The sequence below is a fragment of the Balaenoptera ricei genome, chromosome 10, assembly GCF_028023285.1.
Source record: "Balaenoptera ricei isolate mBalRic1 chromosome 10, mBalRic1.hap2, whole genome shotgun sequence".
NCBI classification, from domain to species: Eukaryota; Metazoa; Chordata; class Mammalia; order Artiodactyla; family Balaenopteridae; genus Balaenoptera; species Balaenoptera ricei.
The window spans coordinates 8,787,186-8,848,133 of NC_082648.1; the positions used below are offsets into that span (position 1 = coordinate 8,787,186).

General features: G+C 37.1%; 2 protein-coding genes across 5 annotated transcripts; both read right to left on the reverse strand.

Annotated features, from left to right (window-relative positions):
* Nucleotides 1–23,757: 23,757 nt before the first annotated feature.
* On the reverse strand, nucleotides 23,758–46,077 carry LOC132372993 (killer cell lectin-like receptor 2). Of its 3 annotated transcripts, none has more exons than XM_059935294.1 (8): nucleotides 45,766–46,077; nucleotides 44,156–44,272; nucleotides 42,175–42,264; nucleotides 40,496–40,735; nucleotides 37,727–37,869; nucleotides 35,728–35,834; nucleotides 32,910–33,058; nucleotides 23,758–23,819 (listed from the first exon to the last, which is right to left on the reverse strand). In XM_059935294.1, exons 2-7 carry the CDS (start codon nucleotides 44,268–44,270, stop codon nucleotides 32,926–32,928), a joined length of 828 nt encoding a protein of 275 aa, XP_059791277.1. In that variant the 5' UTR covers nucleotides 44,271–44,272; nucleotides 45,766–46,077; the 3' UTR covers nucleotides 23,758–23,819; nucleotides 32,910–32,925. The 3 variants fall into 3 exon arrangements, with proteins under 3 accessions (XP_059791277.1, XP_059791276.1, XP_059791275.1); XM_059935293.1 differs by lacking the exon at nucleotides 23,758–23,819 and adding an exon at nucleotides 32,360–32,842; XM_059935292.1 differs by lacking the exon at nucleotides 23,758–23,819 and having other exon boundaries at nucleotides 32,360–33,058.
* Nucleotides 46,078–46,844: 767 nt separating this feature from the next.
* MAGOHB (mago homolog B, exon junction complex subunit) lies at nucleotides 46,845–60,554 on the reverse strand. Of its 2 annotated transcripts, none has more exons than XM_059935296.1 (5): nucleotides 60,400–60,554; nucleotides 58,168–58,226; nucleotides 57,375–57,485; nucleotides 55,008–55,090; nucleotides 46,845–46,915 (listed from the first exon to the last, which is right to left on the reverse strand). In XM_059935296.1, exons 1-5 carry the CDS (start codon nucleotides 60,491–60,493, stop codon nucleotides 46,888–46,890), a joined length of 375 nt encoding a protein of 124 aa, XP_059791279.1. In that variant the 5' UTR covers nucleotides 60,494–60,554; the 3' UTR covers nucleotides 46,845–46,887. The 2 variants fall into 2 exon arrangements, with proteins under 2 accessions (XP_059791279.1, XP_059791278.1); XM_059935295.1 differs by lacking the exon at nucleotides 46,845–46,915 and adding an exon at nucleotides 53,207–53,566.
* Nucleotides 60,555–60,948: the final 394 nt, after the last annotated feature.

Consider the following 60,948-nt stretch of genomic DNA (forward strand, 5'->3'; position numbering starts at 1 on the left):
AGTTTTTCTATTCTTTGATTTTTAATAAACTTTGGAAACCAGGAAAAAAAAAAAAAATGCTGACCAACATTTATGGTTCTCATCACCAGTCTGCCCCCCAATACTACACAATGTGTTTATTAAGTCACATCCTTTTCTCAGTTTCAACGGCTATTTAATCTTTTCCTAAAATATCTACTGGCACCTCCTGACTCTCCTTCTCAGGAGATGGCTTCATCTGCTACTTCACATAGAAACAGTCACCATCAAGCATAAATTCCCCTCACCGTCTTGCTTCTCCTTGTATAAATACACAGGTATCCATCAATCTATCTCAGAAAAAAAAATGTTTGCTTCCCCTAAACAAGTCTGAAACTCTCACCCTTAGTCTGTGTCAACTGAAAAAGTATATATTCACAACCTAAAAGTTGAGAATTATGTTTTTCTCAGGTGGAATTTTTAGGACCTCAAGCCTGGAAGGCAGCATCTCAAGGAACCCTGAGAAAACTGTTCCGAGGAGGCAAGCGGGGGAGCCAGAATACACAGGATTTTTGCAACAAAGGGCAGGTAGTATGAATGTCAAAAGATTATTGTTAATTAAAGAAAGCTATACATCAAGTTAAGGAATTTAGCACTTTTCTGTGTGCGGGAAGATGCAAGATTCTGGGCTCACTGAAATCATTTCTTTGATATGCACCTCAGCTATCTAGGGTCACTATCCTGTGTTTCCACATCCTGAGTTTCCTCAGGGCTCACCGTAGGGAGTGGGTGCAGTCTGATGGCTCCTAGATGGCAGGTATTCTTTCCTTCCTGAGTTCCCTCAGGGCTCACCAGCTCACCCCAGGCTGGGGATGTAATCACTGATGACTGTGACATCCTTTGTTTACTGATACGGCAGGCGTATCATGAAACACTTCCTTCATGAAACACTCTCAATATTGCTCCAAGAACTTCTTTTCATTTATTTCATTAGTCAATTTGTTTGTTAGTTATCCCAAACTCTAGCTAGGTCTTTAACCACTACATTTATGTATTTTTATATTTCTCTCCATTTCATCCTCCTACCTCTTTCAAACAGTGTAGCTGAATCACATAGCAATCACTCCCTGACACATTTTATATACAGTTTTATTACCACTCTATGTATTTCCTGAGTACAATTCCTGAAATTGTACTACTTATTTTATTGTTTGTAACTCGTTAACCTGATAAAAAGGTACCATAGTGTACAAAAAGTTTTGGAACTTACTCTTTTTCGATTCATATTATCTTGCTAAGATTCATACACGTTGCTGCACACCACTGTAGTTTGTTTGACCATTGCATAAATTCCATTTTGTGAATAAATCACAGAGATTTCACTTACTCTCCCACTAATGGTCATTTGAGTAGTTTTGAGATGTTTGGTATTGTGAACAGCACTTCTGTGAACACTCCTGCAGATGTGTATTGCTGTACATGTATGAATACTTCGGTTGGATATATACTTAACATTAGAATTGCTGAACCATGTTCAGCTTGCGAAGATAATACCAAACGGTTTTATGAAGTGGTTGTATCAAGTTATACTCCCTTTAACAATGTATAAGAGATCGTGTGGACCCACACACTTTCAACACTTGGTAAATTCTTTGCTTAGCCATAATTTTAAAAAATAATTTTCTGTATTTACTGTCCCTGCCTCCTAATCTTTGAATAAATTTTAGCCATTGTAATCTGGCTTTGACCATACCCACCATTCTACTGAATCTACTTTAGCAAATATCACTAGTGGTCTCTCTCTTGCCAAATTTAATAAAAATACTTTTGACCATTATATTACTTGAGCTTCCTGTACTATTTGGAACAATTAGCTATCTTAACCCACTGTCTATGATGGCATACTGTTTTGGACTTCCTCTTATTTGTCTAACCAAATCATCATTTTTTTTCACTGTTTATTCATCTTTCACCTACTTCTAAATGTTGATTTATCCTGACAATCATTCTCCCGACCCCTTCTCTTCTAACATAATCTATTCACCCTGGTTTTACAAGGCTTTCCATGGCTTTTCAAATACTTGTCGTAATTGATGAATCTGCAATTCATATCGCTAATCTAAGCATCACTCTTTATCCCCAGACATTTAATCCTACCATATGCATGCTGATGGTCTATGTCAACTTCCAAAAGCTCACTCTGAAGACACAGACCAATCTAATTCTTTCCGGTCATCAACACTGATATGCCACAGCACCCCAAACTTTACCATTATTAAAAAGCAAAAAACGCACCCAAAGGATAGCCTAATGTTCTTGTGTTTTCTATTACATTTACTGGAATATAGTCACCAAGGTGTTTAAGCCTGATACTAAATGGTATCACCAATTCCCTCTTCTCCTTCACTCATTCAATCAAATGCACATCCTGGCGATTCTACATCTTAAATATTTCTCATATATTTTGCCTACATTTCATTGCTTCTTTCATGACGCTAATTCAGACAGTCCTTGCCACTAACCCTGGTTCCTGAAACAATCTTCTATCTTATCCCCCTACTCACTTTCCAGTCTACCTTGACTGGTCTTTCCAGAATCCATATCTGCTCATGTGACGTGAGTCATGTTTTTCCCTCATGTAAGATATTCCAATCATTTCCTTTGTTTTTAGGGCAAATTTAAGATTTCTTAACATGGTACAAAAGATTTTCATGAAGTTACATACCTAGCCAAACGTATTTCTAGCTCATTTTTTTTATTTGCCCAGAAACTGTAATTCTTCTAACATGTAAATCTGTCCTTTTTTCATGTTATTCTCTACCTGGATGAGTCTTCTCTACTCTGAGCCTCCTAATTAATTCTTACCTGCCCTTTGCATCTTATCAATTATTATCTCCTGCAGGAGTGCTTTATTGACCTTAGCATGCTATATGCCATTCACCTGATATCTTCATGCCATTATCCTTACACTAATAATATTTCCTTTTAAACACTGGTCATTTTTTAAAATATGTCCCTTTAAACTGAGCTCATTGAGAAATGACTTTTTTTAAATTTCTGCATCTTTGGTGCCATACATAGTTCCTGATCCATAAAAGATCCTCAAAAATTGTTTGTTGAATTAATGAACCAAAGAATTAAAAATCATGAGGAAAAAGTTGTTGAAAGTAAGTGTTGTATACAAATTTTTGAAAATTGATAGGAACTATATGAAAACTGATAACATTTAATAACATAGAAAATAGATCAAGTTTATTTTCCTTTGTGATTTAAGCTTTATCACACTATGATAAGAAATATAATATTCAAATAAATATTTTCCCAATTCTCTGGTCATATGGAAAACCCCATCTTACTTGAAAAATAAGTTCGACTATGTATGTAAACAGCACTGTATAATCAGCAAAATTTTTGTGCTATTTTGTGTGGCATAAAATTTTTGTCACACTATTTTATGCGGCATAAAAACTAAGTGATAGCAAAATGATAAAATCATCATCATCAATATTATCATCAACACCATCATGATTACTAACATTTCTATACAACTTTATATCAGCAGAGGTTCAGTAGCTGTGATATCTCATTTTTCATCCTGGCTCATTGTTCTCATAAGAAACGTGTGTATCTGATACTCACACATATATCCTAAGCCTGTGATTGCCAGTAGGAGAAAAAAACATACAATTCCCAGGATTATTGCAATGATATGCCATGGACATTCTGTACAAAATCAAAAAGCAAAATATACATAATAAGCATCAAGCATAGCAAAACCCGCAGAAGTAGAACAAAATGGAAATTTGTTCTGGAGTTTAAAATTAATATCACTATTTACTGTGACCACAAATCTCATTACTATTAGATTTAAATATACGCCTCGGTACATAAAGAACCAGGCATATAATATCAAATATATATGGATACAATTATCGTGATTTCATTTTTTTCTTACTTAGCATTATATAACATTTTCAGAAAACAGGAAAACAAACAGAAAAAACTTTACTTCTCCTTTTGTGAGTTTGATATCTTTTGTCCTTCCGTTTCTTTGAATACAGGAATTTTGGCTCCATATATATCACTTTCTCCTGGCTCATTTCTGAGGGCTGAAGCCAAAGAACACAGCAAGAATCCTTTACAATGTTGAATAAGGCAGAATTAATAGCACTGAAAAATGGCAACTTTCATCATGAAATAATAGAGAGAGCTAAATGAATGATAAGCATGATAACCTGAAATAAGTGATTTCAAGTAACCATTGATCTGAGAATATCAGAAAAAAAGTTTTTCTAAAATTTCTCTTTGTGATGACTTACAACAGAGGTTCAACACGATTAAATAATGGTCCATTAGAGTTCATAGGCATGTTATGTTAAGCTTGTACTGTTTTTAAAATAATTGAATTCATTGCAACAATTTAGGAATTCGTATGTTTCATACTTACATAAAAATCTAGATTTATAGCTTCTCTTGAAAATTTCTATTTGGTCACTTATTGCCTGTATCATGCCCAAATGGCAACTACATTCTGATACTAAATAGAGTAACCCCCCTTTAGGACAGACACACACACTCAAATATGACAAACTCCTCAAACTGCCACGTTGTCTTCAGTCGTTTATTATTACCCCTTGAATCTTATAATCACTGGATTAATGACTCCTCTCTTAGAGTGTGAGAAAAAGGCAGAAATTGTGGGATTCAAGGAAAGGCAGTTTAGGAAATAACATCAAACAACTGAGGCATAACTTGTAATTCTAACAACAACACTACACAGCCATGACTTTCTTCAATTTATAGACAAGAGACATGGAGCATCAAAGAGTATAAATAATATTCCCAAGGTCAGATAGGTAGTAAATAATAGTACTTAGTTCAAATAAATATATATAAATGTATATTAAAATATATATTTTATATGTAATGTATATTTAGTTCAAATATGTATATTATATAAATCATTTGTATTATTCCAAAAATATGATCCTTCACCTACAGTTAATTTATATAAACACTTCCACAAAAAATACATAATAACCCCTCTTCCCTAGAAATATAAATAAATAAATAATGACCAAAGAGGAGAAACACTTTTCACAAAATAATGTTTTTGGTAACTCTGTAGAAAGAACCAGGTAACTGGTCTTCCTAAATAGATTTGATTCTTGGTCCTTAAAAGATCGTAATATTTCACTATTTAATTACTTTATAATTTGAGGAAACTTGATTTGAACAATCATCAAAATGTTTAAATACACTACCATTTGTTTTCCAATAAATATTCTTTCTACCACAGTGCCAAATTACAAGGTGAATCCTGTTTTAAGGACATATTTTCCTAGCTAACTGGTCTTTATTTAGTTACTTTTTAATTGAATAACTGTATACCAAAATAACAAGAAAACACATTTGTAATATAAAACTGGATTTATTTTGATAGAAAAATAATCATATGATCCAAACACTCAAACTTTGTCTATCACATTTCACTTTAGGATAAGGCTATTTAAGCTTTGCATAATTCATTGCTAACCAGTTGGGTAGCACCCATAGGGGTGAGAGAAAAAAACACAGATTAATATTACCTAAAAAAGAATTAAATATTCCCCAAAACATTTGAGGATATTTAAAAAATCATACTCTGCATAGTAAATATTTTGACCCATTCTCATCCTAATTCATTCTTGTCTTCACCTATAGAATAGGGTTGACATTGGATATTAATTAACATGGACCCCAAGGTGAATTATTTGCTTCAATAATCCAACACCCTTGCAACTTTCTACATAGCTTACCCCTAGCAAATTCTCCTTTATCCTTCTTTGTTCAACAAAGGCACACCCACACTGACTGATAATACCTGTGTCTGTGCCTTGAGATTTCACCAAGAGGAGAGCAAGCTTGGTCAAGAACGCTGCTTGGATGTGCTTGTTTTGCTGGCCTTTCGCTTCTGCTTTGAGACCAGGAGGTCCTTGCTGCAATGTATGACTGGCCTCAGAGAGACGATGTCAGAAAAAAGACAGCCAATGATCAAATGGCATTCAGTATTTCCACACAGAAAGTTTCCACTTCTGTCAGTATCACATATACTCCACACTCTGTCAGACCAGAGTCATAGAGAAGTAAAGTGCCAAATTTTGTAGACATTTGTGGATCAATTCAAACCTGAACTTTAGCAGTTACCATAAATCTTGAATAAAATGGTCATCTCAGAATCTCAGAAGATTAGGAAATGGTTAACAACAAAATAAAAAATTATAAAAATAAAAAGGGAAATATCCATACTCCACCTCACATGGTTCATACATTTTTTCTTTTTATAGAATAAAGGTAAATCCCCCAATTGTTTTATATATTTATATATATATATATATATATATATATATATATATATATATATATATGCATATGGTAAAAATAGATAAATGTCAAAATGTGCATAAACAACCTATATTTTTAATACACATCCCAAGGATATCCAGATTGCTTGACAGATTACAGTAATATAAATACATGCAATATTGGGTTGACCAATTTGTATAACAGTAGACATCTAGTTATCTCCTGTCTTCTCTTTAAATTGTCTAAAGAAACAGACTTTCTCTTTAATAAAAATCAAGACAGAAACAAAGAGACAGGCTCAAAATGTTGAATGAGGGAGGCGGAGTCAAGATGGTGGACCAGGAGGATACGGAATTTGTGTCTCCGCACAACTAGGGCACCTACCAGGCACCGGTGGGGCCACGGACACCTAAGGGTACGGGAGGAACCCCCAGCGACCGGGTAGGACGTGAGGCATTGGGGGGAGTGAAGGGGGAGGAGAAGTGGAGGCGGGACGGGACTCGCCCCCTGAGGGGTGGCTGGGGGAGGGGAAGGGATCCCACGCCCAAAGGGGGAAATTGGGGGACCATTGGGAGGGCAGAGGATCAAAAGGGAGTATGGCCAGGTTTCCCCTGCCCACATGGGCCCCCAGGAACCTGCTGAGATCCCAGGCCTGATCCTCTGCCCACCGAGGCCCCCTCCAGCTGCGTGGGTCCTGAGGGAGTGGGAGGGAGGTAAGGGGAAGCAAAAGTAAAGGCCGGACCTCCAGGACCAGCACCCCTGAGGGGCGGCTGGGGGAGGCGAGTTGTTCCTGCACCCAGAAGGACCCACCCATGGTTAGGGGTCCAGCGGGGACGGGGGAGACCCTGGGAGTCCATGCAAAAAACATTCATTGAATGAATAAATGAATGATTACATTAACAAATAAAAATTCATTTGAAAAGTATTTATTGAGCACCTATTATGTACAAGACACTATCCTAAGTGCTGATGATAGAGGAGTGAACAAATAGAAAATTATCTGGCCTTGTGGAGCTTATTTTGCAGTGAGCATGTGATTAACTTTAAGACAATGGAATAGAAATGAGTCAGAGGAAGAGAGGCTTCAAAATGAATATCGATTCACGTAACACTATTGCTCTCACACTCAACTTCCCTCTCTTGTTATCCTCCAGAATTAAATTTTGAAGAATAACGGGACTTCTCCATTTAAACCAGGACACTAAGGCTATATATTTTTTTGACAGGAGTTATATGAACAGAAACTCCAAAGTAAAGATCTTGTGAAGTCTGAAATATATGCAAATATTTACCTTCTCTTTTAGATATCTCAGGTCTCTCATCTGTCTGTGAATTAGGAGCAATAAGTGCAAGCTTCACATAGGCCATCTTCTCGTCATTGTTTTCTGGGAAATAAAGTGGAACAAAGTTCATTCTCATCATAATAACTGCATAAAATAACAGTCTGTATTGTAATGTAAACAAAGGTTAATAACTAATTTTAAAAGATATCAACAATTTTAAAATATTATCTCTCAATAAAAGACTATAACAATTAATAACCATATAATGTCATGTTTTATGGACAAGAACTTCCTAAGTACTTACTGTTATATGTGTACAGAAAATGAATATTTCAATGCTTCTTTATAAATATAATATTCTGTAACTTCAATTTACCAATTGAATAAAGGTGTTAAAAGAAAGAAAGCTAGGCATATCATAGAGATATAGAACATTTGAGCTGCTTCCCGTTTTTGGTGATAGTGAAGAAAGTCATAACATTCATGTTATAGGGCTTTGTGTGGATATGTGTTTTCATTTCTCTTGTGTAAATATCTAGGTGTGATTTCTGGGTCATATGGTAAGTGTATATTTAACTTCATAAGAAATTGCTAATTGTTTTCTAAAGTGGCTATACCATTTTACATTCATAGAGGGTTTTCAGATGTCCCACATCCTCATCAGCACTTGGTATTGTCCATATTTTTAATTTTAGCCATTATGGTAGGTGCATAATATCTCACTGTGGTTTTAATTTGCATTCACTAATAACCAATCATTTTTTACCATCTTTTTGCCATCTGTATATCTTCTTTGGTGAAGTATCTATTCAAATCATTTAACCATTTTTAATTGAGATTTATATAAACATACCATCAGTTTCTTGTCATGTGAGCCTCTCCGTAGGACAGCTCACAACATGGCAGTTGGCTTCCCCCGAAGTGAGTGAGGTAGAGTGAGAGAGAGCACCCAAGATGGAAGCCTAACCACAGAAGTGACATATCATTACTTTTACCATATACTATACTTAGAAAATAATCACAAATCTACACTTGTGAGATTACACAAGGGCAAAAATAGAAGACAGGAATCACGAGAGGCTATTTTAGAGGCTGCATACCACACTCATATAGAAATACAATTATACATTGACTACATATCCTATAAACTAGATACAGTTACTTATTAGTTGTCATAGCTCTTTTGTAGATTCTTTGAGTAAATTCTTTATATACAATCAGCTCCTCTACAAATAAAGAAAATTTTCTTTCATTTTTTCTAATCTGTATGCATCGTATTTCTTATTGATTAACTACATGTGCTGGAGCCAGTACAACATTGAAAAAGGTAGTACGAGTGGATATCCGGGCTTTGTTTCCAATCTTAGGAGTGAAGTATTCAGTCTTTCACCTTTAAGTATGATGTGGGATATAGCTTTTTTTTTGTATATACGTGTTAGCAGGTTATCTTTTATTCATAGTTTTCTAAGAGCTTTTGTCAAGAATGAATGTTGGATTTTGCCATGTATTTTTCCTGTGAGTATTTAGTTGAATATATGGTTATTCTTTTTTACTGTGTTGAAATAGTGAATTATTTTAATTGGTTTTCAAGTGTTGAAACAACATTGAATTCCTGGGATAAACCCTGATAGATCATGATGTATTAGTCATTTTTTATATTGCTGAATTTGATTTGCTAATATTTTGTTAAGAAATTTCGGTCTATATTCAGAAGGGATATTGGTCTGTTATTTTCTTTCTTTAAAATATCTTTTTTTTGTGTGTTAGACTAACGGTGGTAAATGTTCCATGAACACCTGAAAAAAATATGTTTTCTTCTACTGTTGAGTAGAGGGCTGTATATATGTCAGGTCAATTTGGTTACTAGTGCTCTTTCAGATTTTCCAAATCCTTACTGATTTTTTGTCTAAATATTCTGATAATTACTGATAGAAGTGTGTTGAAGAGTCCAAATGTAATTGAGGATTTTCCTATTTCTCCTTTCGATTCTATCAGTTTTGACTTTTATGTATTTTCAAGTTCTGTTGTTGGGTATATACACATTTAGAATTGTTAGGCATCTTATTGCATTGATTCCTTCAACATTATGTAATATTCGTCTTTATCCCCATACTAGTTAATGGAATTTTCTTTCAGTACTACAAAGATGGCACTTCATCATCTTCTGGTTTGCATACTTTCATATGGGAAATCTATGATTCTTACTGTCCCAAAGCTCTTGGATGATCTGTCAGTTTTCACTCTTTTTTATTCTTTGTGGTTCAGGATATTTCTGTTGATCTATCTTCAAGTTTACTAGGATTTTTTTGCCTTTCTTGTGTCCAGTTTTCTGATAAGCCCAAGGAAGGAATGATTTATTTCTGATATCATAGTTTTTTCCATCTGATATTTCCATTTGACTCTTTTTTATATAATTCCCATCTCTCTGATGAAATTTCCCCATATGTTCATGTATGTTTTCCTAAGTTTCCACTAGTTTTTTAACACATTAAAAGTTATTTTTAATGTTTCTTGCTGATAATTCCAACATCTTGAACACACCTGAGTTTATTTCAGCTGATTATTTTATCTTTCAGCAAAGGGTCATCTTCTTCCTTTGTGTGCGTGTGTTTCTTAAAATGTTTATTGAAGGGCAAACATTGTATGTCTGTCCAGAAAAAGAGATACCTCTTAATCTGCAAGACTATTAGTATGTGGCCTTGGGCTGGTTTATATTTCATTGTTTCTGAGGTCATCTTCAGTACACTGCAGCCTTCAAATTCTTTCAGCAATGTGCTGCTGCTACTAGTATTTAGGGCGGGGTCTTGGTGGCTGAAGAGTTTTTCCCAGTGTTTTGATTCAACTCCACAATTTCAGCAGACCCTGTACACCTGCACCCAGAAGGGGTTCTCTCTCCAAACTCTCACCCTCCACCATGGTAAGCCCCTACAGCTTGTTACGTCAAGTTTGATAGTGTGGGACACAGGAGAAATTCTAAGTTCTCTTGGTCTGTTCTCACTCTTGGACACTTACTGTCTGCCTTGGCCTCAGTGGTGTACTTTTCTCAGCATCCCTGCTCGTCCTCCTCAGTAGTGAAGCTCTTTCTTGTATCTGTCAGGGGTCTTAGGCAGAAAAGAATTTCTTTCTCTTCTATAGGCATGGTAGAACTCTGCTTTATATAAGTATGGGATCCTTGACCCCAGAGGGTTTCCTGCCCCGCTCCCAGGGTTAAAGTTCATTTTATACTATTCTTCCCTCAACAGCAGCAAGTTTTTTGTCTAGGACCAGCAATGGGAGAGTTTCTTGCCCCTCCTTGAGCAGTAGAGTGCTGCTGTTTGTTACTTGGTGCAAGGCTTGTGGTGGGAACAATGGTGGTTTCCTCCCCCTTTTATTAGCTACAAAGAGATTTTGCTTTTAGCCGTGTCCTAACATCACTTTATTTTCTGAGACCAGGAGAGAGAGGTTTATCTTACCTCTTCTAAAGTGGAAGAAAGCTTTTGCTAAATAGCCGTTCCTGGGAGTAGGAGAGTTTCCTGGCCCTCCCTTAGTATCTTAAAGCTTCTGCTCCATGTGAGAAGATCTGGGAAGCGGTGAGGTTTCATGCCTCTCCATCACGAAGGGGCTCGCCTTGCTCTCCTGCTCTGCCCCAGTCTTTCTCATGAGCTCCCACTGGAGGTCTGTTGAAAAGACCTGTTGAAAGAGAATGGACTCCTCTTATGTCTAGGGCTCTCAGGGATTCTAAACTGTCATGATAACCCACATTCATCCTTTAAGAGTTGTTAAAATATCAGCTGTTTTTATCTTATCCACTTTTATGGCAGCCACTGTTTCTCCTCTGCTGCAGATTAAACTCTTGAGTCCCATCTCTCCACAGAGGGGCTTGTCCCTCTTTGGCATTCAGTTTACCTGACTCCTTTTTGATTCTGCTTTGTTATTCTGTTGGGCTCAAATAAAGTTAAAATTTTGTAGATTATCTAGATTTTTCTTGTCAGAGTGAGAGTGACTTTTTCTTGTGGTCTTCTATTTTCTAAGCAAAAGGCTATGAAAGGTGATTTTTAAAAATTCAGCTGGCTCAGTTTCTTTAAAAATTTATTTCTGAGTTAGCATTATAATATTGTTCTCCTAAGATAAAAAACACTTTGTGGAAATAATTACATTTTTTGGATGATTTTTTCAATGATGGCAATCCACTAAGTGAATTGTAGGTTATACTTATATCCTTTACTTTATATATATAAATATTATAAAATAATAAAAAATTCCTGGCAACTTTGCTGAGTCACTGTGGCTCCCATAATAAAAAATTGAATCAAAATAAGGAAATCAAACATAGGAAATTAATTTGAAATAACAGATGGTGATCTTAAATTGACATAAATAAATAATTGATACCACACAAATCTAGAAATTATGAATACAGAATTCAATATGCATTTTCTTTATATATTGACAATCAACCATGTAGCATGTGCCTACTGTTATATGTTCATAGTTGTGTATTCACAATGATTATTTCTCAGTGGTATATAACATTTTTGTATCTTTAAAACTTTATTCTTTGTATTTATCTGCAATTTTAAGTTTTTTGTAAAGAATATATGATTTTTTTTAAAACTGTCAGTTTAATTATACAAGAAAATAAACAATAACTAGAGAGGAGTTTAAAAGACTCTTTAAGTGATTATGGATGGCGTAATTTTTCTTCCTTGTACTTTTATGTACTGTATCAATTTCTAATAATTTTAATTGTCATCCAGATTTTTTTTAAGTTATTTATTTTATTTATTTATTTTTGGCTGCATTGAGTCTGTTGCTGCGCACAGGCTTTCTCTAGTTGCGGTGAGCGGGGGCTACTCTTCATTGTGGTGCATGGTCTTCTCATTGCGGTGGCTTCTCTTGTTGCAGAGCACAGGCTCTAGGCGCATGGGCTTCAGTAGTTGTGGCTCACGGGCTCTAGAGCGCAGGCTCAGTAGCTGTGGCTCACGGGCTTAGTTGCTCCATGGCATGTGGGATCTTCCTGGACCAGGGCTCGAACCCGTGTCCCCTGCATTGGCAGGAGGGTTCTTAACCACTGCGCCACCAGGGAAGCCCCATTCAGATGTTTTAACTGTATATTATCATGCATATAAGAATGTTGAACAAACTCTTTTTTAATTTCAGGTGTCATATTTGTTATCAAGCAGACACTGTAGAGGAATACATACAATAACTGGTGAACATTGTTAAGAAACTCCAGGAATATACTTAATAAAGTGTAGCACTTTAAAACAAAAAAAATGTATTTTAACTCTTGGTGATTATGAAATAAAATAAAACTGCATTTATACCAGAGATCATCAGTTCCGTATCATCTTCGATTAGAGAGTAAAAGTAAAACCTATGACACATATATGTTAAACACACTTGATGCATATATTAAAATTGTATACATTTAAATATGTTTATTTGCATATACACATTTAATATATGGTTAAATATACAGCATTTTAATTTAATTAGAAATTAACATGGGGAGGGGAACTAATCTCTTTTAAAAAGTGGTGGCTAGTGTTGATGACAAATGGAAATTATAATGGAGTAACCACTGTTCAGGCATAAAGAATGGAATCGGCAGCAGTTGAGGGTCTGGTCTCAGACACAGCCCTGCACCCCTGAGAATTTGTATTTCCTCTGAACTGAGTTGAACCCAAAGGCACCATCAAGCATATTTAGAACAACATCCGCCAGCTTCAACTTTATGGTCTCAAGGTCCCCCCTTGTAACTATGCAACCATTTCAGACCCCAACCAATCCTTGTTTAACAAGCACCCTTACATCTTGCCAGCTCCAATTATAATTCTTGACAAACAACTTAAATAACTAACTGTGACCTTGCAGTTTTTGCCTTTATAAGCTCCCTCCATTTTGTAATCCAGAAGAACAGAATTCAAGTACTTCTTGAACCTGTGTCTTCCAAGGTGCAGTCCTAACAAACCCCAAATAAATGCCTCTTTATTTCAATCAGGTCTCCATTTCTGAAATTTTGGTGAACGGTGTTAACTGACGCCACACAGGACTCAAATATTTGCTGAATAAAGAATATATGAACGAACTAATGTATATATGATTGAATATACAAATATAAAAACACAGAGTTATAGGGCTATTACCTTGGTTGTTTTCTTGTTCTCTGAGTTTTCCCTCTCTCTCACTCACCCTGAAAGGTACTCTTTCTTGCCCAGCCTGGGTCAAAGCTGACACTACTTTGCAAAGTCCTCTAGGAGGCTGAAGCGGAGGTGTTTATTGAACCTGATGTGTTTCCCCAGCCATTGGGAAAGGGAAAAGGGGAAAAGCAGAGGACAAGACAAAGTGGGAATGGATACTAATAACAGAACCTTTCAACCTAATGGAATAGAAAACAAGAAATAACCCAGTTGTCCTGAATCATGCATTTCCAACCACCTGTCTGTCTTCTTTGAGCAATTTACTATCTCAACAGTTCTGAACACGTTTAAGCTCAAGAGAAGGGGGGAAACTTGGATATCTTGTGTGGGGTTGGAATCACAAAGGGATAATTTTGACCCCTGACCAAGATGGAACTGAACTGAATTTCTTGTTTACAAGTGGGATTCCCATGTGAAGAAGAGAATAAGGGGTCTTCTGCTACAGAAGAAAGGAGTGAACCTTAATGAGAGAAAAAATATATACACCTTCCTTCTGAGGGCAGATTCTCCCAGGGAAATAACATTTAATCAGAAAATATGGCTCTGAAATGGAAAGGCTAACGGGGACTTCGAAGAAATATACAGCAGTTTCTCTTGTCAGAGAAAGCAGTTCCAAGGAAGGAATTCTCCGATTGACCAAAGGGTATTGGTAAGCATAATTAACACTTCCACTGTGAAATAACTGAAAATAAACAAGAGCAGAAGTTCTTCAAGCATGGTCCCCAGGGCCAGAAGCATACGCATCACCTGAGAACTGTTAAAAATGCAAATTCTTGGGCCCTACCCCAGAATCACCAAATCAGAAACTCTGAGGTAGGGCCCAACATACTGTATTTTCACAAGCTCTCCCGATGATTCTGATGCAAACTGAAGTTTGAAATCCACTGATACTAACATTGGAAGCAAATGAGTCACAGCTATTATAAGTTCCTCACATTAAGCCCGTGGGTAGGATAAATAAAAAATGAGAAACTAAAAGGTTAAATAACCAGAGGTTAACCATAATTCAGAAGTAAGGATGTACCTAAAGATAAAATTCTTTCTTAACCTAGATACAAAATGGGAATATGTTGAATCATTTATGCGGCATCCCATTATGTTTTTATAGAATAAAAACCAGGCTGAATTGCACTTTATGTTTTTGCTTTCATCCCAGTTTTTGATACCTGAAAAAGGTACTCTCCAGGTCCAGGTTAATGGAGCATTATCCCTCACTTGATGGTAATACACCAAGAGCAGGCATAGTGCTAGAGAGATTCAATTCATAGCCTAGATAGAGATGTAGCCCTGAACTCACCTTTCAGTGATACATCCTAATGACTTCTCCTCTTAGTGAATTTACGTTTGCAGTTTTTCATAGTCACCTAGTTTCCTGCCAGCACCTCACCCTTCTCGGCCCACCTTCACTGGTTATCAATTGGTTAAAGCTCGGGGAATGTCATCATTGGATATTGCTTTGTCAAAGTGTATGCGAACCAATAGTAAAATACAAAATACAATTAAGTAACACATAAGCGAGTTTTAGATCACCTGCTATTTGTCTATGCCAACTCAATCCTCCGCCATCATGAGGATAATTTAAAAGTCCGTTCCGAAAGGCACAGCAAAATGCTCTATGAAAATAAAACATAAAAATAGACCCAGAGACTTCCTGAGAGGTTGTCAACGTATCTAGCCCAGCAGAGGAAGAAAAGTAGCTAGAGGTACCTCGGGTATTTGAGCCAAAACCACACAGGAAGTCTCAACGTCAAGGAGCTCACTCTACTGCAGGGCTCGGGGTGATGTACCTTTCCCTGTGTGAGGGCAGGTTGACCCCGTCAAGGGCTTCCTCTCTTTTCTCACGTTCATGCAAGGTCTGGGAACAAAGCAAAAGGTAAACTTTTAAAATATTATTAATTTGAGATCTACCTTTAAATCCTTGGCTTACTTTAAATTTGGCCCCTTGGGCATGGATTCTCCCAGTATGGTCACAGTAAGAAACATACACGTGAAAATCTGATATTGTATTAAAGCGTCTGATGATTGAAAATGTAGTGTTTGGTCCCAGAAGTTGTCTGTTGTGTTTTTAGAGTATATTTTTTCCTCTTTTCAGAGATGAGTAAGTGTGGGCCAGTTCTTTGTGCTGTCATCTGTATTTTGTTGCTTACTAAGTGAGGCAAACTAACATTTAGAAAATCCACGTGCCAAGCACAGTTTTGGGGAAGTTGGGGAAGTTTTGGTGATTGTTGCTGTTCTACATTAAGTCACTTCATCGACTCCTCAACAAACTGGATAATAGATTGTTACCTTCATTTTACTGATGAAGAAACTCAGATTTAGGAGCATTAGGTGACTCGCATAAGTGCATATATATATATATGACTTTATGTAGTATATTTATATTTACTTTTACACGTAGAGAATAAGTGAATTACATGTACATTCTCATCCCACTTTTCTGTTAATAAGAGAAAATGTTTTGTCAAATTCCAAAAAAAAAAAATACTGGACTTTCCACAAAATCATTGTGTTTTTTACATTCGAGGGCTATCATGCACAAAATCTAATCATGAGAGATGGGGACAAAACCGAGGCAGGCTAGATTTCTGCCTCCAGATGGCCAGTGTGATCTCACAGCGATATCAGGAAATGAATGAAGAGCGAGGAAGTAGTTCAGGAGTCCAAAATTAGGTAGATTGGGAGTTTTCCGGAGAACAGTGTGGGGTGAGGAGAGAGCCACTAAGCTCCAGCACCATTTGCAGCCTAAATTAGTGCCAACTAAAACTTGTCGCTCGCCATCTGGTTCTACAAGGATGAAGTCACTAGCCACAGCAATCCCTGACCTTCAACACACCCTAAAATGGGTTCAAGGTGGAGATCAGGAATGAGGGTCTCTGTGCTCTGGGAAAAGCTGGCAGAACAGGCCTTCAGATAGTTAGATATTTTCAGGAGGAGAGTTTATGAGCCCAATTTCTTGCATCTTCTGATATCTAGAAAAGCACTAAAATCACTCACGTAGGCATCTGCTCCTGGTGACCATAAGTAACCCTGTGCCAAAATGTGAGCTTGACTGCACGTACCCCCTTCTCTAATATATGTATACTGACCTCCCCCCGCCAACTGCCACCTCTTCGGAGCAGTTCCTCACAGTTATCTGAGGGGTTGTCTCCCAGGCTATAGTACTCATTTGGCCCCAAATAAAACTTAACTCACAACTCTCACGTTGTGCATTTTTTTTTCAGTCAACATAAGGAAAGATGTGCACTCTCATTACCTTGTTGAAAGAATTTCCATTTACCTTTCTGCCTTCAAAATGATTGTTCAACGTCTCCTTCGTCAGGACTGCATCTTAAACGTTTAGCAAGCAGAGGGCCATGGACCAGACCTTCTGCTATTCTTAGGAAGAAAGATCCCATAATCTCCCTAACACACCCTTAGGTCTGCAGTCCAGCAATACCTTAGCGGGCTATGGGGTTCAGCACTCTTCAGGGCCCAGTGCTTGTCCATACTAATTCAATCCTCTGTTTCTAGAGAGAGGAAGAACTTCCCAAAAGGCAGTTTTTTGAAGAGTAACACCTCTCCAAAAAGAGCTGCCCACGTGTTTTCCTTCTTCACGCATGCACTCTGTTGTGCTAAAACACTGAGTACCAGAGAAGAGGGAAAATCTTGTGGAAATCTCTTAGTAAAACTCATTTCGGCCTCACAATCCAAATGTTGGTAACCTCAAGCAACCAAGATTTTTTTCATAGCGTTCTACACCATAATCTACCTTAATAACAGCAGGAACAATCCATTTCTCACAGGTAGATAATATCTTTTCTAACAGAATAATACTTGTAACCACTGGATAGATAATGCAAATATTATTTACTCATATATCACGTTTGCTCTTGGAAATTCTTAAACGATGAAAAATATGTACAACGTTCAGTAAATCACAGTCACAAATCAAATATTGGAGAGTGCAAAGTGGAAGAATTAAGGGAATTCCCTAGCAGTGCAGTGGATAGGACTCCAAGCTCTCACTGCCGAGGGCCTGGGTTCAATCCATCCCTGTTCTAGGAACTAGGGTCCCACAAGCCTCGTGCGATGAGGCCAAAAAAACCCGAAAACAAAACAAAACAAAAAAACCAAAGAGGGAGAATTGAGACTATCAAATGGGATAAAGTAAACGTATCATACCGTTATTAGTCTTTATCATTGCATCTGTCATATTACCTTACAAAATATCTGCTTATATATCTCTCTCTTCAAGTTGACCATATGTTCAGTAAAGACAGAAAATGTGTCTTATTTACTTTCGTGTAACTATCACCCACTTAGATGTCTGGAATATAAAAAACACTAGATAACTATTAAATAAATGGATATTTTTCTGGTTTAACATAGTAGAGGACAGAGAACTTTTAATGATGATAAGCATAAAAAGGTTTTATTCCCTTCCTTTGTTGTTCTCACACTTGATTTCTGCTTATTGAAAAATACATGATGTTATTTCCAGCTAGTCATTGATGAAAATTGGGGCAAGGAAAATATGAAGAAAAAATCCTTAAAATCTCCTTATAAAATTATGCCAGTATGTTTCCTTTCCATATTTTCTATGTATATTTTGTGCATAGGAGGAATTACACATTATTTTACAATCCAATTTTTTCAATTAACATTATCAGCATTTCTTATATCATTGAATACTTCATAAAAATAATTTTTAAATTTTCGTATTTTTCAATTGCACGGTAATGTTATATATATTTAACCCTTCTCCTATTGTTGGATACAAGATTTTCGCTAATATTTGGCAAGTCAAATAATGCTGAGGTAAAAATCTAAATGTGTAGCATCTTGTTCACATGTATTATTTCTTGAAGGTAGATCTCTAAAGTAGAATCATTAGCTCAAAAAGTACCACCATTTTTAAAACTACAGATATATTTTGCTAAAGCTATTTGCAGTAATGGTCTACTAACATTCCTAGTAGCAGCTTATAAGAATATTACTTTATTCTTACGAGCAAGACATTTTCAAATTTAAGAACCTTAATTTCAGAGCTTGATTTGTGTGATGATGCCATCTGGTGGCCATAGTACAAAATTACAAAAACAGAAGTACAAAAGACCCGTTGAAAACTAATAAGCAAAATTGAATGTATGAAGAGGCGGCACGAAGTGAGACAGTGTCATAGACATATATACACTACCAAAGGTAAAATAGATAGCTAGTGGGAAGCAGCCACATAGCACAGGGAGATCAGCTCGGTGCTTTGTGACCACCTAGAGGGGTGGGATAGGGAGGGTGAGAGGGAGACGCAAGAGGGAGGAGATATGGATATATATGTATACGTATAGCTGATTCACTTTGTTATGCAGCAACAACTAACACACCATTGTAAAGCAATTATACTCCAATAAGGATGTTAAATAAATAAATAAATAAATAGGCTCTAAGCATTCAAAAAAAAAAAACAGAGGCGGCAACTATTATAGATAAGTTTTCAAAAAGCACTCTTGCTATTTGGATTTCTAATCATCCTCAGCAACCATATCAAATAAGGCTTCCAAACTGTTTCAAATGATACTTATTAATTCATCTTATTCAACCTGGATTTCTGGAGCACTTTCCACAGTGACTAGTCTGTCGCGTGCCGAAGACCGGTATGAGTCACAGTGCGTGACCGCAACGGGTTTACAGTTTAATGAGGATACACAAAAGCAAACTGATCATTACAAACCTGACCAAAGGCTTTTGTAAATGGAAAATAATATTTACTAATATTTGTATATTTGAATCATCCTTGTTTTATAAAATACATAATATCTCATTGTGTAAGCAGCCCCTAAAATGACACCCAATGAGCCTCCAGTCAATAGCCAGTGAGGACCTGAGACCAGCCAACACCCATGTGAGCGAGCTTGGAAGCCTTAGCTCCCTAGTCAAGCCTTGACCCGAGGCCCCAGCACTGACCCACACCCTGAGGGCAGCTTCGTGAGAAACCCTGAGTCGAAGTCACCCAGGTTATCCATGCCCCGCTGCTGACCCACAAGAAGTGTGAGATAAATTGTAGGGTAATTTATTACACAGAAATAGCTAGTTCCCTAATAAAGAGAATTTGAACCTATTGAAACATTTCAATATTAATTTCAACTTAAGTACTCAATTAACTGCTATAAAAAATTTAAACTTCAATTAAAGAGTCTAGCTAACTCTTTTGAACACCTCAAACACCTTAAGTAGCAAATATAACAAGTAAAATTATTATAAAACCTATTGCTATTCTTCTACTTAAAGCTATTCTAAAATATAACAGTAGTTTTTAAACTTCATTGTGTGTGTTATTCCTATAATTTTTTATACTCCTCTAAGGTTATAATTGTACTTGTACTTTCCAATAGTTGCATTATTAGATCCTTTGATACCTTCCTAGTTTGCAGTAATCTCCCTGGACCAAAAAAGCAAAATATTTCAGGAAATGGTTTATCAAACAACTGAGTTTTAGGCTGACTTTGGAACCTGTTTGCTTTTCCCACAGTGATTGAACTCAAGCTGCAGGCCATTAAGTTAGCTCTTGTTTTAAACTTCATTTATTACAAAAATAGGACATTTGAAATTCTCACTTTTCACGTAGGTTTTGGATTTTTATAACTTAGTATCTCCATTATAAATGATGTATGTTTTAAGTCTCACTTAGCTAACATTTCATTATGTATTATCCTATCCTTTTTATATATTGCTATTATCTGTTAGCACTGTTACACATTGTGTATGCTTTCTTGTAGCATTTAAATTTTAGGGCCATTTAGAAATTCTAAATCCTAGGAAAAGAGGAATCAAGTCTTGCAGTTAGTTCCCTTTTCAAAACATTTGGCTAAATCATCATTTTAAAACACAATACTGAACTCTTTTCCTCTTTCTACTTTTTTATTGTGTATAATCATCCTGTTTTGGGTTCTGCTTTTTGTGGACTATTTCACTTACAATTTCCAATATTTCCCTTCTTTACTTACACAGTTAAAACAAATCCCTCTCTATACTTCATAAACACATATATTATAAAAGAGTAAACAAAATCATTTAGCTGTATTAACACACGTAATGAAATCATTAACTTGTTGAAATACATTTCTGAAACATAATCTATTAGATTCCTCCTTTCAGATTGCAACTACCTATGCCTACAAACTTTTCTTTTAATTATCATTATGAACACATGGACTTGTAAAAGTTAATCAATCTTTATTGATTTATATATTTATTTATTATTACCATTAATGCTCAAAGTGTCACAACCTGCCCCCAAAAAAAACCCCTTCAAGCTGACATCTATGTACTTTGTCTTTTTTCAAAAAATTTTAAGACTTTATTTTTTTAGAGTTTTGGATCACAGCAGTATTGAGGGGGAAGGTACAGAGATTTCTCATAAACCCCCTGCCCGGACATATGCATAGCTTCCCCTGTTATCAACATCCCCCGCCAGAGTGGTGCACTTGTTATAATTAATTACCCTACATTGACACAGTCCATAGTTTACCTAAGGGTTCACTTTTGGTGTTACACATTCTATGGGTTTGGACAAATGTAAAATGACATATATCCGTCATAATATCATAAAGAGTATTTTCATTGCCCTAAAAATCCTATGTGCTCTGCCTCTTCCCCTCTCCACCCACCCCTGACCTTTTTACTGTCTTCATACTTTTGCCTTTTCCAAAATGTCAATGTACTTTGTCTTCAAAGTTTCCTTATTTGCTGATAACAATAAGATATCCCTGCTCCAAACTTAATTTTTCCCGTTTGACATATATACACTACCATGTGTAAAATAGATAGCTAGTGGGAACCTGCTGTATAGCACAGGGAGCTCAGCTCCGTGCTCTGTGGTGACCTAGATGGGTGGGATGGGGAGGATGGGGAGGAGGGGTATATGTATACATATAGTTGATTCACTTCATTGTACAGCAGAAACTAACACAACAGTGTAAAGCAATTGTACTCCAATTAAAAAAAAAAGTTAACTAAAAAAAAAAAGACATGAAATCAGCTAAATCCCAAAGAGCCCTGGTGCTTCCTCTTCTCCATTAAAAGCTTTTAATGACTTCCTTTTGAACCTAAGATGAACATTGAAAATTACCTCGTTATCTGGCCTCTGATCACTTCCTCATCTTCATTTTCGGTCATCCTCCCCTCTAGCTGAAATCTCCTCCCACACTGCCCTCCGCTGAGGTTTCAAATGCACCAGAATAGGTATCTGATCATAATTTCCATTCTGGAGGATTTTTTTGGTCTAGTGGGAGAAAGCGTTGCAATAAACAGCAACAACAAAAACACAGTATCTCCTTGGTATCACTGGCACCCAGCACAACACCCGGAACGTGGCCAGCCTGCAGTAAACAATTGTGATTAAATTAAAGTACGAGCAGATTGGAATGATAAACCAGATGAAAGTAATTAATATATAAGTTAAAGGTATTATTGCAACAGTGTTCAAACAAAACTAATATTACTTATCTAGGTCAAAACAAGATTACGGAAGCATAAAATTATTGGAGACAGCTGCAGCGTGATGGGGAATACTGCCCAATAAAAGATACTGAAAAAGATGAGTTTAAGAAAATCTTCACAGACGGGAATTCCCTGGCTGTCCAGTGGTTAGAACTCTGCACTTCCACTACATGGGGCACAGGTTCAGTCCCTGGTTGGGGAACTAAGATCCCACACGCTGCAATGTGGCCAATAAATCAATAAAGATCCATTCTTAAAAAAAGAAAAAAAACTTAAGAGAAACCTGCCATGACTGTGCTGCTGTCTTGCCTCAAGCTGCTTAGTCTGCATGTCTGCCCTTAATTTTTATATGTGCAAATATATATCAGCAAATAATGAGGGACTTCCCTGGCGGTCCAGTGGTTAAGACTTCGCCGTCCAATGCAGGGGGTGCGGGTTCGATCCCCGAGATGGGACCTAAGATCCCACATGCCTCGCGGCCAAAAAACCAAAACATAAAACAGAAGCAATATTGTAACAAATTCGATAAAGACTTTAAAAATGGTCCACATCAAAAAAAAAAGCCAAATAATGACTTTCTACAATGTCTAAGAATAAATGGCTAAAATGCAGAATTTTAACATTTAATAAATCATTAAAGCAGAATGATAGAATTCATGTTTGTCCTAAGCCCCCTTTCCTAATGCCACTCACAACAAATTACAGCATATGTTTTTCTTTTCTTTGATTTTTTTTACAACTGCTATAACTACAAGAGCAAAAATAATTACAAGTCAGATTTTTATATAAGGAGTTTGCAGAAGCTGTTCGAAGCCATAAAGACCAAGACATTTTCTTTCAGTTCTTCCACTGGTATGGCCATCTGTGGAAATAAAGCCCAGCATGGAGTATTCACTTGAATTTTTTTTTTCACTTGAATTATTGAGAGGGACAGTCAGAAGAGAACCATTAAAAATTGGTGATAAGGACCCAAATATTAGTGTATAATGCATATACATAATTCCCTAACATTAGTATTTATCTCCTTAAAAAACAAGACTCTTAAATAGCAAACATACATTAACTATACGTCTAATAAAACAAGATCTTGCCGTGTTTTTTTGCTCTGTAATTAATTCATGGACCCACAGGAAGAAATGATGACCTGTTGCATTGAGATGTTGGACTCACTGTTAGAAGTCATTAGGCTTGTTATGAGAATTACTTCTTCTCTATGAAAAGGCTTCTAAGTAGTGTTTGTGCATATCGGATGCAAGAAGAAATATTCTGATTCAGAGTAAAGAAAAATATTCTAGGAGCAGTTAAAGTCTGTAATTGACTACCTTGGGGAAAAATGAGTTCCATTTCCAAGGAGGTGTTCAAACGCAGTTTAACCACTTGGCAGGCAAGTTATAGAGAGAAATTTACAAATTCAGTGGATTTTTGGACATATAAGATCTTGTTCAAACCTATGACTTAAGATTCTGTGAATCTAGATGCTTACCATAATCATGTTTCCTGTCAGCAGTTCTGGACTGTGTTTTCTTCCTTTTGTCGGGAGATTTCACCTCTGTGTAAATATCCTTCTCAGTCATTTCTGGATAGTAGAGAAACATATGGAGATAATTTGTGGTTGAAAGAGAACTTCCTCCATAAGTTCAAGAAAAAAATCATTACAGCTCACACTTCCCATACAGCGTATGAGAAATAGTTCTCTATAACAATTATGTTTGAGGAGATCTTCTTCCTCTTTTAGGACAATTCCTCTGAAGGGCTGAATTAAGTGTATATTGGAATTTCCCACCATTTGTGGTCTTTTGTAGGTTTGAGGGAGGCTGCTGTGCCAATGATGAATGGAGAACTGGGGGCTGAGGAGCAAAACTGTAAGGTATTCAGACAAAAAACAAATTATCATTTTGAAGAGGCTTTCCTACTATGCTGAAACAGATTAAAGTAATAGGTCAGAATGCATAAAAGCAGAGCTGTCAGGAAAAAGGCAGGCTGAGAAGCTGCAGCTTTGGCTGCCTGAGAGATTTAAGACCCTTTTATTTTTAAACCACAAATCACAAGGGTTTCCTGTTTTGTTTTGCCTTGTTTTAATCTTAAGCGATCTTGCTTTGTAGCATAGCACATCCTCTATATACTGTAATGCTAGATTATAGGAACACAATTTATAGCTACAGTGATAATAAATCCAGAATTATTCTGATTTCTCCATTATTCTGATTTCTCCATCTTGCTTTTCCTAAGTCCATCCTCACTTGTCAAACAACCTGCTTATATTTTTAATTCAGTGTGAGTTCCTTCTTCTGTGTGATGAGGAACCCATTGAAATTGACAGCAACCATGAGTAAGTGGTTCTTAGACATATATCTGGACATACATAACAAAAAATCCAGAGATCAAGGGGCGAAGGACTGGTCCAACAGCTCAGCAACATCATCATCATGCCACTGGCTCTCTAAAGCTTTCAGATCTGCTCTTGGGCATGTTGACAACCTCATGGCCACAACATAGCTGCCACAGCTCCAGGTAACTTGTCAGTATCCAAGGCAACAAAAAGAGAGTAGAAGCAATGCAAGCCATATACCAGAAATCCTCTAGCCAAATTTGTCTTAAGTTTCAATGGCCAAAGGTGGGCCACATGGCCATTCTGGCTACAAGGGGAGATGGGAAAGTGAGTAACTTGTGTGAAGACCGAGAGAAAAGGTGATTCAGAATGGCTCATGGATTGGTCAACAGTCTTTGGCACCCTAGGCTAGGGCTAACACAAGATTTAATGGACATCAACAAATTTTTGAGGACTTACTACTTATACCCCCAAATTAATGTACAAGTGATGAATCCAAAAGGGCATTTTAATTCTCAGAAAAGAAAATAGGAGCTATATATACATATATATATCACAGTATATAGTGAATATTAAAAATCTTTTACTACATTACTTGATTGGTGTTGTTAGTCTCTGCTAGTTTACCTATTGCAATTACTGGTATAAAAAAAATAAGAACTTAAAAGCAGAGGAATCTGAATAATTTTTGCCTTTGAGGAAATACAAAAGGTTGAGTTAGAAAGATTCCACCCGAAGGATGTGTCTGGGTTAGTGATACTAAGGGATTCCATAGGTCGTAACAACTTTATATGGAGAAGAAAAGAGGGATGAGTCCCAGAAGGGATCTGCAATCAAAGAAGAAAAGAAAAATAGTTTGGGACTGAACAGAAATCTTCAGGTACTTTTTGATCTCTGTACAATATTCCTTCTTTCACTGATTCTTTAAACAACTGCTCCTTATCTGCCTACTCTGGCTGAATACTATGCTGGTTGTCTGCTTTCATAGCTCCTCCATCAATGCCCAGTAGCCTACCTTCCATTAGCGCTAATATTCTATGGAAAGTGACACATCTGGGCTACAATCACCTTGAATGCAATGCCATTCTTCATTTTGTCCAACGGGCAAAATATATACTCTTCCTCCAAACCAAGCTGAATGCATTTGTTTGAAAAGTCTTCCCTGTGCCTGAGCAGAGTTACTCCATCCTTCCTATGGGTTCTCAGAACATCTTAATTATGACCCAATTACTTACGTTTTCACATTGCATTTTGATTATTTATAGATTTTTCTGTCCCCTGAAGTTTGAGCTTCAAGGGGAAGGGTCTGTGACTTTAATTACCTTTAAAATGTCAGTACCAAATATAATGCCTTGGACATAGTAAGTGTTAAATAAACAATTGTTGAACAGATGGATAAAGGAACAAATGAACTCTCTACTGAAGGAGACAATTATGAACAGGGAAAACTAAAAAGAAAGAGCCATTAATTCTCTTTTAAAGTATCTATGGTTCTGAAAAACCTAGGGCAGGACAGGAATAAAGATGCAGATGTAGAAAATGGACTTGAGGACATGGGGAGAGGGAAGGGTAAGCTGAGATGAAGTGAGAGAGTGCCATGGACGTATATACACTACCAAATGTAAAATAGATAGCTGGTGGGAAGCAGGCACATAGCACAGAGAGATCAGCTCGGTGCTTTGTGACCACCTAGAGGGGTGGGATAGGGAGGGTGGGAGGGAGACACAAGAGGGAGGGGATATGGGGATATATGTATATGTATAGCTGATTCACTTTGTTATAGAGCAGAAACTAACACACCATTGTGAAGCAATTATACTGCAATAAAGATGTTAAAAAAAAAAGTATCTATGACAGAACAATTTGATCTCCTTGAATGGCTTTGTCTCTAAACTTAAATACAAAGTGTTTATCTTCAAAAACTGTTCAACTTATAAGGAAAAAAAATCTCATATAGTCATTTGTTTGTATAGTTCCTGAAAACAAAATATTCCCTACCTAGATTATTATAGTTTATAACTAAGAGTAAAAGCTAACTAAAAGGATGATACAAAACATTCACAAAAAAATACTATTTCTAAAAAACCAAGAAAGGTAAACTTATATCTTCTCTACTTTTCTCAGTCTTCACAATTCACTTTATTCAGTTCTTAAAAAAAAAAAGAAAAGAAAAAATCTTTGGAGGGCCCAGCATTATTTCATTACCAGAATGGAAATTCTTTCACTCAAAAGACCTCCTTTTAATTCAATATAATTCTAATTGAAAATATTATAATTCAGGGGATTCACTCCCCTTCCCTAAAGTTTCATTACTCTGAGTTTACTCTAGTGTTCTTGAATTTCAAATATCAATCCCCATCAGAGAGAATTAAGGATGTTAACAAAATCTCCAGAAACAGAAGCTGATGACACCTTTGACCTTACCAGAAAGTTGCACAGTTTGGTCAGAAATAGAGTTGAGAGGGGTTCACTTTCCCTTCTAAAGCCTGAACGGGAGGAAAAGATCTGATGTCCAGAACAATTGAAAATACTCTCAGCAGTGGAATAGGAGATCTTGACATTTTAGAGACATTCTGAAAGTTTTGGTTCTTGTCAGAATTCTTACATATGTTCACACTTTTTAAAGGACCCTGGCTTCTCTCTTCACCTAGAGCATGCAAGCCAAAAATAAGTACCTATGAAGTAAAGAGTTTTGATTGATAAATGGAGGGGAAAAAATAATACCATGGATGAGTAGACAGTGAAAGGAAGGAAGCAGGAAAAGAAAGGAGAGAGGGGAAAATCTTCTGGACAGGATTCACCATTCTAAATGCCATTAAGAACATTTGTGATTCATGAGAACAGGTCAAAATATCAAAACATACATAGGAATTTGGAAGAAGTTGATCTCAAGCCTCATGGATGACTTTGAGGGGGTTCAAGACTTCAGTGGAGGAAGTAATGGCAGATGTGGTGGAAACAGCAAGAGAACTAGAATTAGAAGTGGAGCCTGAAGATGTGACTGAATTGCTGCCATCTCATGATAAAACTGTAATGGATGAGGAGTTGCTTCTTAGAGATGAGCAAAGAAAGTGGTTTCCTGAGATGGAATCTACTCCTGGTGAAGATGCAGTGATGATTACCGAAATGACAACAAAGGATTTAGAATATTACATAAACTTAGTTGATAAAGCAGCAGAAGGATTTGAGAAGACTGACTCCAACTTTGAAAGAAGTTCTACCGAGGGGAAAATGCTATCCAACAGCACTGCATGCTACAGAGAACTAATTCCTGAAAGGAAGAATCAACTGATGCGGCACACTTCACTGCTGTCTTAGTTTAAGAAACTGCCACTGCCACCCCAACCTTCAGCAACCATGACCCTGATCAGTCAGCAGCTGTCATCAAATATCGAGGCAAGACCCTCCAGCAGCAAAAAGATTACAACTCACTGGAGGCTCATATGATGGTTAGCATTTTTTAGCAATGAAGCATTTTTAACTAAGGTATGCACATTGTTTTTTAAGACATAATACTATCGCACGCTTAATAGACTACAGCAGAGTGTAAACATAACTTTTATATGCCCCCGGAAACCAAAAAAAGTGTGTGATTCCCTTTATGGCAACATTCACTCTGTTGCAATTCTGACTTGACTGCAGTGTTCTGGAACCAAGCCTGCAATGTCTCCGAGGTGTGCCTGTATTATCTCACAGGATGGTTATAATGAGAAAGTGAGAAAGTATATGTGTATCAACCAGAGTCCAGCAAGGAAAACAAATCTCTCTGAGTTTTTAAAACAGAGGGAATTTTATTCAAGGAACTGATTAAGAAGGTGACAAAGATGCCAAGAAACCACTTAAGAATCAATAAGGAAACTCAGAGTTTCGCAATACCGGGAAGCTTCTACTACCCCCTAAACTAGGGTTAAAAGAAAGAGGTGATTTCCTGGAGTCAGGATCACTGGCAGAAGCTAGAACCATGTAGATCTGTCCAATGAGAGGTAGGAACATAGGAGTAACGTAGCTGTTGCTAGAGATACAACCTAAAGTAGAGAGGGGTTAAAACTACCCTGGCTTCTCCCTTCCTCCCATCCTCCAATTTCCTATCAGCATCTCTTATTGACAAAACCCGCCTAGAATCCGGCAGTCCGGTTGTACGGAACACATCTTGTGCACCTTCTCAGATTCTCAGCCTCAGCTTAACATGCCTCTCAGTTCTTAACGACTTGCTTTTACACAGTGGTCCCTGCAATGATCACGGACAGGTGAGACTGCATGTTTCTACTGTCTGAAGTCTACAACTGACGTGTCCAGCTTGGAACACTGTTTCCAGACTCATAAGCACCAAACCACAGGGTATGAGAGCAGGATATGAGAAGCTGTCCACGCTAGGAGTGCAAGTTATTTGCTTTTTGCTTGGGATGTACTATAACCATTGGGAAGCAAGAGATAGAAAGAAATTGGCACATAAATTTTTTGTTCTCTTCTCCCTTCCCTTGACTGTTTACACTTCCGGTGTTTCTTTAGAGCCACATTCTCCATGGTCAAGTGACCAGTTTTGTCTCTTCGTGGAGCAGTGGCCATCTCAGTTATGCATCATCTTGTATTTATTTCCCATCCTCCTTCACCTCACTTCCCCTTTCCCTCAGTTTCACTGCCCTGTAAAGCATTGATATCACTTAAGTTTTGCCTCAGGCTTTGTTTGGTTAAAGACACTGGGAAATGCAGCTTGGAGGGCTTAGCTTCCCAACACCTGTGCACAAACAGGCCCAGAGGGGCATATTCTAACCTCATTGTTCATTGCCATCTTTATATTCGTATTTAAATTTTATGTAACAACTTCATGCGTCCCCCTAATATGAGGTTCCTCATTTCTCTAATAGGTCATGAAGCACAAGAGGAGTTATGCAGAGTCTGAACATCTGTAATGGGGGATGTCCCTCAGTGCAGTTGAGTCTTAGCTCCCTTATATGCCTAGTATGGCAGGATTCATTAATGGGGTGTTAAATAAGTGCAATAGCCCAGAGATCCTAAGGTAAAGGAGGACCTAAGGAAGACAGTCTAATTAAATAAAACTTGTATGTAAAGTAAAGTAAGAAAGAAACAGTTGGAAGGGGTCATTACACTAGATAAGGGATCCCAACTAGCTGAGGCGTTAGCTTCATGAGAAAAATGAGTGGTAGAAGTAGAAAGTGATAAATATGAACTATGGCTTCATGACCTATTACAGAGGTGAGGCTATTGGTAGCTATTTTTTACAGGTATTTTTATAGCTATATTTTTTATAGTTATGTCTATATGAGAAACAATTATATCTTTTTTCTTCTTCCTTTTCCACTGCCACTTTGTGTCAATGTAAGAAGTGATGGTGGAATTTATCATTGTAATTCAGTCTTCCAAACTATGAGGGGCCGCATCTAGAGCTGATGGGGAAGACTGTATCAATTGGAAGCCTGCTACTTGAGGTAGACATGATTAATGAGGCTTTGTGTCTCTCCTTTTGTGGAGAGGGTGAGACCCTCTCTCTTGGTATAGCAGATAGTTGCCTTATATGAGGATGGATACAATCCTTCCTTTCATTAGATGGCACCATCTTAGCCCAGAGTTCCTTGGAAAACAGAGCCTGAGGCAAAAGGCTCAACACCTAATGCCACAACACCTAATGGCGGGAAGAGGTAAAATCCAAAGGAAGCAAGAAGGAGAGGCAAAAGGAAAGGGAGATGATGAGTCAGGGAAAGAAGAAAAGGGAGTACAAGACGGCACATTTTCAGGCTGGCCACAGGTGCACAAGAAATCATTTTTTACTCATTCAAATGGAACATCTCTGAGGGGTCGTTACACAAACCCTGCATCTCCAAACAGTCCATCAGGTTGAAGGACATGGCTATCAACTCACTGGCAGCTTCTTTCCTATCTCCTTTTTCTGGTGAAAATTTGCCATATAGGGCCTCTATATCCCTGCATTTCTGGATTGTGTTAGCTGAAGGCTTCAAGCAACCTCTGGAAAGCCACAGCTTCTGAGGGGTCTGAGCACTGGATCTGCTGTGGCTCCTGCCACTGTAGACATGATGGAGGCCACGCCACAATCTGGCGGTTGTACACGTAATGATAACCTATTTTTACAACCATGAGTACAAAACAAGCATTGCTGAGGCTGCTTTGGCTAGGAAGCTAGGCAAGCATCCAAGAGAGTGAGATAGATGGGACTGGGAGATCAGGAAAAGCACCTAAGCTAGGTCCAGTGTGTTGCCCTTTGATGGGAGATGCTTGAATCTTTATATTAAAAGCTTTACAAATGTTCTAGATTTAACTTTGATCTAACACAGGTAAAGACCTAAGTTTGACAAAAGGATATACAAGCCCTTGTTTAAGAAGCCAGGACAATAAAAGAAGTTAAATTCAAAATAAGTAGAAGAGAGGAAATAAGATAAAAATAAAAGATAAATAAGATGGAAAGTGGGCAAACTTTTAAAACTTCAATGAAACAAAAAGCTGATTTCATCAATAAGATTAATAAAGTTGATATAAATCTCTAGCTAGACTGGTCAAGAAAGAAAAACACAGATTCAATAATATCAGAAATACAAACAGTATAAGAAAAGAAAGGACATCATTACAGATCCTACAAACAGGAAACAGATAATAAGGGAATATTATTGTTATGGGTTGAATTGTGTCCTCCACAAAGATATGTTTAAGTCCTAACTCCTGCACCTATAAATGTGACCTTATTTGGAAATAGGGTCTTTGTAGATGTAATCAAGTTAAGATGAGGTCAGTAGAGTGGGCCCTAACACAATATGACTGGTGTCCTGGGCTTCCTTGGTGGCGCAGTGGTTAAGAATCTGCCTGCCAATGCAAGGGATGTGGAACTCTCATGTTTTGCTAATGAGAAAGTAAAATGATACAACCACATTGGAAAACAATTTAGAAGTTTATTATTAAATATGCACTTACCATAGGACTCAACAATCAAACTCCTAAGTATTTAATAAAAAAGAAATGAAAACATGCATTCACACAGAGGCTTGCACATAAACGCTCAAAGCAGGTTTATTCATAATAGCCAAAAACTGGAAACATGTCAAATGTCCAAACATGGATGAACAAACTGTGGTATATCTATACAACGGAATACTACTCAGTAACTGAAAGAATGAACTACTGATACATGAAAGAACATGGAATATGTCAAAAACTAGCTGAGCAAAACCAAGCCAGATACAAAGGAATATATGATGTACAAAAATTCTGTAACAAAGCAGACAAAATTAAATTATAGTCACAGAAAGCATATCACTGGTTGCCTGAGACCAGGTGGGTGGTGAGAGGGAGAAAGGAACTTCTGGAGGTGATGGAAATGTTCTGTGCCTTGATCTGATGGTGTTTGAGAGGTGTATATATTTGTTTAAAACCCACTGACCTCATGACTTAAAATGAATGCATTTTATTGCATGAAAATACAACTCAATAGAGTTGATTTTTAAAATGTCAAGGTCAAGAAAGACAAAGAAATCCTGAAGAATTGTCCCAGATTAAAGGAGACTAAAGAGACCTCCCAACTAAATGTATCACATGATCCTGAACAAAGAGGAAAAACAGGTATAAATGACATTAGAGCTACAGTTGAGAAAATTCGAACATGGGCTATAGATGAAATCATAGTACTGTATCAGTGATAAATTTCCTGATTTTGACAATTGTACTATGGTTATAGAAGACAAAGTCCTTGTTCTTGTGAAATATTTAGACAAATAGATGTAATATCCTGAATTTATTATCAAATGAATCAGCAACGAGAGAGACAGAGAGAAAAAAAAACTATAAAGGGCACACAGAGTAAAATATAAACAAATGGTAACTATGGGTAAAGGTTATATGAAGGTTCCTTGTACTATTGTTTCAACTATTCAGTAAGTTTGAAATTATAGCAAAATTATTTTTTTTTAATGAGAGTCAAGCATCTAGATGGGGTGGGAGGGAAGATAACTACTTTTTGGTTATTAACTGTGATCTCTCAAAGCCAGAGTCTATTGAAATGATTTATCCTATTGATAAGGAAAAGACCCAGGCTATTTATCAGAGCTCTTTAATTGATTCTGTGGATGTTTCAGGGAAAGAGAGAGTAATTCCTCAAGGCCATTAAAGAGAGGGGTAACTGCTCTCCAAAGACAAAATGATTCTCTCTTCCCCAAGAAGACAGATGGCATCTGATGTCTTTAACCATAGTCCAAAAGAGCATTTTCTTCGTCCTCCATCTCATCTCTGTTTCTACAGTGGACAAAGTCCTGCAGTCAAAAACAAAATTACTACAGGAAACCAACAACAACAGAAAAAGAAAAAATTCCATTTCACCTTTTCTCCTTAGTGTCTATTTGAAGCAATCAATTCTCTTCTCACAGATACAGTTATAGGTGTTAGAGCAATCAATATTTGCTATTCTTGTTGAGGTTAAAAATGCACATTCTCCTCTCCCAGAAGAAGAAGTCATTATTGCCAAATTACTGTAGAACAGAAAACATGCATGGCCAGCTGTTTAATTCTGAAGGTTACAATAACATAAATCATATTTTTAAGTCTGTTGCCTAAAGATCTGGAATATGGAAATATTAAACATAACTTTATCACTAAAGATTTTCTACTTCTCTTAGCCCACTGAATAGAATAACATACTCTTGATCACACCCATAATCTCCTGTTTTGTTCCACACTGGGAATTTTTGATCAGAGAGCAATATTGCTATGTTGGGATCATGATACAGCAACCTGCTTCCCTATGTTAATTATTTCAATAAAAGTGAGAGATTTAAAAGGAGAGGAACTAAATTTCTGTGACACAGATAACAAGGTCTCATGTGCATACACTTTAAGGAGAAAAAAGTAGAATTGGAATATAGTCAGAGATGAAGTTGTTTAATTGATGTTTTTATGTGTTTTATTTCTTTTCCTTCCCCACCCTATCGCTAACAGTTATTAACTAAAACACGAAAATTCACTGAAAAACATCTAAAGCAGGACCTCTATTTCAGCAAAGTGGTGGATTAGGTGAGAACTATCTTCCTACTGAAAATACTTTAAAATGCTGAATAAAAACAAATTTTAAAACCTCTTCAATAAGTTAATGAACTGGCAAAAAGCAGATTCACACTCAGGCTGAGGGTTAAGTAAAGGTGGAAACCCAGAAGGGTAAGTGAGGCACTGAAGCCAGTTTTTCCCTTAATTGATGTAGAAGGCTGAATAATGAATTCAACCCCAGATGGGGATTCTATACAGAAAATAAGCTACAAAGTGTTGAGACCAAAGGGATATATCTCAGTATAAACCACCTTAGAACTGTCTTGAACATTGGATTTAAGTAGAAAAGAAAAAGAATAATCCCACCTAACAATCCAAAATCACAAACCACCCCTCATGTAATTTGCATTTGCTGTATTACTTAGGAATATTCGAATCTGCTATAGGTAAAAAGAGAAACAATTAAGGAAGATAAATGAAACTAAGTAGCTTGTGAGGCATAGGCAGAAAGTAGGAGATGTGTTAAGTACAGATAAGTAAGCTAGTAACCTATGTGACATGTTAGGTGTAGATACAGTAAGTAGAGCCCATGTGTGCTCAACACAGAAAAGGAGGAAAGAATCAAATAGATACAAAATATCGTACATAAAATATACATGATGCACATAGATACTCAACATTCATGAGGTTTTAAGTTAGCCACCCACTGGTGACACTCATTCTGGCCCTCTGCCTAAGAAACGCAAGTAAAATCCGTAGCTGCTCATCAGGTTAATTGGAAAGCTGCAACTCTACCCAGGCTTACATGCTCCTGTATCCGCCCAATAGAGAAAATGTGTGTGCTGGCCACGAGAACCTTCTGTCTGTTGAGCCCCCTTTACTCAGCCCCCAAGTCTGGTCCTAGAAACCTTACACCATCGTCAGGGAAGTGTGATGCCACAGAGCCAGGCCATATGAAGAGAGAATAACTCAGGATCCAGGTGATCCTTTTAACCCACTTGCCCCTCAGCCTAAATGTGACAACCTATCCCATCCCATCCAAGTATGATAAGCTATCCCGTGTCTTTCCCCTTGCATAGCGCTACGTGTTTAAAATGGATTTAATTAACTGTGCAATTTGAGCATCTAATTTTAGCCCTGAAAGTGTTCGCCTGAAAGTGTACTCACAGGCTACGGTCACATCAAGGTTATTTCCTGCATGACATCTCTTGTAGGTTTGCGGCCCAGAACTACACTACTGGCAGGGTCCAAATTTAGAATTAAAAATGGCTTAGATTCACAATGCTCCAAGGCATCCAACAAAAGCAAATTCTTTCTTGAGGAAGCCACCTTCATCTAAGTCCTCAAATAATTTCCACAGCAGCTCAAAAAAAAAAAATCACTGAACACTACAAAGAAAATGGCATCATGAACAAAAGTCAGTAGAAGTGATAGGTTAGACCCACAAAACTTCAAATATTAAAATTATCAGATACCAAATATAAAAGTAGTGTGATTAATATCTTTCAAGAAATAAAAGACAGCTTGAATATATGAGTAACTAGCAAGAAGATTTGAAAGTGTAAGAGAATTCTTAGAAATAAAAAATGTAACAGTTAAGACTTTTTAAAAAATCATTGAACAGTTCAACGGCAGATTATAACTACATGTAAACCCAAGAGTTTACAAAATACTGCACTTAACAGAAGGACTATAGTGAGGTGTGTGTGTGGGTACGCACGCACGTGTGTATGTTTGGACCTACATTTATGTATATTTATAATTAATATAAACTACTAATTTAAAGGAGTTTCAAATGAATTTTGGGGATACTCAAAACACTCATTCATGGTTGTGGGAGAGATCACCATGGCTAAGTCAGAATGGTCCAATCACATCATATCACCTTACTTTATGATTTGATTTTATTTTGCGTACCTCATAACACATACTTTTGATCATGTGTTTAGCATCATAATTTTATTATTAATAACTCTGTATGACATTTCTCATCCTTTTTAACTGTACTTCCTGAAACATTTCTTTAATCATTCTCCTTATTCTTACTGATGACCTCTACTTGAAAATGAGTTAAGCCCTGTGAAGCAAGATTCATTTTAGAAACAATCCTTCCAGCCCAACACCAATATTAGAATTTGAATGCATCCCGGAAACTTACAGTCCAGAAGATATGCCATTGTCAATCCATTTCCACTTACTTTCCCTTTCATTAAATGATAAACCAATCCAGTAGGAACTTCGATAAGTCTGGGATTGAAGGAAGATCTATAAAGGAAACAATACATATCATAGGACTAAATTCCCATCTGTTAGATGAATGAAAATAAGGACAGGTAAAAGACCCAGCTGTTTCTACGACCAGTAGGCTGCTACTTTCTACATGATCCTTCATCCCTCCTTCCTAAAAAAACCCTCTCTCCCCTCAACCCCTGTATTTTCATTTTCCAAAGTAATTTTCTTCCAGTAGCTTATTCATTTATGTTACAAATGGCTGCCAGTCTCATAGATTATTTAAAATGTGGAAAAATTTAAAATCTAAATATCTAACAATAGGAGAGTTGTTAAATAATGTATGACACTTTATGAAACCATTCAAAATCATGCTCCAGAAAAAATTTAAAGGTAAAGAAAAATAATCATTACATATTCCAAGTGAAAGAAGGAATCTTCTAAACACATTTATTAAAATAACAAATGTTTGTGGGGACGTGTGCATTAGAGCCTTCAGCTTCATAAGAGAAAGACTTGCTGTTGTTCAGTAGTAGGAAGGGGTAAAGGGAAACAGGGCAGTATTTGGAGATATTTACTATGTCCAAAAATGTAATATATCAAAGTGACATAGTACATAATGTCTGATTAAATGACTGAATATATTTTTAAATATAGGTTTAAATTTAACTGTGTTTTACTGCAACAAACATAAAAAATTATTTTATGACTTGACATCATAAATTCTTTTATGTTACAATTTAAAACATCTACTAGATTTGCATATAAATTTTGTGTTGTTTGTCTAAATGATAAGCAGAGATTTCAGAGATCGTTGCAAATATTTCTCTGTAAAAACACATTGTGTGTGTATGGACAGTTTTTATTAGTAATAAATTTAAAAGATAATTTCAATATTATTGTCACTGTATTTTCTCTTTTTTACAATTCTTTTTGAAAGATATACATCTTGATACAATAAATACAAATATTAATCAAGTAAATGTTACCTACAGATGCAATGAAAATCACCATGAAGCTAATTTGTAAAATCGTTACCACTTTTATGTTCCTCATTATTATCTACATTTTGCAAATGGGAAAATTGAGGCCCAGAGAGGTTAAGTAATTTGCCCAAGGTCACCCAGCAAGTAAGTGGCAGAAATGAATTCAGTCCCAGGCAGTTTGGCTCCTGAATTCCTAATAGTAACTACTAGACTATGTTGCCTTTGGGTTCTTAGTTACCGCCTTATAGGAAAAAATAACTGCTGGTTCCAGGCTGCAATTTACCAAAGGGTTAAGTACTTCATCAAAGGAAAGGCATACTTCTCTGTGAGGGGTTCTCCTGCAGAGTCCTAAGAAAAGGAGATGATTGCAAAGACCCCAACTGCATCTTCAAGGGGGTTTCCATTTTGGAAATAACAATGTTCATCATGATAGATAATATGTATTGAATGCTTAGTAAATAGCAAGATCACATGCCTATTAGCAGGCAAGGTCTCCTGGGAGACTTTTTTAAAAATTTTTTTATCTTTGATTCTGTGGAAAACAGGAAGGTGTTTGAGAATAGCATTCACCAAGAGGGGAATATTTACTACAGATTTTGATGAAGTCATACTTAGCCCTTCAATTTCAGTGTTCAAGAAGCAATTCCCACTCCCACCCCCTCCAGGAGACAGGGCTTTCTGTATTACAGTCTTCATGTTCTTTGGTTCTTACTTTTAAGTACTTAGCTTAACGAAAGGAAAGACCAAAGATATTTCACCAGGAAAAACTTATTTTTTTTTTTGAGACTCTTAACTATACAATTTTTGTTCACTCAACAGACATTACACAAAGAATAACTGAAGGTTCCTCTTTCTAAACTCCCCCATTTCCTCAGTATCTTGGGCCCAAGGGTGAGAGGCAGAGGCCAAGAGAATAAAAGTATGTGTAACCGTCCATGATACCAGTTCCTCTTTATCATCTATCTTCAGAAGAGATGAATTGTAACTTTGGCAAGTCTGTTTACATCCCTTCCAGTCTTTACTTTCAGTGGTAAAGTAGTAACAGTTTACTCCTGGACAGCACCCGTGGCCTTCATTGAGTTTGCCTACAATATACAAGGTGAAACTTTAAATGTCTTTTCATCTGGTATTTTGTTAAGTAGAGCAAGATACTTATCAACTCTCCATAACTAAAAAATCTTAACAGCTATCACTAATGATAATGTGAGGTTCACCAGAAGTCGGGAATGCCAAGAGATATCTGCATTCCCATATTCATCGCAGCACTATTCACAATAGTCGAGAAATGGAAACAACACAAATGTCCATCGATGGATGAAGAAAATGTGGTCTATTCCTACAAGGGAATATTACTCAGCCTTAAGAAGGAAATCCTGCCATGGGTAACAGCATGGATGAAACTTGAAGATAATTATGCTCAGTGAAATAAGCCAATGACAAAGGGCAAATACTGCATGATTCCACTTATATGAGATATAAAAAGTAGTCAAACTCAGAGAAATAGAAAGTAGAAAAGCGGTAGCTGGGGGAGGGGAAATGGGTTGTTGTTCAATGGGTACACAGTTTCAGTTATGCAAGACGAATAAATTCTAGAGATCTGCTGTACACCATAGTGCTTATAGTCAACAGTACTGAATTGTACACTTAAAAACTTGTTAAAAGGGTAGACCTCACGCTAAGTGTTCTTACCACAAAGAAAAAAGGGACATAAGAAAACTTTTGGAGGTGATGGATATATCTATTACCCTAATTGTGGATAGTTTTACTCATATATACATATGTCTCAACTCATCAAATTGTATACACTAATTATATGCAGCTTTTTGCATATTAATAATACCTCAATAAAACTGTTTTTTAAATAATCAAATTAAATTTAAAAAATTTTTAGGATTCTGTAATGCCTTCTAGATAAAATTAAAATTATTCTTCGGAATTTTTTCTTTTCCTCATACATAATATACCAAATTAAAATATTATTAATCCTTCAAAGTATGTTTACGATTTTTTTTTTAATAAATTTATTTATTTTTGGCTGTGTTGGGCCTTCGTTGCTGCACTTGGGTTTTCTCTAGTTGCAGCGAGCGGGGGCTACTCTTCATTGCGGTGCGTGGGCTTCTCATTGTGGTGGCTTCTCTTGTTGCAGAGCTCAGGCTCTAGGTGCACAGGCTTCAGTAGTTGTGGCACGCAGGCTCAGTAGTTGTGGTTCGCAAGCTCTAGAGCACAGGCTCAGTAGTTGCGGCATGCGGACTTAGTTGCTCTGCAGCATGTGGGATCTTCCCGGACCAGGGCTCGAACCCATGTCCTCTGCATTGGCAGGCGGATTGTTAACCACTGTACCACCAGGGAAGTCCCTGTTTATGATTATTTATAGAAGAGAAAAATTGAAAACAGTCTAACAGTCTAATAAATAAAGCATTTAGGGCTTCCCTGGTGGCGCAGTGGTTGAGAATCTGCCTGCTAATGCAGGGGACACGGGTTCGAGCCCTGGTCTGGGAGGATCCCACATGCCGCGGAGCAACTGGGCCCGTGAGCCACAGTTGCTGAGCCTGTGTGTCTGGAGCCTGTGCTCCGCAACAAGAGAGGCCGCGATAGTGAAGAGGCCCGTGCACCGCGATGAGGAGTGGCCCCCGCTTGCCGCAACTAGAGAAAGCCCTCACGCAGAAACGAAGACCCAACACAGCCAAAAATAAAAAAATATAAAAATAAATAAATAAATAAAAAACATTAAAAAAAAAAAGCATTTAAATTGTTACAAATATAATGCAATAACACACAACCACTAACAGACATGTTTGTGAGGAGTATTTAAGACTATGGAAAAATGGTCACAGAAGTTAAAAAAACAAGATGTGAACCTTTCTGCAGTATGATAACCAATTTTTTTATAGGTAGAGAAAAGTAAAGCTAAAGAAACTAAAAAATAAAATGTTATTAATTCTTCAATAATAGAGACAGTACATTTCTAGTAACTACCACACCTAAATGATATCAAATAAGCAAAATCTCTTTGTAAACACTAAATACATATTTAGTAGTTGTTGATTAACCAGGGTGATTCATTGCATCTTATGCATGATAACAGAGTTTACTGTATGAGATTTAATATTATTATCTCTTGGATGTTTTTAATAGTATCATCACACAGAGTTGTACAAACATCAACACTCCGGCAGATCTTGCTGATGTACTGGAGGGAGTATATATTGATCACAAATAGACCAAATATCTGAAGTCAGTGCAGAATGGAAACACACACACATACAGTTATCTTTACAACAGCATCCAAATGAAAGCCCTTGTGCCCATTTTAGCCTAAGTATATTTTTACTGATAGTCTCCATATTTCATGTCAGCAACAAAGCTGGAGAGCCTGATTTTCCCGCAGGTCCAAAACAATCCAAATTTTCAGGGGTGCTAATATACTATTTCACCTTCTGGGAGCAGAAAGAAAGCAAGAACTGCCATTGACTTTTGGGAAATATAGGGCTCTACTAATCCAAACATGACTCCTGGGGTCTCAATCCCATGTTTGAAATAAGCAAACCCAAATACCCATATTACACCTAAGAGGCACAAATTAAAAGTTATCTAGCAGACCTGGATCCCTAGCATATAACATAAGCCTGTATTAAGCCTCAAAGCTTTTGGAAGGGGAAGAAGTAATGGAAAATTGTGCCATCTTTCATTCAAGATTTCCTCCATACATACCTATATTTCGCCAAAACTTTGAAAAGATCTCTTGTTTATGACATCCCTTCTTTTTTGTAGGAGGTAAGTCCAGTCCCTTTTCTTGCTGAAGGGTTTTAGTTTTTAGCATATCATATTCTAAATTCTTATTTATCAAAAGTTGTTCTTTTAAGTAGCTCTCATTTTGCATAACATGGTACTTCTGACTGAGGTTCCGTAGAGTTTCCTCCTGTTGATGTTTTTCTTGAATATACTGAAAAACTAAAATTAATAGTATAGACACAATTTTTAAAGTACTCATAATGCTTAAATGTTGAACTTTAGGACAGGAGAAGAAAAATCTCACTTTGACAACCAACCCATTTCATTCCTTTAATTAGTAGTTTTACATTTAGAAAGTAACACCTCAATAACTTGACCATATAAATTGAAACATCAAATTTCTCACTATAAGCCACCTAAGTGTAGAATAAATAAAGCACGATTTCTGAATAAAATTATGATGGTAACATCTAACCATTCAGTTCAGTTTCTAAGTTAGCACAACATTTACAAATCGGTACCAAAGGACAAACCAGTCAACATTTAGCAACACATCTTCTGAGTACGAAAATCCGCACTAAACAACATGAAGAAATAGCACCATTATCATTGGAGCAGATGGAATATCCATAGGAGAAAAGTGAGGAAGATCCAAATAAGTAATTTTGTCTGAGTGCAACATATTGGTAATTTTCCCTAAAGATGTCAAGGAGCTCAAATAAAAGATAAAAGGTTGAATTCAAGATCATCTAACATCCATGCATAGAATCACTCTTTTTACTAAATCATTTCTTTATTATATATTTAGAAAAAATTAAGAGTAAGTCATAATTTCTTTTGAACAGTTGTTTCTCAAAGAATGTGTATCTGAGATTCACAGTGATCTAAACTTAGAAGGTGGAATACAATAGTAGTTCGCCCTTATCTGTGGTTTCACTTTCCACGGTTTTAGTTACCCTGTCAACCGCAATCTGAAAATGTTAAATGGAAAATTCCAGAAATAAGTAATTCATAAGTTTTAAATTGCATGCCATTCTGAGTAGTGTGATGAAATCTCGTGCCATCCCTCTTGTCCTCCCCAGGAAGGGGAATCATTCCTTTGTCGAGCATATCCTGCCCTTGTCAGTCACTTAGTAGCCATTATCAGATGACTCTCGAGGTATGCGGTGCTTGTACTCAAGTAACCCTTATTTCACTTAATAATGGTCCAAAAGCACAAGAGTAGTGATGCTGGCAATTCAGATATTCTCTTACTGTGCCTAAATTATAAATTAAACTTTATCATAGGTATGTATGAATAGGAAAAAACATAGTATATACAGGGTTCAGTGCTATCTGCAATTTCAGGCATCCACTGGGGGTCTTAGAAAGTATCTCCCGTGGAAAAGGGGTCTACTGTACTAAGTCCTGTATCAGAAGGAATGTTACCATGTCTCATACAGAATGGGACAGCTCATTACAGCTTCAGAGATATTGGAATAGGTAAATAAAATGAAAATGACACTGTGGTTATGTCTGGGGAAAAATCACTAAGAAAGAACCACCTGGAACATTCCCTGATTACAGCCATGGAATAATTGATGGAGCATGGTTAATACCTACTCAGTTAGTGGTTACTTCTATGACTAAGACTTGAAGGATGTATTTCAATTACTCACTCTTTGTCCCCAACACTGCGGTTGTCACCAACAGAAGTAAACAGAGGGTCCCAAGAGTCACTGCAATGCCACACCAGGGCACTGAAGAGTCTTTAAATAAAGAAGGAAGAAAATGATCATTAGGGATACAGCCTGACCCACTACTCATCTTAACCTGAACACCATTAGAAACATAGAAACAATCGTCTCTGAAAATTTTACAAAAATACATTGTACAAACCGTTTTAATTTGCAATCTAGTAATTATAGTTTTAAAGTTTCAGATTTCTGACTTACAGTCACCCATTTTAGAAATCCTACACACAAGAACAGTCTTGTAAGATTTTTTAAATGCATTCCTTACAAAAGCTCAGATGGCAATAAACACAATACACATGTGAGAATCCACAGTGACATGCATACTTCTTGCTATGATCACAACCAATAATGAAGAGGAAGGAAAAAGCAGTCAATATTCTTGAGAAACTGGTAGCCAACAGTGGGTATTCTGAAGCTGCAAATGTGACTGGGGCCTATCCCTGAAGAACTTTCTAGAAATCGACTTTTCCTTCTTTTTCTTCAATTTTGTTTTTTTCTCTAGCAGTGCTCCATTTTCCCTCCGACTTTGAAGGTCCTCTATATCTGAAAATTGTATCTCTGATGGACACTACATTAAAACAGTAAAAAATTATTCTCAATTTAGAGTTTGTGACACTATTTGAAGGTACAGAGAGAGAACGGAAAAATTAGAATGCCCCTTTTGATTTGAACATTTTTGTTTCTTCATTGCCATTAAGTTTTGGTACATATTTAAGACACCTGAAATACCTTTTGTCTAAATAAAAACATTGTTTCTAACGCATATTTTTCATTTCTTCAACATTCTGTAAGACTTTTATTTCTCTAGGATCTGCACTGTTTTCTTTTTTTTTTTTAAGGTTTTTTTAAAATTAATTTATTTATTCTGGCTGCGGGCTCTCTCCAGTTGCAGCGGGTGGGAGCCATTCCGCCTGGGGGTGCGGGCTTCTCACTGCGGTGGCCTCTCTCTTTGCAGAGCACGGGCTCCAGGCGCCAGGCTTCAGGAGTTGTGGCTCACAGGCTCCAGAGCGCAGGCCCAGCATTTGTGGCACACAGGCCCAGTTGCTCCGCGGCATGTGGGATCTTCCCGGACCAGGGCTCGAACCTGTGTCCCCTGCACTGGCAGGCAGATTCTCAACCACTGCACCACCCGGGAAGCCCCTGCAATGTTATCTTGAGACTCTAGTCTGTCTTTTACTTTTAAAATCCTCATGAGGGACTTCCCTGGCGGTCCAGTGGTTAGGACTCCACGCCTCCACTGCTGGGGGCCCAGGTTCCATCCCTGGTCGGGGAACTAAGATCCGGCAAGCCTTTTGGTCCGACCAAAAAAAAAAAAAAAAGTCCTCATGAATTTCTCTTGACCAAATTTGAATGAAAACATGCTATTGGGACTTCCCTGGTGGCGCAGTGGTTAAGAATCCACCTGCCAATGCAGGGGACACGGGTTCGAGCCCTGGTCTGGGAAGATCCCACGTGCTGTGGAGCAACTAAGCCCGTGCGCCACAACTACTGAGCCTGCACTCTAGAGCCCGCGAGCCACATCTACTGAAGCCCACCACTGAAGCCCACGTGCCTAGAGCCCGTGCTCCGCAACAAGAGAAGCCACCGCAATGAGAAGCCCTCGCACGGCAACAAAGAGTAGCCCCCGCTCGCTGCAGCCAGAGAAAGCCTACGCACAGCAACGAAGACCCAACATAGCCAAAAAATAGATAAATTTATTTTTTAAAAAAATTCTATTACCTTCTCAAATTTAAAAGAATTAATTTCTCCATTCTCACAAAATTAAAAACAAAAAAGATATTAAAGACCATTATGGTTTCATATTACCAAGAACCTAGAATATAGATAGGAACTTTTTATTTCTAATGTCAGAAGTTTGACAATTCATAAGAGATGGGTGAATTTAGACGCTTCAAACATCTACCTTTTCCGTCAGTCTTGCCAGGGCTTTGAGTACTACCAGGCCTTAATCTGTTTTGTGACTCCGAAGGTGACCGAAGAAATCTCAGGACAGAATAAGTCACTTCTTGATCATTCATCTCTAAAGTAAAAAGAGGTATGTATTTTGCATTAAAACTTTGTAACAGAATGATTTCTATCCAAAGAAAAATTAAAAGGTTAGTCTATAGAAACACACCAGGATTAAGATGGATGTGTGTGTGTCTGTGTGTGTGTGTGGACGTGTGTTTATTAACTCCTTCAAGTGCCTAAAGCATGTAGACTGAGCCTGATTTATATAAGAAATGAAAAACTTTCAGTATTTTTGCTAAAGTCATTTGTACTCCTAGTAACTACAGCCATGATTATTAGAAAATAAGGAAAGAATTTTTTTAAATTTACCAATAGATTAAATAGGCTGGGTCCTATTCAGTTCAGCTCAAAATGTTCAACGTACATATACACATATGTTAGACAAAGTGATTCCATCCCAAATTACTGAGACACTTTTAAAACTATTAATTCAAAAAACAAAAATTCTATTTTGGGGGGATTCTGAAAAAATATAAATATCTTGGCTTAAAACATATATATATACATATATGTGTGTATTCAGGACTACATATCAGTAGTAAAAAGTTCTTACAAGGATTTGAATAGTAAGTCAATGGCAGTTTGAGATAATTATTTCTTGACCCGAATAGATAAATACATTGCATTGTTCTTTTCAACTATAACATGACTCTACCACAGTGTTCCCCAACGTGTATCCCATACACCAGCTGCAAAAAAATTACTGAGGGTTAACACTGAAAATTGGTTAACATTTCAGATTCCAATGTCTCGTGGGAGTAAAAATCTCTCAGGTTAGATCCCAGACACCTGTATTTTTAATCCCCAATGATTATGTGTATATTAAAAGTTTAGAAATAATCTTCTAGTTGCCAGAGAAGCCTATGTGAAAATAAAATTTGTCAGTAGGTAGTCTTTAGTTAATATCCATAAAGGGTTCAATCTATTAGTAGATATCAATATAAAAAATTATTAAATAGTAGATATTTTAAATATACCTTGCTTCTTATATTAATCACTATGAAAAGGTGCTATCCAAGAAACAGGAAATATGGAAAACATATGGCACATGTAACTATATTCTTTAAATTTTTTTAATTTCTAAAAGTTCCTGAACTTTATTATTCACATTTTCCCTAATTTCCTAAGGAAAATGTGTCTTTTCTATTATAGAACCCTCTACGATTGATGAGATAATATGTAAATCATGAGACCCGAATAAAAAGTAATCCCCTAAATCCCTCTGCTTTATTTTGATAACACAAAGCAAAAATCATAACATATTTTAAAAACAGAAAAAAACCTTCCATGAATGCTGAACTAGTTTTCACATCCTTTAGAGTTAATGCAGTTCTAACCCAATCAATAAAGAATGCTTTCCTATCCATTCCATATTCATGCCAAGTCATTTATAATAAAATGCAATATTCCTAGAATCTTTTTTTCCCTAGAATCTTTTCTTTGTAAGTCAGACAAATGAGATATTCAGGTACAAAGATCTGAGGGAATAAAAGCAAATGTTACCTGTATTTGTGCCATGCAGCGAGGCAGGCAGAGAAAGCTGACCCAAAAATTAGGTGAGAGAAGTTGGCCTTTCCAACCCCAGATCCCTTGGGTGCGTGAGTGGCTGAAAGATGGAAGGCAGAAATGAACTGTCTCTGAATGATACTCCAACTCAAAATTTTCTGCCCCTCCTCTTGACCAAAGTGATAAAAGGAAATTGTATGATAAAAGCTGATGTTGACGAGAAAGGAAAACTGGTCATGAGCCATATCTTCCTCCTTTTCAGCCAACCAACCACTTGGGTACTCTGCAGAATAGCATTCGAAATCTACATTGGAGGACTGAAAAAATAAAGGAACACAGCTTTGGTGGAAACAAGAAGTAAGATCTTTAACAAAAACTAGCATACTTAAAAGAAACTACTAGTAAAAACTACTGATTAAAATGTATATGCATAAATATAGAGACATCTACACAAGAAATATTATGACTAAACAAATAACCTGTCTCTTAGAAACCTTCTCTTATAGATTGCTATTTGAAAAAAAATTTTTCTTTTCCCATTGATGTTTAATGCAGATAAATGTATTTTAGAAAGTATTTTAAAACATCCATAATTCCACTATAAAATTTTGGCGTATATGTTTCTAGTTTTTTATCCGTATGTTTACTATCAAAGTTGGTGTCATTCCACACACAATGCTTTTGATCTATTATTTTCTAAGTGTTTCTTCATTTAAAAATATTCATCTAAAATGTTATTTTAAAAACAATTGTATAGTTTTTATCCATATAGATTATACCATAATGTATTTAGGCAATCCCATACTGCTGGACATTTAGGTTGTTTCCAATTTTTTGTGAATATAAAAAAAATTTGTCCTGTACTTTCAAATATTTCCTTAGGAAAAAAATTTTAAACAAGAAATTATGGGGCCAAGGGATATATACATTAAAGAACTTTGATATGTATTACCAAATGCCCTCCAGAAAAGTTGTTCCTATTTATACAACACTAGTGTGAAAGTGTTCACATTTGATATTTTTAAGAGATACTGGTGAATTATTCTTCTGCTTGAGTTTCATCCACGAATCTTACCTCACATGAAGACCTATAATCTTCCAGTGAAAAGAAATTCATTTCTATAAGTCTGTTTCTATGAGCCAGGCCCTGTGGGGGAAGAGGAGTGAGGTGGGAAACATAGGTGAAACTGATTATGCAGAGACAAACCCAGCCCTATTTCACTAGGTTCTAACCACATTCCTTGCTTATTCTTTTCTTCCCTTACCAACCTCCAGCCACAACTAACCATCACCCTTTGGAAGGCATCCCCATTCTTCACCTCCCACGTCTCTTCCAAACTACTTTACAAACACAGTCTACTGAATGTTCTGACCACTAGGACCCCGCTAGGTTATGCTGCCTGTTGTCTGGCTGTCAGCTGACCCACTCCTATCCTCCGATGCAATTCTTAATCTCAGAATCACCATTGAGTCTGCCACTTGTCATCACAGGCAGGCAGTCAGCTGAATTACCTCCCAGAGACTAATTTAATTCAGTCGCACAAAGTTTCATGAGTGGAGTCTGGACACTTCAGGAACACTGACTGCTGTGCATTTTCTTCTCTCTTTACCCTCATCCTGGATTGACTTTGTCAATCTCAAAACAGAAAGATCCCGAGCCCTCAATCCCAAAGCCAGAAATGAATGAATGAAGTCTGCTGAGCGAACGTAGGGAGTAGGGGTGGGAGAAATAGTAATGGTTGTCAAAAGGTGGCAGAGAGAGATGCCATCATTTGCTGGAGGACTGCTGTGTGTATAACCATATTGAAACCTCCCAACGCTGACAGCTATTTATTGTCACCCCCTCTTACAAATGAAGAAGCTAATGTTAAGAAGGTAATTGACTTACCAAAGAACACATTATTGCTAATTCTTGACCCATGTTTAAAATCAGGCCTGATTGAATACATAGAGCACAGATGGGCTTTGGATTCAGAAGAGCCTGGATTTTCAACTAATCTCTTGCCACCAAGCATGAATTCTGGAACCGGTCAGATCTGGCTTGAAATACCAGAAATACTTGAGGCAAGTCACTTCACTTCTTTAAACCTCAGATTCGACAAAAGTAAAATATTGCTTTTGCTTCCCAAGATTGTAGGGTATATAAAGCGCTAACCAGACCTAATGCTAACGTTCATTAAACGTTAAATACTATTATTTGAAGTCCAAGATTCAAATCCTTTCTAGCTGTAAAAATTTGAACTCGTCACTCCAAATCTTCAAGCCTGTTTCTTCACACATTCAATAAGAATGTCACTCACTTTATGTATCTGGAAGAATTCAATTAGATTAGCACTGCAGCTAGGATTTCTTAGACTTCAAAAATAAGTAAATATTCATTTTTTTCTCTTTCTTCAAGGGGTCTATAAAGAGTGAAAGAGCCAGGACTGCAATCCAGAAATGCTGACACACTGAGCTAGGAGTGCAGATGCTTAGAAGGAAGCGGGGGTGGGCGGGGGGACCGGGGTGGGGGTGGGGTGGAGGCGGTGCGTATTAACACAATTTAGGAGCTGGGAAACATGGCAGCATCCCACTGCCTCTATAGAAAAAGGCATTCCATGACCTCAGATCTGGTTATTTTATATCTTACGCCCCATGGAGATATTGGTGATGTTGAGCTTTTTTTCTCTTTTGTTTTACATGCTCATAGCTGGAAAGAGGGTGGATAGCTCTCATGATGGAGGCTAAGACAGGGGCAGAACATATTTTTACACTTACATAGTCGTCTGTTTCCTCTGTATAAACTCCATACCATGAGAACATCGGTCCCATTCGTTATTCTAACTGTAGCACATGGAAGAGATATGAGGCCTACATGTGCCCTTGATGAACGAGGTGGTTAAAGGTAAGAACTGACTACAAAATCTAGAGTTTTCATAGTTTCGTAGAGAGACATCATGAGATTAATAACGGGAAAGCCAAATTATGTAGCTGCTCCCTCTAAGCTCTAGTTTCTTTTTATTACTAAGCTCTGATTTCTGGGAAAGGCAAATTTCTTCTTAAATGAGAAGACAAACCAGCATCAGAAGATAACAGCAGTAACTTCAGACAGGACTAACTGAAACTCTTAGCATTGTCGTTTGGTCAAAGCACAAAATGGAAGCACTAAACTTCATCTATCACACCCACTCCTTAAGAAAACAGAAAGATGAATAATTTGAAGAATGTTTTGAATGTTCTTGTACATTGTCTTCCGAATTCACCTTTGTGCAAAACACAGATAACACATACACAACATGAATACATAAAGCATTCATTTACTTCCTGGCTGCTTAAAGGCGTTCTTCATTTAGGAAACCACACCTTTTACCCGTCCCTTCCTGATGATATTAACTTCGTCAGCCAGAAGCTTAGCACACAGCTTCTAGTCACACCTTCAAACCTCAATGGCTTATCATTTCACAGCAGCAGGCTGTTCTTCCTGTCGCAGCCTAAAGTGAAGGCTTCGAGAATAACCACCAGTTCCCAGGGAAAGATGGTCTTTACTCCTCTTATTGGGAGGAGTAACCTCACCTGGCCAGGTTCCCCCCTCCATGGCTATTTGTCCTAATGCCTCACCTTTATGCCACTGAGCCATATGAAATTTCCTGGCTCTTACAGTAAAAACTCAAAAGAACACCTTGTTTGAGGTTTCCTGTTTCCCTAATTAGCTACTTTATTTGTCCTTCTCTTGACCATAAAAGCTATTCTAATGCTCTAGAGAATTTCTCTATTGTCCCAGCTGGTCTCCAGCAGTCAATCAAACAGGAAGCATCCTTCCTCCAACTTCTAACTAAATGAGAGGAACACCTGAGGAAATAAGAAAGCATGAAAAAATAATGGCAAAAAAAAGGATTTTGGATAACTATTTAGACTCTGTGCCACTAAGGGATAAAGCCTATTCACAGGTTGAAAGGGAAAATAGTTCTGTGAAGTAGTGCCATAATGAAGAATTTCAGTTCTTCAGTGTTCTTGCCACTGTATCACATGATTTGGACTCTAAGCTCCTCCTCAAATCATTCATTTACCTTTGTTATTTTTATTAATTTTTTTGGATTTTCAATCTAGCTCATTGCCATATAATGCTAGGAAACCAATTATGAAAATAATCAAAAAACTTAAGGTCCACACAAAAACCTGAACACACATGTTTATAGCAGCTTTATTTAGAATGGCCAAAACTTGGAAGCAACCAAGATGTCCTTCAGTAAGTGAATGGATAAACAAACTGTGGTACATGCAGACAATGGAATATTATTCAGCCTTAAAAAGAAATGAGCTATCAAGCCATGAAAAGACATGGAAGAATCTTAAATGTGTATTACTGAGTGAAAGAAGGCAGTCTGAAAAGGCTACAGACTGTATGATTCCAACTATATGACTTTATTGAAAAGGCAAAACTATGGAGACAGTAAATAGATTAGAAGTTGCTGGCGGTTAGGGGTAGAGAGAAACGAATAGACAGAGGACTTTTAGGGTAGTGAAAATACACTCTATGATACCATAATAATGGATACATCATTATACATTTTTTCCAAACCTACAGAATGTACACGGCCAAGAGTGAAACCTAATAATGTAGGTTCATCAGTTGTAACAAATGTACCACTCTGGTGGGAGATGTTGATAATGGGGGAAGCTATGCATGAGTTGGGGGGCAGGGAATATACAGGAAATCTCTGTACTTCCCTCTCAATTTTGCTGTGAACCTAAAACTGCTCTAAAAAAATAGTTTTAAAAAAAAAAATCATATGGATCAGTCATTGAACTTACAGCACAACCCATGTTCACAGGTTTCACACATTTCAAATGAAAACAAAGTAGTCTAACAATAGGATATATAAAATAATCTCATGTATATTCATATTTTAAATGCCCACATGAATAGACTCAGCCTGATATCAATGAAATATCTACCTGTACTTTTAACAGTAAGAAGAGGCACAAAACCTGGTTTTTCTTTCATATAAAGCACTTTTTTTTTTTAAATCTCTGCCTCATACGTTACTATGGCTAAGAGGAAACATTAAAGATTATTTAGCCCAACCCTTGACTTCAAAGACCAGAGGTTTAAACATTTGACAGCATTAAGCAACTCTTTCCACCATGCCCCGCTATCCTTGACCCTTAGAAAAAGTTCCAGATTTAGCATTGGTTTCATGGCAGAGATACCACCATTTACCCGACTGGTAGTCCTCCCCAGAAGGTCAAATTCCACCAGAGGTTGGTCAGCTTTCAGCTTTCCGTGGGTTATGTCTCTCAAAGGTTTTCTTGACCTCAAGCCAAGTTAAGATGGTGTTACTAGGGCAATACTACAGATTTCCACTCCCCAATTTATAATATTAAATATCTATTTCTCTATCTACAATAATTATTGGGGCACAGTAGGAATAGGCACATGTAGGCACAACAGGAAAAGAGAAATATAATAATGCATAGTTTTTATTACATTCATGTAAAAGAGGGACATGTGGGAAACGGGGTGGGGGGCATATGGGAATTCTTTGTGCTACCTTTTCAATTTTTTGTAAATCTATAATTTAAAAAATAAAGTATATTTTGTAAACAAACAAACAAACATATATATATATATATAAATAAAATAGAACAGTAGAGCCTGGCGGATCATCCCGCTTTTCACCCGTCCTCTTTGCTGTGCTGTATTGGTTGCTTTGACTGAGGAACTCAGACTGTACACAGAACTGAGGATCACAGTTGGGCCACATCCAAAAGACACATCCTTATCCACTGTGTTCGAACATACAACTCTGTGGTATGTGCATTTGAAAAATGCATGGTAATGAAAGGTATCCATAGCGACAGAAATGAATCTCTTACACCTCAGACTAAGTTACAAAGACAAATAATCTGAAGGCAGTAAATATAAAAGACAATAAAATGCTGAAAAAATTTTTACAAAGCACCTACTATATAGAAAAGACTGTGTTAGATGATGGGTAGTGACACTCCATCCCATGAAGGGGCAAATGAAGGGATGAGGCACAAAATCAACACTTGAAAAGTAAATTTAGGGCTTCCCTGGTGGTGCAGTGGTTAAGAATCCGCCTGCCAATGCAGGGGACATGAGTTCGAGCCCTGGTCCGGGAAGATCCCACGTGCCGCGGAGCAACTAGGCCCGTGCGCCACAACTACTGAGCCTGCGCTCTAGAGCCCACGAGCCACAACTACTGAAGCCCACGCACCTAGAGCCCATGCTCCGCAACAAGAGAAGCCACCGCAATGAGAAGCCCTCGCACCACAACGAAGAGTAGCCCCCGCTCGCCGCAACTAGAGAAAGCCTGCGTGCAGCAACAAAGACCCAGCGCAGCCAAAAATAATAGATAAATAAATTTATAAAAAAATAAAAATAAGTCTATTGGCACCAATTATACCAGTTTTTCCACCCATAAGTGAGAAATCAACATGATATGACTTATAATAGAATTATTACAGTAAATGAAAAATGTTAATTATAGAATCTAGATTGGCATATGGGTGTTCATTTTACAATTCTTTCAAGTTTTCTACGTTTGAAATTCTTCATAATAAAATGGTGGAAAATACTATTTTTAATTAAATAGGACTATAAATTCAGTTATATTAGCCACATCTCAAGTACTCAGTAGCCACATGTAGTATCCAGTGGCTACCCTATCGGACTGCTCAGATACAGAACATCTCTATTACCGCACAGAAGTTTACTGGACAGAGCTGCTCAGGAGCCCCGGTGAGCCTTCAGACACCAATTCTTCCACCCTAAGGTCCCTGGGCAAAGTAGATGATGACTAACAGGACTGCATACTTTGAGTGGAAGGTTCAGATGGAAAAGTCACAGAATATCAGGGCACTAGCTACTAAGAGGAGAAGTAATCCAGTCTACCAGGAAGAGGTTGAAGGGAACTGAGAAATATGACTGGGACCTGTGTTCATTAGGAGTTAGGATATAAATACACACACACACACACATATATACGTAAGTCTAAATTTTAAGTAATTTTTAGAGCTGAGAACTCACTTACTTCCCACAGATATACAAAATATATACATTGTGAAATAATGGAAAAAGGAGCATAATAAAAGATATGCCTAATTTGGGGTACTGACTTTTATCTTCGTAACCTTGAGGAAATCACTGCTTATACAAAAACATTTAAATGTGAATGACCCCTGAGGGGTTAGTGACAAATGTAAAAAATCCAAAACCTTCTATAAACAACTTCTATAAGCACCAAAAAATTAAATCCCATCAGGTACGGTACAAACAAGGGAAGATCTACAATTGCCTTTAAATGGATGGGAATCTGGCTACATGTTTCTACGTGAAAGACCCTCTGCCATAGAATGCACCTACTAGAACAATTTTCATCTTTAAAGTGAATCAGAGATACAGCCTCCTGAAGGAAAAAATGCACTCTCCATCCAGGCTTTGATATATTTTATTGGAGCAAAACTTCAATAAAGGTGGCTTTTATTTAGAGAATTTAATGTGTGTGGGGACTATCCAATCCCCTTGGACCCAAGTGAAGATAACCATTAAGCCTGTTTATGTATTTTCTTATTTTCAATTTGCATACAAAAGAAGCTTGCTTCACATTCATAAAAACCCCAACATCATAAATGACAAACCCTCCCTCACCCATCCCTTAATTAAATATAAACAAGTTTCAAAAAACACACAATTTAGATTGGTTTAATCTTGAAATGTAATCCAATAAGACTAAAAACTAAACATTTCAGGTCCTGTACCAAATAGTAAAATACTCGAAGACCTTCAGGATCCCTAAAATTTAAAAAGATAAAAGTTACTTTTTTCTTCCTAAAATGAAACAACATAATAGTACAAATTAATTCCTAAAACAAAACAAAGACCAAAAACCTAAAACAATTAAGTTAAAGGAATTCTGAGGAGAAAGGAAGCATTTTCTGATAACTAAAATGGATATCCTGAACAATTCCCATCTCTATCTTTTCTGTAAGAAAAAAATACATAAATTTCTTCATCAGTATTCATTTCATATTTAAAGTGTTTATTTCCTTATAAAAAATAACATTTATGCATCACAAAAATGTTTAAGGCAAATAAAATTATAAAGATAGAAAAAAGAAACTCAATACTATATAATGTCATTCCTCATGGAATAATTATAAATATTTTGGTATTTCCCTAATTTTTTTCATAATTAAAATCATTCACTGTGGCCTTTTAAACATTACTTTTTCCATTACATTAAAAAAAATTCACAAATAATTTTTAATTAATTTAGCAATTCTCTCCTTGTTAGTATTTGGATTGTTTTCCAATTATTAATAAGGTTTTAATGAACATCTCTATGAATAATAAAGTTTTTTCATTATTTCAGAGTATTTCCTAGGATAGATGGATGCTCAGGAATGAAATTAGCTGGACAAAGATAAAAGAAAAATACTAACAGCTTTTGATGCATATTATCAAATTGCTTTCCAAAAAACACTGTTATCAATTTACAATCCCAGTAGGAAACAAATGCCACATCCTCACCAACTATAGGAAAATAGATGTGACAGTTTAAAAGTATCGCGCCAGTCTTTATGAACATAGCCATTTGTATCCAGTAGTTATGCATTCATTCCTTTCTCCTTTCCTCTATAAATTATAAAGCACCTATTGTGTGCCAGGCATTGCACTAACTTTGAGATACGGCAAGGTTCTCAGGGAGCTTACACTGAAGCCAGTTAAGCAAACAAATAAGTTATTACAATTTAGGGGGATAGGAAAAAGACGCTATAAGAACATTTTGAGGGGAAAGAGTGGAAAGAAATAATTGGAGGCAGAGAGATTTTTCAGACAGTGGTATATGGTACCGCACTTACAGAGCTTGGGAAGACACAGGTAGCTAAAGCCATACTTAAGCTATACTGGGGCTTTTTCCATTTCTTTCAAGTATTAAATCCAAGGAGGAGAATGATGTTATATGGGACTAATAAGGCTGATAAATCCAATACAGATTTCTTTTAAATTTTGTGACGCTGTGTCCAGATTAAGATTTTTTTTGGCAATCAGTAAAATATACCGCTAACTTCTTTGATAACAAGTCTTCACTATTATAAAAATGAGGATTACATATACATAATAAACTGATACAGGTTGCAATTAAAATAATCTTCCCAAACTGGCTATAGTTCTAAAATGAGCCCCTCTAATAAATTATGTCAATTTAGTCAAAATGCTTTAACATACTCACTTTGACTGATTAACATCAATAAGAGAACCTATTTTTGATGTGGTAAAAGAAATGTGTTCATCTCCAATTACAATTTCAAGCTCCTGAAAAAAATAAAGCAGAGAAATGTAGTTAATATAAAAATCCATCCCACAAGATATATGTATTCTTGCTACCAAGAAGTCCCAATTTTTGCTGCAAGTTTTCTAGCCATCATAGAGGAGGAAAAAAAAACGAAGCGACCTGTTAGCTATGAACTATGTAAAACAAAACCTCACCAGCTCCTCAGGTGTCCCCAGTATCAGGATGAATCAGGAATTGCTTTCCAGGGGCTTCTCTGGCAGCGCAGGGGTTAAGAATCCGCCTGCCAGTGCAGGGGACACAGGTTCGAGCCCTGGTCCGGGAAGATCCCACATGCCATGGAGTAACTAAGCCCATGAGCCACAACTACTGAAGCCCATGCTCCGCAACAAGAGAAGCCACAGCAACGTGAAGCCCGCGAACCACAACGAAAAGTAGCCTCTGCTCGCCGCCAACTAGAGAAAGCCCATGCGCAGCAACAAAGACCCAGCGCAGCCATAAATAAATAAATAGAAAGAAATGTAGATGTTAAAAAAAAAAGGGAAATCACGAAAAAAATAGAAAAAAAAAAAGAATTGCTTTCCAGAGATCTCAAAAAGATGATGCTATCGAATGAATGATATACTTATGAGTGACACAGAAATGTTTCTTATAGTGTGAGTAAAACTAGTAATATGGGTATAAGCCTATTTTTAATATAATAAATACAAACACATTTACCCTTTCTACCAGGCTCTACAAATAAACTGCATAGTATTAATAATAGCACTACTTAGCACCCACTATGTGTCAGGCCCGGTGCTAGGGACTTTACAAACATTCTCTGTAATCCCTAAAATTGGGCTAATAAAGCCTACCCTTCTCAGGCCAGCTTTATTTGCCTAATTTTACAATGTGAAATCCAAGACTCATAAAGCAGAGGAAAAAAACTGTTGATGTAGAACCACTAGTAAGTGATGGTACTAATATTTGAATCCTGGACTATAATACTGAAAGATTCATACTCTTTTGTCTTCACAAAACAATTAAAATTAAGAACTAGTAAAACAAACATAACATAATATAGGCATTTCTAGTGTGCCAAAATTAAGTATAAATTTTTCTCCATATTTTATCTGCAAATCTAAAATGAAGAAGTAAGAGGCTACGTCTGTAGTGATTTTTCAGTTTAAATTAACAGATGACCTTAAAGACACTCCTAGCTATGTATTTGAGCAGAAAATCTAATTATGCACAGTTTATGGCACACACAAAATGGAGAATTAAATAAGACTCTCAAACAATCACAAAATCTTTGACTTAAAGATCCAACAGACAATTTCTGGAGCATGAGTAATCCTCCCCACTAACCAAAACACACGAACACATCACCAAGTGGGTAGATGAAAACACTGTCCTCTCCCTGAGTCTAAAAGAGATAACAAAAGGCTTGTTGCTGTTTTTAATGCAAACGTATGTATGTATAAAACAAACAGATCTAAATTTACTTCTTAAAAGTGTTTGCAGTGCATAAAATAAATACTGTTAACTATTACCTTTGCTTTCCTAAATAACATTTCTTTAAAGAGAAGTGTTAAGTTACTGCTACAGAGAGTCAGCATCTATTAGATTTCGCCACATTTTCTTCTAGTCAAAGAAGTTGTTATACAGTATAATCCTCGGGAATATACAAAAGCGAAATTAAATGTTTCTTCCTCCTGGGGTCATATCTCATTTCTCCAACAGATGAAAAGACCCAATTCAGAAATCAAACTGGCTTTCTACAGAGTGAAATTAGGCCTTCAGAGCTCTTCAGCAGCCCATCGATTTTTCTGAAGGGAATATGAGAGGCAAAGGCAATGGTCAGTTGGAACAAAGAAACCAATCAAATCACTCTCTGGGGCATAAAGATGCAAGTAAGAACTTTCAAAGTTATAAATCTGGCGAAAGTGAATTTTACGTAGTCAATGAGAATGCTAATTCTCAAATTTAACAAACACTTGTGTTTTTTCCTACCTATTTTTATTTCCTAATAAAATTAACCAATAATAGCAATTATTCATAACATTGTGAAAACATCTTAACTTTAGCTGCGGTGGCCGCAGAGAAGAGTGTTCAGAAAGATGTCTAAACTGACGCCGTCACTACCAGGCGGCAGCACAGAAAATGACGCAAAGTGAAATAAAATTATAAAGTATTTACCAGGTGCCTACTAAATGGAAGACCCAAGACCCAATGAGGAGCTATTCTAAATAAACAAGGAGAAACATAACAATTATATTAACAACTTTTAGTATTTACGCATTTCAAGAATTATTAAATACGAACCTGCCGGCCAACCCTGTCAGGGGGAGGCCACAAAGCATCATCTTCTTTTGTAATCTCACTGTCATCAATAATTCTCTTCAGTTCCTCCATTACACTCTTGTGTACATAAGCCTGAAAACAAGTTATAAAAATTTCAGTGTCTCTCTATTTCTCGACACAACTCAGAAGCAAATAGTAAAACAGAGTTACAAACCCTGAGTATTCAAATAGAACATTAAAGAAAAATTTAATTCTGATTCTAAAAGTACAAGATGGGAGAGAATCATTCTTCCTTATGATGTTGCTTCACTCTCTTGCCCTTTCCTTTAAAACATATTTTTCCCTCTTCTCAACACCAGCCCCATCCTGAAACCTTGTATTCTGCCTTTGTAACACAGGACTCAAATACCTGTGGGTGGTCAACACAACATCTATGAGGTGAACAGTGACAAATACAAATACACATCACGGTTAGTGCTTTGAACTTTTTCTTATACCTAACTTTTGAGACTTTCATTTAAAATTCATACTGTGTTTAAAACATAATTATCAATTAGTTTTAAATAATGAATAGAGTAAAAACACAAAGTTAATTATAAAATGAATTAAATGATACACTCGAATGTGGGACTACAACTTAATATATTCAGATTGCTTCTTTTGTTGTTATAGATGCTACAATCAGAAGCCTTTTTCAATCTATACATCGGCTTCTTCTTTACAGCCTCAGATGTACTTTAAATATGTAAATAAAACCATAGACATGAGGTAAACAGGCTTAATATAAAAAATTACACATCTGTAAAAAACTTACCTCTTTTCTGATCATGACATCATTTTTATAATTGCTGTTGTTAGCATATCTAAGTTTTCCTGTGGGAAGTGGAAAAAAATTCAATCTATAACAGCAAAAACTGCTAAAATATAAAGAAATGACATTATAAGCAATTCTGAAGGTAAAAACCATTTTATACTACTACTTTTATTAATATTTCCTCCCTCCTGGCCATAAGATCAATGCTGAACATGTATTTGCTGTTAAGTTGGCTGAAGTTGAAGCCAGTCAACTTTTTAAACTCCATGCCTTCAATACAATTCCATATAATGGGAGGGCCATTTTCAAGGCCCATTTTCTTAAGCTATGTCATGATCTAGACAGGGAATCTGAAAAAGGAACTAACATTTCTTCTAAAGTTTACATTACATGTCTTATTGGTGTTGAGTTACCCAGAACATTTAATCTAATCTGTAAAACAACCCTAAAAAGTATGTTTTATTCTCTCACCTATTCATAGTTGAGAAAACAGAGAGTTAAGTAACTTGCCCAGGGTCACACAAGATTCAGACCTAGATCTACCTTCTTCCAATACACATGCTTTCCCCACTACTCCAAAATGTTCTTTTAATTATTTTCCTTCAAATTAATGTACTATGGCAATGCTACTGTTTTAGAATTGTAATTAAGAAGCACACAAACTATATCTTCTGAATAAAAATTGACCAGTTTGTTACCTGATCTACATTTAATTTTGATGTATTCCCTAATGTATGCTTCTCCTCACGGCTAGTCAGTTGCCCAGATACAGATGTAATGCGATCCTGAGCCTCTAAAATGACAGGTTATCCTAATGAGGAGAACCCCTTAGGAATCACTGTCTTTGGGACTCATCATTACTTATGGAAAGGTTGTGGAATGGTGTGGTGGCAGATGAGAACCAGTGTTCTGGAACGAAATTTCCCTGATAATCTTAGACTACTTAATTTACGTGACTGGCTAAAAGTGATACGGACAAGCTAAAAGTTGTTCACAGGCCAAGGCCCTGAAAACAGTATCACACGAAGAAAGAACAGATGGAGAATTCAGGTAAATTTGGCTCCTTAGCTGAATTTAGAAAAGACTTGGGGAGAACCAGGGAGAGTAAGGTGATTAAGGTTTCTAAATAATTGCAGAGCCAAAGTTACCCTGGCTTCTACATGAAATGTGCGATGTTCTTCCCCCCCTTCCTAATATGTGATCCTCCCTTAATTTTTCTTTCATGCCTTCACAGAATTTTGTCCAAAGCATGAACACAGCACTTAATATCTATACTGCCTTACGGTTAGTTTCATGTCTATGTCACCCACCAAGGTATAACTCCTTGAGGGGAATTAAAGAGTCTTATGCACTACTGTCCCTTCAATTTTTGTTTTTACATGTTGCCCAGCACATAATATGCATTCAAAAAAGAAAAGTCTATGCAGTTGGACTGTCGTTGTTACAATTAGAATTCAATATACAGTACAACCATCTAAAGAGAATCAGAGCTGTCAAAAGACAGAATTTGCTGCACTTTCCTTGGGCAGCAGGCACTTTCACCTCATAGGGCTCTCAGCAGTCTGACTCCTTTTTTCCCCCTCAGAGACCAAGAAAAAAACTACTCTCGTTTCAAGACTCACCTCAACTGTCACCTTCTCTAAAAAGACTGCTACTCTTTCATGTAGAACTAACCACGCCCCTTCTTTATAGTCTTAATGCATCCTATAGGGAACAACTGTATTTAGGCACCCCAAACACGTCATTACACTCATTTTTCTACACGTGGGGCTCCCCGCTTCAGAGCAGGCCTCATTCGTTTTTCTCGACATTTTGCCTTCCATACAGCGCCTGAATGAATAAAAAAGATGAATGGGCAGTCCGAAATTTACTGTTCACCGGAAGATTTGAAGCATCCATGCGTCCACCGCGTGGTGGAGATGTTCTCACAAACGTTCAAGTATTAGGTCGATAAACTAGACGGCCTTTAAGGTCCCTTCCGGTGAACTGATGCTAGGATTCTGAACTTTACTATCTGACAGGATCGGCTTTTCTTAATTAACTGACACCAATTTACTCGTTTATTCACAAAGCCAATGTACGCTTCCTATTTTCCTTAAGCTCCTCGGCCCTACTGCACACTCGCCAGCCGGCGGAGGCTCGCCCACCCACCCCAACTCCTCCGCGGCCTCTCCACCTCGCTTCCCCCTGCTCAGCACCGCGCTTCGTTGCCGCGGCCGCTTTTCTGCTCACCGTCCGGCCGAAACTCAAATTCCAGAAACTCGTGTCCAAACTTTCCCTTGTGCCCTACATAGTAGCGCAGGTAGAAATCGCTGGCCATAGCCATCTTTGTCCCCGAAAAGCCCGCCGCAGGCCCAGCAGACGTGCCGCCGGGCGCCTGGCAGTGACGTCAGTCGCCCAGGATAAACGCGTCACTGCGGCCCTTCCGCCTCCCACGACCCCAGAGGAAAGCGGCCGGGCGGAGACTCGAGTGAGAGACCCGGAGGCGCGCGGGGGGGGCGGGGGGGGGCGGGGCGGGCGGCAGCGACCTGAACTTTGCTTTACTAGGGTTGGAAGCATATTATTTTCAAAATTCAGTAGATCATATTCTATTAGGAAAGCAAAGAAGTGTAGAAATATGAAAGCATTTGTTATGGGCTTGGAACTAAGGTTTGCCAGTCGCTCTGACTTTTCGGGTCTCCAATTCTCGCGGCATCCGTGAGGTGGGTGTGCCCTTATTCCCCTGATTCGTGGAGTGAGTAAAGACAAAGCCCAGAATCAGAATGGCACATCGGAAAAACA

Excerpts from the sequence above, each read along its gene's own strand:
- LOC132372993 (XM_059935294.1), bottom strand. The coding sequence starts at position 44,270 with ATGAATGATCAAGAAGTGACTTATTCTGTCCTGAGATTTCTTCGGTCA. Across the intron at positions 40,736-42,174 it reads CGCAGTGTTGGGGACAAAGA|TTTTTCAGTATATTCAAGAA; the intron begins GTGAGTAATTGA and ends TATTAATTTTAG. Across the intron at positions 35,835-37,726 it reads TAGATGATAAAGAGGAACTG|ATCTTCCTTCAATCCCAGAC; the intron begins GTATCATGGACG and ends TTTCCTTTATAG.
- MAGOHB (XM_059935295.1), bottom strand. The coding sequence starts at position 60,493 with ATGGCTATGGCCAGCGATTTCTACCTGCGCTACTATGTAGGGCACAAG. Across the intron at positions 58,227-60,399 it reads ATTTGAGTTTCGGCCGGACG|GAAAACTTAGATATGCTAAC; the intron begins GTGAGCAGAAAA and ends CACTTCCCACAG. Across the intron at positions 55,091-57,374 it reads CTGACAGGGTTGGCCGGCAG|GAGCTTGAAATTGTAATTGG; the intron begins GTTCGTATTTAA and ends TATTTTTTTCAG.